Here is a 72,089-nt window from a genome sequence, read left to right on the forward strand (position 1 = left end):
AACGTCAATCCTCCAGTCTCCTGACCCCTCCTCCCAGTCCAGGGGGAGACTGTAACGTCAATCCTCTAGTCTCCTGACCCCTCCTCCCAGTCCAGGGGAGACTGTAACGTCAATCCTCCAGTCTCCTGACCCCTCCTCCCAGCCCAGGGGGAGACTGTAACGTCAATCCTCCAGTCTCCTGACCCCTCCTCCCAGCCCAGGGGGAGAGTAACGTCAATCCTCCAGTCTCCTGACCCCTCCTCCCAGTCCAGGGGGAGAGTAACGTCAATCCTCCAGTCTCCTGACCCCTCCTCCCAGCCCAGGGGGAGACTGTAACGTCAATCCTCCAGTCTCCTGACCCCTCCTCCCAGTCCAGGGGGAGAGTAACGTCAATCCTCCAGTCTCCTGACCCCTCCTCCCAGTCCAGGGGGAGAGTAACGTCAATCCTCCAGTCTCCTGACCCCTCCTCCCAGCCCAGGGGGAGACTGTAACGTCAAACCTCCAGTCTCCTGACCCCTCCTCCCAGCCCAGGGGGAGACTGTAATGTTTGGGCCAGTGGACCCCCCCCCCCAAAACTTTCTGCTCTCACTTCACTCAGAATCCTCGGGTGTGTCCCACATCCCGTCCTGGGTTCCCGCTAACCCCGATTGCCAACACCATTTGGACGGGGTCAATCACGGGGGGGGTGGGGGGAAGTTTGGAGGGATATGGGCCAAGCACAAGCCGAATGGACCTGGTTCAGTTTCGGAAATCCGGTCAGTCCGAACGGGCTTGGGTCAAAGGGCCTGTTTCCGCGCTGTGTGACTGATCTCCCTCTCCGTCCGTCCGTCCCCGGGTCAAACAGACGTGACTCCCTCCCCAGCAGACCTGCACGTTAACAGTTTGTTGACTCTCACCGGAAGGATTTTGATTAAAAAAAGCCTCTCACTCCGTCCCAGCGGACAGCCGCCGAGACTGCGCCGTGGCCCCGCCGCGCGGTGACCGGTTTAAACGATGACGCGCCTACAACCGCCCCGCCCCCTCCCCCACCCCCACCCACCGCGAGCTCGCGCAGCGCAGCGCCGGTTCAACGGCCGCGTCTCGGGACACCGCGTCAACCCTCAGGGCGTGCCTCAGCTCTACACCCAGCGCCGATTGGACAAAGGGTCTGTCAATCGGACGGTTCCAGCAAATAAGAAATGAGGCCCCACCCCACCCAGGTGAATGTGGACGGAAGGAGAGGTCCGGCGCCAGGTTCTGTGGAGGTAAATTTTATTTTCCCCCCTCCCCCTCCCCCTCCCCCTCCCCCTCCCCCTCCCCCTCCGATCCAGTGCTCCTTCATCGGAGAGGTATAGATAGCGGCGTGAGGGCTGTCCCTCCTGCAGTAGGTGGAGCTCAGAGAGAAGAGCAGACAGACAGAGATAGAGAAAACCTGCACCAATCTACCCCCCCCCCCCTCTGCCGAGGACATGGAGGTCCTGGGCCTCCTTCACCGCCGCTCCCTCACCACCAGACGCCTGGAGGAAAAACGCCTCATCTTCCGCCTCGGAACACTTCAACCCCAGGGCATCAATGTGGACTTCAACAGCTTCCTCATTTCCCCTTCCCCCACCTCACCCTAGTTCCAAACTTCCTTTTTGTTATTTCAAAAATATACTTTATTCATAAAATACTTTGATCTGTACAACTGGACATGCCATACATGTGTAAACATTCCATTTGTTTGCATACCGAAAACAGAGTAATCATTCCTATTTACAGGTTGTATGATTATATTTTTAGCTGAGGCGCCAGCGGAGCCCAAATGACTGCGCGGGCCCCCTGTTCTTCTTTAGGCAGGCAGATGTTACACGGTGGTCTTTCCCCCACCGCGCCTTGGCGGCAGCTGCCCCAAGCTTCAGCGCGTCCCTCAACACTTAGTCCTGGACCATGGAATGTGCCAGTCTGCAACACTCAGTCGGGGTCAACTCCTTCAGCTGGAAGATCAGCAGGTTTCGGACCACCCAGAGAGCGTCCTTCACCGAGTTGATGATCCTCCAGGCACAGTTGATGTTCGTCTCGGTGTGCGTCCCAGGGAACAGGCCGTAGAGCACGGAGTCCCACGTCACGGCGCTGCTCGGGATGAACCTCGACAAACACCACTGCATTCCTCTCCAGACTTCTTCTGCGTAGGCACGTTCCAGAAGGAGGTGTGTGACAGTCTCACCCCCCCCCCCGCAGCCGCTTCAAGGGCAGCGTGCGGTGCGGCTGAGAGTCCGGGTGTGCATAAATAATCTCGCAGGCAGAGCCCTTCTCACCACCAGCCAAGCACCAGTCTTGGTGCTTGTTGGAAAGTTCTGGCGATGAGGCATTCTGCCAAATGGCTTTGACAGTCTGCTCAGGGAACCGCTCGATAGGATCCGCCCTCTCCTTTTCCTGAAGAGTCTCAAGGACACTACGTGCTGACCACTTCTTGATGGACTTGTGGTCAAAGGTATTTTTCTTCATAAACTTCTCCACAAAGGACAGGTGATACGGAACGGTCCAACTACTTGGAGCGTTCCGCAGCAGCGAGGCCAGGCCCATCCTTCACAACACCGGGGACAGGTAGAACCTCAGTACGTAGTGACACTTGGTGTTTGCGTACCGGGGATCCACGCACTGCTTGATGCAGCCACACACAAAGGTGGCCATCAGGGTGAGGGTGGCATTGGGTGTATTTTTTTCCCCCATTGCCCAGATCTTTGTACAGCGAGTCCCTTCGGACCCGGTCCATCTTTGACCTCCATATAAACTGGAAGATGGCCCGGGTGACTGCAGCCACACAGGTTCTGGAAATAGGCCAGACCTGTGCCACTTATAATAGCAATGACAGTGCCTCACACCTGATGACCAGGATTTTTCCCGCAATGGAGAGCGACCGTAGCTAAATCTGCCCAGTTTCTGCCTCACTTTGCTGATACGCTCCTCCCAAGACTTGGCGCACGCCCCAGCCCCCCGAACCAAATACCCAGCACCTTCAGGTGGTCGGTCCTGACGGTGAAGGGATCGAGGATTGGTCGGCCCAGTTCCCAAAGAGCATAGCCTCGCTCTTGCCTCGGTTTACCTTGGCCCCCGAGGCCCGTTCGAACTGGTCACATATGAGTCTGAGCAGAAAATGGTGACATCATCCACATACAGGGAAGCCTTGACTTGTAGACCCCGCTGCCAGGAATAGTCACCTCTCTCGGGCTCGCATCCTTCCTGATGGACTCGGCAAATGGCTCTATGCAGCACACAAACAAGGCAGGAGAGAGTGGGCAGCCCTGCCTGACTCCAGATCTGACTGGGAAGCTATCTGATTCCCACCCGCAGAATCTCTTCCTCTGGTTCTCAGGGACTACACACATTCCAAGCCAAAAGGCCGAGAAGTCTCCCCTGGACTGGGAGAAGGTGTCAGGAGACTGCAGGATTGACGTTACAGCCTCCCCTGGACTGGGAGGTGGTGTCGGGAGACTGGAGAATTGACGTTACAGCCTTGTTCTAAAGAGGGTTGTTAGCTCATTCCTGGCAGTTATTGCCCTGTCAGTTTAACTCTGGTAATGGGAGAGCTTTTGGCAATCTTTATTTAGGATAAAGCTCATAGTCATGTGGAAAAACATGGGTGATTAGGAAAAGTCAGGGGGAAATTGTACATTAGAGTTAGAGAATCCCAAGGCATTCTATACATACATTAAAGAGAAGAGGATAACTTGGGAGAAGGTATGACTGCTCAAGGATAAAGGAGAAATGTGTGCTTGGAGGCAGAGGATGTGGGTGAGGTCTTAAATCAGTATTTTGCATTAGTACTCACCCAGGAGAATGGAGTGGAGAATAATCATGATTTGGAGATGCTGGTGGTGGTCTGGGATGTACAAAGTTAAAAATCACACAACACCAGTTTATAATCCCAGAGGTTTAATTGGAAGCACTAGCATTCGGAGCACTGCTCCTTCACCAGGCTCCTTCAACCACCTGATGAAGGAGCCATGCTCTGAAAGCTAGTGCTTCCAGTTAAACCTGTTGGACTATAACCTGGTGTTGTGTGGTTTTTAACTGTGTGGAGAATAGTGAGATTTGTGTGGAGCATGCTAATATATGCTGCAGCATTTTGAGATCAAGAAACAAATAGTGTTGGGTCACCTAAAGAGCATAAAGGTAAATAAGTCCCCAGGTCCTGATGGTATCTAACTCAGGTTATTGAGTGAGGCAAGAGATTGCTGGGTTCTTGACCATGGTCTTTGTATCCACATTAGCCACTGGAGTGGACCCGAGGCCTGGTGAGTAGATAATGTTGTTCCTTTTTTTTTTAAAAGCGTTATGTTCAATTCTGGTTGCCACATGATAAGAATATGGAGGCTTTGGAAATGGTGAAGAAGAGGGTGACCAGGATGCTGCTTGGATTAGAGGATGAGCTTTCAGGAGAGGCTTGAAGAACTGTCTGTTTTCTGTGGTGCAGTGGAAACAGAGGGGAGACTTGATAGAAATCTGTTCAATTGAGAAAGAGTTAACAGTGAAAATCCTTTTCCCAGAGTTGATATGCTCAATACTAGAGGGCATGCATTTAACATGAGAGATGTGAGGGGCAAGGTTTTTAACACTGAGTGGTAGGTGTTTAGAACTCTGTCAAGTGTAGTGCTGAAGACACATACAATAGGAGCAGTTAAGATCTATCAGGTCGATTACTGCCTGACGGCGGAGCAGGAAGAATTAAACTACGGATTCACAAGGTTCTACTCCCTCTTGTGGCTAAAAAGAGCTATTTGGAAGACACCTAACTGCAGCAGTTGTCTGAACATTCCCCTGTACTTTTTAAATGAACTTCAGACTCATGTAAACATGTTTAATAAAATTTACTTTTCATGTCAGTTTTAGATTTTTTTTTCTTCATTAACCCTGAACTGTAGATGGGAAGCATGGAAGTGGTCTAGAAGAGGAGTGAAAAGAGCACATGAGATTAGATGAGTGGTTAACCCAAGTGGTTTTTGGTAAGTATACACATAGTAAAAGAAGGGGCTTTTGTGGCACAGTTATAGTGTCCTTACCTCTGAGCCAGAAGGCACAGGTTCAAGCTCAACCAATTCCTTAGCTGTGAAGTAACATCTCTGAACAGGTTACTTACAAAATATCTTTAAATAGCAAATGGGCAATTATGGGAAAGAGTGGGAACAAGGTAGAGAGTATCATATGGTGACTGAGGACATGGCTGAGATAATAAATGAGAACACTACAACATTTCACTTAAGGAGAAAATTATTCTGATTTATGAGTAGAGGAAGAGGCAGTATAGGATAAAACTAATTGAGAGAGGACATGTACTTAAAAAAGGCAGCAATCTTCCAATTGAAAGGCCAGCAGTTGGGATGAGGTGCTCCCTCTATTATTTGAAGAAATTCTACTTCCACATTAGTGGTGACAGATGACTGCTGAATTGTTAATGTTCCATTCCTGTAAAAGAATGGAAGGATAAACCCAGTTATTGTTTAGTTATTGCTTATCCTAATATTGCTGGTGGGAAATGTTTACAGGCAATGAGTTGTATTTTACCATCAGTCCAAAAACATAGCAATTAGAGATGGGCAATAAATGTTGGCATAGCTAATGATGCCCACATTCTCAGGAATGAGTTTAAAAGGGATTGGAGTCCCATTGACTCCTGTCTGTGCCATCTTTACTCCTCACAATTTTGTATACTTTGACCATGTCCCTCCTCAGCCTTCCTTGTTCCAAGGAAAACAACACCAACCTCTCAAATATCTCCTTGTAGCTACAATTCTCCAGCTCTGCAACAATCTTGTATATTATCTTTGAACTATCTCCAGAGCAATTACATCCTTCCTCATACACTCCGTTCCGTATACACACACTCACCAACCTGCCACCTCTATCCTCTGTAACAGCCACATCTCTCTTCCTCTTATACCCCTCAACACCACCACCTTCTACCCAGCCCCACCATTTTCCAACCTATCCCGTACTCCATCCAATAAGAACCTGCTCCATAAACACGCACACCCCAAATCTCCTAGCCCATACACTCCTCACTACATTTCTCTATTTCCCTCATCCCCATATCTCCCAGTCTCAATCATCCATACATCTAGCCCCCATTTCCACTTAGCTCCACTCCATTCCTCAAAATACACCAAGTGCCATAACCCACAGTACCCGTGTAGCCCCATAACACCCCACATAACTCCAACATCTCCAGCTACATACTACCCCAATCCATCCCCTCAAGGTCCATACCACTCCATACACAATCAGATTCAAACTGTTCTGTCCCCAGCCATATAGCCCTCTCACCCTCAACCCTTAAAAACATAACCTTCCAGACCCATTGCATCCCATACCCTGCAACTCCGTAGGCCTGTAACCTCCAACCCTATAGACCCCCCCCCCCCCCCCCCCCCCCATAAAACATAATTTTCCCAAACTCTAATTATCCAGCCACACATCTCCACCCCCCATTTCTGACAACCCCATACATCTCCAGCTGTATACCACCTTGCTCCATATCCCTCAGTTCTACACACCCTCCATACACACACCAGATCCATAAACCCAGACTCCAGTCCCTCATACACTCCAGCCCAATGCCCTCCTTTACCCTCCAGCTTCATATCCCTACCAATATCTTAAGCCTCATAACTACCGACCTCGAGCCCTCACCCCTACTCCATTTTCTTGAGCTCTATACCTCCATCATACCCCCAGGACCCATTCATCCCAATAACCCCCTAGCTGCATTCCCCACAATCTGCATCCCACGACTACCACCCCCTGCACACCCCCCCACCCCCACCCCAGCCACAATCCACTCCATACATGGGAGCCCAATACTGTCCATATCCCTGAGTTTCATACATTCGTCATACTCCACAGCCCCATTCATCGCAATGTCCCCACATAACCCCTAACCCCAATCATCCTGCTGACCCCGCATAAACCTAGCCCCATTCATAGAATCATAATCATAGTATTCCTACAGTGTGGAAACAGGCCATTTGGTCCAACAAGTCCACACGGATCCTCCAAAGTGTACCCCTCCTACACTTTTACACTTCCCCTGACGAATGCACCTAACCGACACAACACTGAACACTGGGCAATTTAGCATGACAATTTCACCGAACCTGCACATCTTTGGATTGTGGGAGCAAACCGGAGCATCTGGAGGAAATCCATGCAGACATGGGGAGAATGTGAAAACTTGTTATGGACCAGGCCAGACCCCTCAAGAAGGTAGCTTAGACCCTCACTTTGCTATTTGATTCTAAGCAAGTGTACAGTGGATATTCCAGTAGAGACTCAGAATGTCAGACTACTTAGCTTTAAACAAAACAGGATTTACTTACAGACTAAATGAGACAGAACATAATACCGAATAATTTATCCTATCTGAAAACCCAACAGACTATCCAAACTTAATGGTGCTGTTCCAAAATACTTGCAACAATCCCATAAACACCCCTTGGCACAAAAAGGTAAAATGAAACCGGTTCTTGCAGGAGAGAGGTTGGGGGGGCGTCCAGCAGTCTTTCTGTGTGTGCACGGACGTACACACACACCTGCATTCCAACCAAATTGAATAGCTGAGTTTGGAGAACTGGGATATCCCTTTCATTATACAAGTTTGTTTTTTAAACTTGAAAGCCTTCTCCTTCAAGCAGTACCTGTTAGCTTCAAACAAATGGGCCCTAAAATCCATCCAACCTCCGACTTCTCACAACCTGTGTCATTTACGACCTCTGATTAAAAACCAAAGACAACCTAACTCTGTTAAAGGAACAGGTTCATCACGCACACCCCCACCTTTTAAAACACCAAAATCCAAAAGATGTTTTAATTTTAAAACCCCTTAAAAATTAGTTAGTACTCTATAACACACATATAGATTACATTGATTATAAGAATGCAAACATGCACAACTACATTCTGCCTGAATCTGTTGTACTCCTGCCACAGAATGCCTCTGTTTCTCACTTGAGTCTCGACAATGCATTGGCAATCGCTTTTACTCGTCCTGCTACATGCATCATTGTTAAATTGAATGATTGTTACAACAAGCTCCATTTATACACTCTGGTGTTTTTGTCCTTAAATTTCTCCACAAACTTCAATGGCTTATGATCAGTGAATATGATTGTCTCAAATGTGTTACTGGTAACATAAATACAAAATCTTTTAATGCCAACACCAAGCTGAAAGTCTCCTTGAGTATTTCTGCTGAATGTTCAACTTCCTCGAGAAATACCTGATAGATCTTTTTATCTTGTCATTTTCTTGCAAGAGCACAGCACTGACACCCATATCACTTGAATAGCTTTGGGTAATTATTTGTGGCTAATATCAGGGCAGTGGTTAACACAGCTTTCAGGTTGTAAAATGCCTCTGACAGTCTGCTGTCAACTGAAATTTCTTGCCTTTCTTTAGCAATTCAGTGAGTGAAGCAGCCACAAATGCTAAAATTTGGAACATGTTTTTGATAAAATCCACTCAATCCCAGGAGCTGTAGTACTGCTGTTTTTGTCGATGGTATGGGAAACTCCCCATTTATCTTTGTTTTTGTATCCCATGGGGCCATTTGTCCATGTCCAATAACATGGCCCAGGAATTTGACTTGGGATTTGGCAAATTCACTGTTAGCCTGATTTATCACGTGCCTTTCGAAGTCGATTGAAGAAGTCTAATTGTAAATGTTCCTTCCATGTGTGACTAAAAATTACCAGGTCATCTATATAAACAACACAGTTGGGTAATCTGGTATTGACCTTATTGGTTAGTCTCTGAAATGTGGCTGGCGCATTTTTCGTGTTAAATGGCATGACTTGAAACTGATACAGTCCTCTCGGTGATATGAAAGCCAAAATTGTCTTTGCTCTTTCTTACAAAGATACCTGCCAGTATCCTCTGAGCAAGTCCAACTTAGAAATATACGTTGCTTGTCCCACCTTCTCAACCCAGTCTTCCAAACGTGGAATTGGATATGCATCGGTCTTCGTAATTGCATTTACTTTGCAATAGTTCACATGTAACTGTTGGGTACCATCTGCATTTGGCACCATTACTATGGGTGAGCTCCAGTCACTAACTCACTTCGATTATGTCATCTTGGTGCAATCTCCTTTTGAACCTGTACCAACTTTAGAGGATTATGCCTCTAAGGATGTTGATTAATTGGAACAGCATCTCCTATATCTACATCATACATAATTAGGTTAATACTGTCAATTTATTTCCGTTTATCTCCCATGTGACAGTAATAACTCTTTCAGGTCATTTTGATTTTCCTCTGGAAGGTAACTCAATAATTTATTCCAGTTTTTGACAACTTCCTCATTTTCCAATTTAATTTGAGGAATGTCCAATTCAGAGTCCTTTAAACATGGTTCTTCCCTCTATGTAACTGGAAATAACACTAATACCTTACCCCCGATAGCAAAATTGTGAATTTGTGATTTCTTGCCTGCTTCCTGTTTCATAGTGTGCTGCGAGACTTTTCAATGTTGTCTAGCCAACTCCCCAGCTCTATTTAATCATTCCCTAAAATTTGACACATAGTCCAAAAACATGGTCTCTGAATTCTGACTTACTCATTTTTCCTTAATCAATTATAACGGTCCTCTCACTTCATGCCCAAAAACTAATTCAAATGGACTGAATTTGGTCGATTCATTTGGTGCATCTCTGATCGCAAAAAGCAGAAACGGAATTCCCTTATCCCAATCATCAAGATAGTCTTGACTGTAAGCCCTCAACCTGATCTTTAATGTCTGATGCCATCTTTCTAGTTCTCCCTGCGATTCTGGATGGTACGTAGTAGATTTGAATTGTTTTATTCCTAAGCTGTCCATAACTTCCTTGAATAATTTTGATGTGAAGTTGTAACCTTGATCTGACTGTATTTTTATTGGTAGTCCGTATATAGTGAAAAACATTGAATAATTCCTCTGCAATCCTTTTAGCTGTGATATTGTGTAAATGGAAAGGCCTCTGGAAATCTAGTCAAGATATCCATTATTGTTAACAAATACTGATTCCCACTTTGTCTGAAGTAGGGGACCTATGCATGTAAAACTCTTGTAAAAGGTTCTTCAAATGCAGGAATAGTTATTAAAGGTGCAGGTTTTATTACCGCCTGTGATTTTCCAATTACTTGACATGTATTACACATCTGGCAAAATTCAACTACATACTTGTGCAGTCCAGGCCAGTTAAAATGCTATTGTATTTTAGCTTGTGTTTTCCTTACTCCTACCTGACCTTCAAGTGGCACCTCATGCGCCACTTGCAACACCTCCTTTCAATGCCCCACTGGCAATACAATTTGATGAATTTCTGCCCATTTCTCATCTGCCTGAATATGTGATGGTCTCCATTTCCTCATTAAGACATCATTTTTAAGGTAATAACAATTAGGGATACAGTCTGATTCCTTTTCTGTGTATGCCTTTTGATACAACTGCTTTAAAATTTCATCTGTAACTCAATTAATTTATTTGAACTAAAGATGTCTGCATTGTTATCTATTTGCTCCTGGTTTGTGCCAACCATCTGATCAAACAGGGTCACTCCTAATTCCATTTCAACTTTCTTATCTGTACTCTTTGATCTCTCCTGTTTCAACTGACCTCATTACCACACAGTCAGGAAAAATTCCAGCATGTGACCTGCAAATGTTCAGTTGCCTGAGTTTCCACTGGTTTTTCAACCACTGTAGGCAGCACTCCTACTGGTGAATCAGCAATATCCTTAGCTAGGACAAATTGTATTCCTAGAACTGAGTTTGTCCAGTACTCCTTCCACAAATTCTTCACTCTTCTCTGGACACTCTAACCTCACTTAACATAATTGAGTGCTTTTTGTCTCATCGTGAATTCTCGTTACTGGTACCCTTTCTGGCAATAATCCTTCAGAAGTACATATCTCTTCTTCTTTCAGCATCACAGATTGAGAGGATCCTGTTCTCTTAATATTGTAACCTCTTTACCTGCTAATCCTGGCTTAAGTGAATAAACTTTACCTTCGCAGGCGCATTTTTAAAGAAGATTTGCGACTTCCTCCCTAACCATGCTCCGACCAGCTTGTACATTCTGGTGCAGCTTTAAAGCCTCCACTGTGCTTTCTATTACCACTCCAACAAAATTCACTGGCTTATCCTGTTTTCCTACATCTGGCTTCCCAGTGCTTCTCCTAACCCACCAACCCTGATTTCATGTGGCCGACTTTATTGCAGTGAAAACACCAGAGGTTTTTAACTTCTCTGTCCCCTTCAAGGGTTTCCTTTTTACCCTGTGGTTAGCTATCCTTACGATCTTCACCGAGATCTACTGTCCCGTTTCCATTTGAGGATTTCTTTTTTCCCCACTTTCTATCCCTCACAGATAGGAATTAATTCTGGAAGCCAATCCTTGCTTTATGGACAAACTCAATCAGCAGCTAATCTTGCCGTTTTAACTCTCTGCTCTTCTGCATGAGTTCTCACTACTTCAGGAAGTGAACTTTTGAACCCCTCCAAAATAATTGTCTCTCTCTAAGAGCGTCGTAGACTTGCCCTATTTTTAATGTTGTTATTCACCTATCAAAATGAATTTGTTTAATTCTTTAGGTTTGACCATGGTCCCTCCCCAGATTCCTGAAATGTTGTCTGTTGGCTTCTGTCACAAGCAATTAAGATGGCTTGCTTCACCTTTTCATATGCCCCAAATACCTTTTCTGATAGTGATGCAAATACCTTGAGGTCTACCTACAAGTTTTGTTTGGATCAACAAAATCCACATGGTCACTGGCCACTGCATCTGTTTAGTGACTTTTTCAAATCTGATGAAAAAGGCTTCCACATCCTTCTCGTCAAATTTAGGCAATGCCTGAATATATTTCAACAGTTTCTGACCAGGCCTTTGGCTACTATGGGTTTGCTCATCCTCACTCAGCTTACCTTCTGCTTTTATCTCCATCCTTTTAAGCTGACTTTGCTGTCTAAGTGCCAGTTTCTGAAGTACAAATGCTCTCTCTTCTGCTTTTAATCATAATTCAATCTGTTTAATTTCTGTTGCCCTTTCCTTGTCTTTTGCCTCTAACTCAAACTGCTTCATTTTCAATTGAACATTAGCCATCTCAAAAGATCCTGATGTTTCCAGCAAGTGTAAGTGCTAAGCTATTGCTGTAATTATCTCTTTTTTTTTCCCTCCTGGAAGGAGGCAGCTCCAACCCCACTTGCCTGCTGATTCTCGCAGCTTGGCCTTAACCACCTTTTGTAAAACCACTGAGGTCATTTCTTCCACCCCCAGAAAACTCTTGATGACTGAAAGAGCCATTGCTATCCCAAGCACTATTTAACCAACCAAATCAACACCTGCAATTAAAGACACTAACATCTACCACTCACTGCCTTCAAGTCCAATGACTCTAATCCCAATTTGGAACTATAGAACAACACACTCAAAAAGCCCCCAATCTGTTATGGATCAGGCCAAACCCCTCGAAGTATTTCATGAAAGAAGCCCAGACCTTAACTTTGCTATTCGATTTTAAGCAAGTGTACAGTGGATATTCCAGGAGAGAATCAGATGGTCAAACTACTCCATTTTAAACAAAACAGAATTTATTAACAAGATTACTGAATGAAACACAAAGAACAAAAAACAGAGTACCGAATAACTTATCCCCTCGCCCCTTTCCCCTCGCCCCACCGCGCCCCCGTCGCCTCCTCGGCTCCCCCCCCCTCCCTCGCCTCCTGCCCCTCCCTCGCCTCCTGCCCCTCCCTCGCCTCCTGCCCCCCCCTCCCTCGCCTCCTGCCCCCCCCTCCCTCGCCTCCTGCCCCCCCCTCCCTCGCCTCCTGCCCCCCCCTCCCTCGCCTCCTGCCCCCCCCCTCCCTCGCCTCCTGCCCCCCCTCCCTCGCCTCCTGCCCCCCCCCTCCCTCGCCTCCTGCCCCCCCCTCCCTCGCCTCCTGCCCCCCCTCCCTCGCCTCCTGCCCCCCCCCTCCCTCGCCTCCTGCCCCCCCCCTCCCTCGCCTCCTGCCCCCCCCCTCCCTCGCCTCCTGCCCCCCCCCTCCCTCGCCTCCTGCCCCCCCCTCCCTCGCCTCCTGCCCCCCCCCTCCCTCGCCTCCTGCCCCCCCCCTCCCTCGCCTCCTGCCCCCCCCCTCCCTCGCCTCCTGCCCCCCCCCTCCCTCGCCTCCTGCCCCCCCCCCTCCCTCGCCTCCTGCCCCCCCCCCCTCCCTCGCCTCCTGCCCCCTCCACCACGTCCGCACCTCCCCGCCCCCTTAGTTTGCGGCAAGTGCGCGTCTCTGGAACAGCGTGCTCTCGGAGGTGAATGCGTGAAATAGTGGATATCGTTGTGAAGTCTTTTACTCAGGGAGCTGTGTTTACGGGGTATTTATGCACCCGCCCAGAGCCCTGTATGCACGGGGTTAGCCCGCCCCGATACTGATGAGCGCTGTGGGCCCCAGTCTTTTAACTGTGCTCTTTCTGAATAGATTGTTTCTGTGTTCGCTTGAGTTTTTCGTGTGACATGAGTATTGCTGCTGAAGCATGCAATATTATTTTTGAAATATTTGTCATTATTTATTTAAGATGTGTACCAGCAATCCTGTAATCGTCGTGCATGGAGGTTGCGGAAAATTTCCAGAGGATCTTAAGGAAGTCTGTCTGCTCGAAGTGAAGAAAGCTGCTCTGCAGGGTTATCGCCGCTTTCGCCAGGGGGGTAGCGCCCTGGATGTGGTGGAAGAGGCTTCAGTTATATTAGAGAACTGCCCTTTATTTAATGCTGGTAAATTGACTACATTCACCTATTTTAAATCTCACAATTAATCTTTGCTTAAGGGTTTGTCGTAAGTTCTCAAGCATAACCCATTTTTCTCAAATCTTTACTCTTGGTATTTTGCAAGGTTCAGCAGCATTAGGTTATTCGAGTTAGAAATCTGATATTAGAGATAAATTAGTTAGCAGGAGGATGTTTGGTCTCTGGAGTTTGCTCTGGTATTCAGTACAATTTATGGCTGATCCTCTATCTCAGTGCCACTTTAATCCCTCTTTCGCTTCCATACAGGGTGTTTTTAAACTCTAAAGCATTATCTATCTCTTTCATAAATACATTCAAAGTTAAAAATCACACAACACAAGGTTATAGTCCAACAAGTTTATGTGAAAGTATAAGCTTTTGGAGTGCTGCTCCTTTGTCAGGTAGCCAGAGGGGCAGGTATGTAGGACACAGAATTGATAAGTAAAAGATCAAAGTGCCATACAGCTGATGCAATATATTAGATAAACCTCTATGGCTGTTCGTTCTTTAATCACTTAGAATGGCATTGCAGATTTTGATTAAGGTTTTATCACTGGATTAAAAAAAAAGTGATATCTCCACACAGACAATGCTTTAAAGGTGAGGTTAGACTCTGTATCTGGAGTCAGACTGATTTTATTTCCAAAGTAGGAATTTATACAATGTGGGGAGTGTTGCTGAACAAAGAGACCTCTTGGAGTACAGGTTCACAGTTCCTTTGAACGTGGAGTCTTGGGTAGATAGGATAGTGAAGAAGGCATTTAGTATGCTTTCCTTTATTGGTCAGAGCATTGAGTATAGGAGTTGGGAGATGTTGTGGCAGTACAAGACATTGGTTAGGCCACTTTTAGGAAGATTGTGTTTAGGTCTGGTCTCCCTCCTGTTTTTAAAAAAAAAATGTTGTGAAACTTGAAAGAACTCAAAGGATGTTGCCAAGGTTGGGGGGTTTGAACTATAGTACAGGGAGAGGCTGAATAAGCTGGGGCAATCTTCCCTGTAGCATCAGAGGCTGAGGGGTGACCTTGTAGAGGTTTACAAAATCATGAGGCATGGATAGGGTAAATAGACAAGGTATTTTTCTTGGGGTGGGGCAGTCCAGTCCAGAACTAGAGGGCAGAGGTTTGGGGTGAGAGGGGAAAGATTTAAAAGGGATCTAAAGGGAAACTTCTTCGCACAGTGTGATGTATGGAATGAGCTGCTGGAGGAAGTGGTGGAGGCTGGTAAAATTACAACATTTAAACGGCATCTGCATGGATATATGAATAGGAAGGGATTAGAGGTATGTGGGGTAAGTGCTGGCAAATGGGACTATGTTAAGTTAGGATATCTTGCCGGCATGGACGAGTTAGATCGGAGAGTCTTATGGACCAGGCCAGAGCCCTCCAAACATTTCAAGAAGGCAGCCCAGGCCATCACTTTGCTAGTTGTTTTAAGCAGGTGTACAGTGGGCATTCCAGGAGAAATGCTGCTGGTCAAACCACTAAGTTTTAAACAAAACAGAATTTACTTGCAAGATTACTGAATGAAACGCAAGCAACGGAAAACTGAATAACTTAACCACTGCTCATTGGCCCATCTGACCAAGATCCCGTTGTACTCTGAGGTAACCTCCAATTTTGGTATCATCTGCAAACTTACTAAGTGAACCTCCTATGTTCACATACAAATCATTTATGTAAATAGTGAAAAGCAGTAGACCCAGCACCGATCCAATGGTCACCGGCCTCCAGTCTGAAAAGTAACCATCCACCACCACCCTCTGTCTTCTTCCTTTTGAGCCAGTTGTGTGTCCAAAATGGCTAGTTCTCCCTGTAGTCCATGAGTTCTAACTTTGCTAACCAGTTTCCATTGAGGAACCTTGTTGAACATCTTCCTGAAGTCCATATAGATCACGCCTACGTCTCTGCCCTCATCAGTCTGTTATTTCTTCAAAAACCTAAATCAAATTAATGTGACATGATTTCCCATGAACAAAGCCATGCTGACTATCCCTAGTCAGTCCTTGCCTTTCCAAATACATGTAAATCTTGTCCCTCAGGATTCTATCCAAAAACTTGCACACCACTGATGTCAGGCTCACCAGTCTATAGTTCCCCAGCTTTTTCTTACCACCTTTCTTAAATTGTGGCACCACGTTAGCTAACATTGTCTTTTGGCACCTCACCTGTGACTATCGATGATACAAGTATCTCAGCAAGAGGTCCAGCAATCACTTCCCTAGGTTCCCACAGAGCTATAGGGTACAGCTGATCAGGACCTGGGGATTTATCCATTTGTATGTGTTTCAGGACATCCAACACCATCACCTCTGTAACATAGACATTTTTCAAAATGTCACCATCTATTTTCCCCACATTCCATATGTTCCACGTCTCTCTCTGCAGTAAACACTGAATGAAAATACTCATTTAGTATCTTCCCCCATTTCCTGCGGCTCCACACAGAGGCTGCTTCAGTGATCTTTGAGTTGCCCTATTCTCTCCCTCGTTACCCTTTTGTCCTTAATGTGTTTATAAAATCCCTTCAAATTACCCTTAATCCTATTTGCCAAAGCTATTGCATGTCCCCTTTTGACCTCCTGATGTCCCTCATAAGTATACTCCTCCTGCCTTTATACTCTTCTAAGGAATCATGTGATCTCTCTTGTCTGTATCTAACACATGCTTCCTTCTTTTTCTTAACCAAACCCTCAATTTCTCTAGTCATCCAGCATTCCCTACACCTACCACCCTTTTCTTTCACCCGAACAGGAATATACTGTCTCTGGACAGTATATCATTTCTGAAGGTTTCCCATTTTCCATCCATCCCTTAACCTGTGAACATCTACCCCAAATCAGCCTTTAAAAGATCTTGCCGAACACCATCAAAATGAGCCTTCCACCAATTTCGAACTTTTCAATTTCCTGCTGACTCTTTGGGAGGTGATCATCGCTCTCTTGTTTCAGTTCCAACCAAATAACTTCCCTGGACGTATTCTCAGGCATATCCTCCCTTAGGGCAGCAGTAATGCTAACCCTTATCAAAAATGCCATTCGCCCTCCTCTCTTCTGTAAACCCGCCCCCCACCCTTTCTATCCTTCCCATAGCATTTTACGTTTTACATTACATTGCATTACATTACAGTGTGGAAACAGGGCCTTCGGCCCAAAAAGTCCACACCGACCCGCCGAAGCGCACCCATACCCCTACATTTACCCCTTACCTAACACTGTGGGCAATTTAGCATGGCCAATTCACCTGACCTGCACATCTTTGGACTGTGGGAGGAAACCGGAGCACCCGGAGGAAACCCACGCAGACACGGGGAGAACGTGCAAACTCCACACAGTCAGTCGCCTGAGGTGGGAATTGAACCTGGGTCTTTGTATCTTGGAATATTCAGCTGCCAGTCCTGTACATCCTTAAGGCACATTTCTGTAATTGTTGTGGAGGTGGCACCTGTACAAATTGGATGTCTATACAGGACCGCAACTGATGTCCTGGGGGAGGGAGGAAACTAGGTAGTGGTTGGGGGGGAGTGGGGGAGGGAGGAAACTAGGTAGTGGTTGGGGGGGGGGGGGGGGGGAGTGGGGGAGGGAGGAAACTAGGTAGTGGTTGGGGGGGAGTGGGGGAGGGAGGAAACTAGGTAGTGGTTGGGGGGAGGGAGGAAAGTAGGTAGTGGTTGGGGGGAGTGGGGGAGGGAGGAAACTAGGTAGTGGTTGGGGGGGGGGGGTTTCAACTGCTGTGGTAGGTGAATGGGAACCAGAGAGGTAGGACAGTAGATTCAGAAGTTGAGGGAGAGGTAGAAACAAAGGTAAACATGACTAAGCACAAGTACATGCAGGGAAATACTGCTGGAAGTGAATGGGTTTCAATGTGAGAAGTATAATAGGCAAGGAAAATGAATGAAGAGTTTTGGTTAATATTTGGAACTATGACATTATTGTCATTATGGAGACTTGGCTAGAAGAAGGACGGGATTGGTAGCTGAATTTCCCAGGATTTAGCTGTTCCAGATGTGATAGGAGGAAATGTAAAAGGGATGGAGGGGTTGCATTACTGATAAGAAAGTAACTTACAGCGGAGGGAGAATACATCCGAGAACTCATGCAATGAGGCAATTTGGATTGAACATGGAATGGGAAAGGTGAAATCACAATGCTGGGGATTTACTACAGGCCTCCCAACAGCCAGTGGGAAACAGAGGTGATAATATGTACAGCAATTTTTGGAAAGTTGTAAACATGGTGGTGATCTTGTGATGGGTAATTTTAACTTCCCCTGTATTGACTGAGACTCACTCTGTGCTGGGGCTTGGTTGGGACAGAGACATTTTGGAGGGTTTCTTGAAACAGTATGTAAACAGCCCAACCAAGAAAGGGGTTATACTGGCCCTGGTTTTGGGAAATATGCTCAGCCAGGTGAGTGAAGTTTCAGTGGGGGAGCATTTTGGGAGCTGGGAGCAGTGTCCATAATGCCATGAGTTTTAAGATACTCTGGGAAAGGGATAACTCAGTCCTCGGGTTGCAGTGTTAAATTGGAGCATGGCAAACTACAACAATATTAGGCAGGAACTGGAGAATTTTGATTGGAGGCAGCCATCCGAGGGGCAATCCACATTGGACGTGAGTATTTCAGAGGGCAGTTGATAATAGTTCAGGAGTGGCATATTCCTGTGAGAATTATGGATAAGTATGGTAAGTTGCATGAACCTTTGATAACCAGAGATATTGTGATCATCTTCAAAAAGATCTAGAAGAATAGGAACTGACAGTCTTTGAAGTAGAGAAGGAAAGCGGGAAAGAACTCGGACAAAGAATTGGAAGAGCTAAAAAGGGTCACAAAGTCATTAACAAACAATTTGAAGAGAACTGAAAAGTGTTGCTGGAAAAGCGCAGCAGGTCAGGCAGCATCCAAGGAGTAGGAGAATCGACGTTTCGGACATAAGCCCTTCTTCAGGAATATGTTGATTCCTGAAGAAGGGCTTATGCCCGAAACATTGATTCTCCTGCTCCTTGGATGTTGCCTGACCTGCTGCGCTTTTCCAGCAACACATTTTTCAGCTCTGATCTCCAGCATCTGCAGTCCTCACTTTCTCCCAATTTGAAGAGAATCCCAAGGCTTTTTCTCCATGTATAAAAAGCAAGAAGGTGGCCACAAAGAGGGTTGGCCCACTCCAGGACAAAGGTGGGGACTCTGTGTGATGCCAAAAGAGGAAGGTGAGGGTTCGAAATGAATATTTTGTGTTGATATTCACCAAAGAGCAGGAATTGGTGGAGGATAATCTCAGGGAAATGAGTGTCTAATTTCTAAGCCGAGTTGCTATTGAAAAGGAAGAGGTGTTGCGCATCTTAAAAAGTATTGGGTCCTTATGGGATATATCCCAGAATATTGTGGGAGACGAGAGAACAAATTGCTGGAGCATTGACAAACATCTTTGTGTCCTCTTTGACCACAGGAGAATAGCTAATTGTTGTCCCATTGTTTAAGGGCAACAGAGATAACCCTGGAAATTACAGGATTGTGAGTCTCATGGCAGTGGTAGGGAAATTATTGGAAAAGATTCTCCGGAACAAGATGAATATGCATTTTGAAGCAAATGGACCTATTAGTGATTAGACAGCATGGTTTTGTGCAGGAGATTTAATGCCTCATTAACTTGATTCAGTTTCTTAAGGTGGTGACAAAGATGGTTGATGTTGTCGATGTGGACTTTCATAAAAACCTTTGACAAGATCCTTCATTGCAGATGAGTCCAAAAGGTGAAATCATGTGGTATCAGGAGTGAGGTGACAACATGGATACAGAACTGGCTTAGTCATAGGAGACAGAAGGGGTTAAAAGGATGCTTTTTGCAGTGGAGGGTTGTGACTAAAGATCCACCAGGGATCAGTGCTGAGGCTTCTGCTGTTCGTGGTCTGCATAAATGATTTGGAGGAAGATATACCTGGTGTAATTAGTAAGTGTGGGTGATACAAAGATTGATGAAGTTGTGGATAGTGAGGATGGTCAGAGGATACAGCAGGATATGGATCATTTGGAGGCACATGCAGAAAAATGGGAGTTGGAGTTTAATCCAGACAAATGTGAGGTGATGCACCTTGGGAAGTCAAGTACAGATGGAAATTATACAATGAATAAAAGAAGCCTTAGAATTATTGGTATGCAGAGGGATCTGGGTGTGCAGGTCCAGTGATCACTGAAGGTGGCAGTGCAGTTAGGTAAGGTTGTAAAAAGGCTTTAGACATACTTGCCTTTATTGGTAGGTAAGTAATGCTGCAGCTTTATGGAACGTTAGGCCACACTTGGAATATTGCATGCCATGTCACATTCACAAACCTGACTGGGTTGACCTGGGCAATGTCTCAGCCTGCTTCTGCCCCACTGAAATTATCTCTGCATACCTTGACACCGTCCTGTCCCCTTTCATCCAGAACACCCCACCTACATTCGGAGCACCACCCACACCCTCCTCCACCTCCGTGACTTTCGTTTTCCCCATCCCCCAACACCTTATCTTCACTAGGGACATCCAGTCCCTGTACACATACATCCGCTATGACAAAGGTCTCCAAGCCCTCAGTTCCTTCCTCTCACGCTGACCTAACCAGGACCATTCCACTGATACACTCATTCAACTGGCTGAACTCGCCCCCAACGATTTCTCCTTCCAATCCTCCCACTTCCTCCAGACCAGAGGGGTAGCCATGGACATCCGCGTGGGCCCCAGCTATGCCTGCCTCTTCGGGTACGTGGAACAGTCCCCCTTCCGCAGGCACATTGGCACCATTCCCCACCTTTTCCTCCGCTACATTGATGACTGTATTGCTGCTACCTCATATTCCAATGAGGAGGTTGAACAGTCCATCAGCTTCACAAATACCTTCCATCCTGACCTCCAGTTCACCTGGACCATGTCAGACACCTCCCTCCCCTTCCTGGACTTCTCCATCTCCATTAATGGTGGCTAACTCAACGCAGCCATCCACTACAAACCCACAGACTCCCACAGCTACCTGGACTACACTTCCTCCCAGGTGAAAGTGAGGACCGCAGATGCTGGAGATTAGAGTCAAGATTAGAGTGGTGCTGGAAGAGCACTGCAGGTCAGGCAGTCTCCAAGCAGCAGAAAAATCGATATTTCCGGCAGGAGCCATCCATTCCTGATGAAGGGCTCCTGCTGAAAGGTCAACTTTCCTGCTCCTCAGAGTGGTGCTTTTCCAGCACCAGTCAAATCTACACTTCCTCCCACCCTGCGGAAAAACGCTACCCCTTTTGCCCAATTCCTCTGCCTCATCTGCTCCCAGGATAACGAGTCCGAAAAAAGAACATCCCAAATAGCCTCCTTCTTCGAATAATGCAATCTCCCCTCCCACGTGGTCATTGATGCTCTCCAGCACAAGTTCCCACAGCTCTGCCCTTGAATTCCACCTTCCAGTCGCAACAAGGGCAGAACGTCCCCTGGTCCTTCCCTTCCACCTCGCCATCTTTCCGATAATATTGCATCATTCCCTCTGTGACTCCTTTGTCAGGTCCATGCCCTCCACCAACCCACCCTCCCCTCACAGCACCTCCCCTTGCCATCGCAAGAAGTGCAAAACCTGCGCCCACACCTTCTCCCCACCCCCCGCCCCCACCAAACTCTGTCCAAGATCCTCAAAAGATCCTTCCACATTCGACAGAAATTTACCTGTATTTCCATACACATCATCTATTGTATCCGTTGCACCTGATGTGGCTTCCTCTACATTGGAGAGACAGGATGCTAACTTGCAGATTGGTTCGGAGAACACCTCTGGGACACCTGCACTAAACAACCCCACCACCCTGTAACTCAACACTTCAACTCCCCCTCCCATTCTGCCAAGGACATGCAGGTCCTGGGCCACCTCAATTGCCAAAGCATAACCACCCAACGCCTGGAGGAAGAACGCCTCATCTTTCGCCTAGGGACCCTGCAACCACAAGGATCCATGTGGATTTCACCAGTTTGCCCGTTTTCCCCTTCTCCAACCTTATCCCAGATCCAACCTTTCCAACTCGGCACCAACCTCTTGAACAGCCCTATCTGTCCATCTTCTCTCCATCTATACACTCCATCCTCCTCTCCGACCTATCACCTTCGCCCCGACCTTCATCGACCTATCGTATTCCTAGCCCCACCCATCTCCCATTTGTCTCCCAACCCCTTTTGGCCGCAAGCCTCATTCCTGATGAAGGACTCCTGTTCGAAACAACATTGACTCCCCTGTTCCTTGGATGCTGTCTGACCGACTGTGCTTTTCCAGCACCATGCTCTTTGACGTGGAAAAAGACCCAATTATTCTCTGTTCCTATTTCCTGCCTGTCAACCATTGATCAATTCATGCACGATAGTAACTGTAGAACTATAGAATTCCTACAGTGCAGAAACAGGCCATTTGGCCCATCAAGTTCACACCAACCCTCAGCAGACCATTCTACCCATACCCTCTCCCTGTAACCATGCATTTCCTATTGCTAACGCACCTACACATTGTTAAACACTGGGCAATTGAGCACGTCCAATCCATCGAACTTGCACATCTTTGTGCTGTGGCAGAAAACCCATGCAGACACTGGGATAATGTGTGAATTGGATACCCAGAACTGGACACATTCCTCTAGATGAGGCTTCCCTCATGCCCATGTCACTTCACAATGACTTCCCAACTCCTATACTCAAAGGTCTGAGCAATGAAGGCGAGCGGGCTAAACGCCTTTTTGATCACCTTATCTCTGTATGGCATAAACTTCAAAATTTACGTGCCTGCATCTCTAGGTCTCTCTGTTCTACAGCACTACCCAAGGCCCTATCATTAAACGTTTTAGCTCTACCGTTGCATCCTAGGTTTTAAAAGAAGGAGCGACAGAGATAGCAGTTGAACTGGTAGTAATTGTTCAAGAATACTGAGATATTGGAAAAGTCCTGGAGGATTAGAAAACTACCACATGTAACATCCTCATTGGAAAAAGGAGATAAAACAAAAGCAGGCAATTATACATCGGTTAGTTTAACATGTTCAAGTTGACTTAAAGCATGTCATATTTTAAATCTGGAAACACCTGTGTAATTGGACAGGATCAGTATGACTTCATGAAGGAGCAATCATACCTGAGGTAACAAGCACCCTTAGATGAAAGTAAACCTGTAGATGTAACATTTTCAGATTTTCAAAAGGTATTTGCCAATGTTCCACAATGATGTTCGTTGTAGTGGATAGAAGTGGATAGAAGATTGGCTAACTAATAGAAGTCACTGACTGCCAGCCAGAATAGCACTCATTTATCCCCACTCTTTTTGCTTCCTGTTAGTCAACCAATCCTCTGTCCATGGTAATACACTACCCTTATTGCCATGCATCCTTGCCTTATACAGCAGCCTCGTGTGTGGCATATTGTCAAAGGACTTTTGGAAATCTAGGTACCCCACATCCACCGGGTCCCTGTTGTTCGCCTTGCTCGTAATGTCTTCATAGAATTCCACCAGATTTGTCAAGCATGACTGCCCTTCATGAACCCATGCTGCGTCTGTACAATGGAACGATTTCTTTCAAGATGCCCTGCTATTTCTTCCTTGACAATAGACTCCAGCATCTTCTCCACTAAAGAAGTTAGCTAACTATTGTATAATTCCCCATCTTTTGTCTACCTACCTTTTTTTGAACAGTGGCGTCACATTTGCTGTTTTCCAATCTGCTGGGCCTGCCCCAGAGTCCAGCGAATTTTAGAAAATTATCACCAGTGCACCTGCTATTTCTCCGCCATCTCTCTTTTAGTACCCTGGAATGCATTCCATCAAGGCCAGGAGACTTGTCTATCCTTAGTTCCATGAGCTTGCCCAACACTACCTCTTCCATATTAATGTTTGTTTCCAGGTCCTCCCCTACCTTCATCTCTTTACCAATTACTGACATTTTATTAGTTTACTTCACTGTTAAGACCAATACAAAGTGCCTCGGTCATTTCATCATATCTCATAACAAAATGCTCTTTCTCATCCTCTAAAGGACTAACACTTATTTTAGCCACTCTTTTTCGTTTTACATATTTATAGAAACTTTTGCTATCTGTGCTCTATATTTATATTTTGTGCTACTGTTTTCTCATGTTCTATCTTTCTTTTCTTTGTAGCTCTTTTTATGGCTTTCTGTTGACCTTTAAAGATTTCGCAAGCTTCTAGATTCCTGATATTTTTGACCCTTTGTATACCTTCTCTTTCAATTTGATAGCTTCCCTTATTTCCTCATACACCCATGGCAGATTACCCCTCTTCTTACAGTCATTCCTTTTCTCTGGAATATACTTTTGCTGAGCACTTTGAAAAATTTCTTTGAAAGTCCTCCACTGCTAGTCAATTGTCTCACCATAAAGTCTCTCTTTCCAGCCTACTTTAGCCAGGTCCTCCCTCATTCTATCGTAGTCTACCTTATTCAAGCACAGACCCTGGTATTGGTCTTTTATCTTCTCACACTCCCAGCTGTATTCTAAATTCAGCCTCACTGTGATTGCTCGTTCCAAGAGGATCCCTAACTATGAGGTCATTAATTATTCCTGTCTCATTACACAGGACCAGATCGAGGATAGCTTGCTCCCTCGTCGGTTCCATTACATACTGTTCAAGAAAACTGTCACGGACACACTCAACAAATTCCTCCTCAAGGCTTCCCCGACTGAGCTAGTTCGACCAATCTACATGTAGATTAAAATCCCCCATGATAATAGCTGTACCATTTTTACAGGCATTAGTTATTTCTTGCCCGTCCCAATGTGATATTATTTGGTGGCCTATAAATGACACTTATCCGTGACCTTTTCTTACAATTCCTAATTTCCACCGAAATGGATTCAACCTCGCTCTCCATAGAACCTATAACATCTCTCAGCACTGCCCTGATATCATTCTTGTATATCAGAACTAACCACCTCCCTTATCTTCCTGTCTGTTCTTCCGAATAGTCTGGTAACCCTGGATGTTTAACTGGATGTTTAAGAGGCCTTTGGGTTTTTTAAAAACATTTTAACAATGGGAGGGGAGTGGCCAGTTCTCCCAGTTCAAGCTTTCTAGTTTTGTTTAGCTGTTTGAGTCACAACATGTTTGAATCCCAGAAGGGTTGCAAGCTTCAGTAAATTATTCCTAACTAATTTTCTCTGAAATCTCTGTCTTGTTTTCTCCTGGGTTGGAATCCTGCCTGTAAGAATCTGTTCTTCGAATTTGCCTTTTTGCCAAGCAGCGTGTTTATGGGGTAATATGAAGTTGGAACAGTTAATTTGTTTTGGTACTGTATTGAGTATTCTGATAAGGTTTCCAGTATTTAAGCTATTCTAAATTCTATTTTCTTTTGTGTTTTAACTATAGTGTTTTACTTAAACCCAAGTGGTTTGACCAGTTACATCACCTGGAACACTCACTTCACATTTACTTTTTAAAGTAAGAAAATGTTAGGGTCTACGCTACCTTTAAAATATTTTATAAGGGTCTGGCCTGATCCGTGACACTACTGTCTGCAAAGCAGAGAAGCATATCAAATATTCCCTCATCAATCCTTTATTTTCCAAAATCCAATTTTTACTTTTTGAAAGCTTCTATCCTCGTAAGATAGATGAAGTCAATGGTGCTTGCATCTGCAAAATCAGTTCATTTAGGAGCATTTTAAAAAATTAATTCAAGGAATGTGAACGTCACTACCTAAAATGAATTGCCAATCACTCGATGCACCGAGAAGGTGGTGGTGAGCTGTCATCATGAGCTGCTGTAGGTCGACCCACACTGCCATTAGGGAGGGACTTCCAGGTTTTGATCCAGAGAAACGTAAGGAACGGCAATTATATTTTCCTGAAGGGCACCAGTGAACCAAACAGGTTTTTAACAACAATCTGTGGTTTCATAGTCATCATTAGATTTTGATTCAAGCATTTCATTGAATTCAAATTCTGCCATCTGCAGAACCTGGATTCGTTTGAACTAAGGTCCTCCATGTTAAACAAAACAAAGCACTGGAGAAATTCCAGTCTGGGCAGTATCTATGGAAAGAAAAACAGTGAATGCTTTAAGTCCAGTGACTCTTTGCAGAACTGAAAGCTGAGAATGGTCGTATTTATGCTGATAAGTTTGGCCAGGGGAGGGGGGGGGGGGGGAAGAGACAATGAGTAGATGGAATAAAATCAATGGAGCATCGAACAAGAGGATTGTCGATTATGCTGTGAGGGAGAGGAATGCTGAATGGCTGCATATTATGTTTCTTATTTAGATATTTTAGACATGATATTGAGGGATATGAAAGAGGTGGGGTAGTTGCATTATTGCTCGGGAATATCACAACTGTACTGAGGGAGCACAGCTTGGAGGGCTCTTCCAGCAAGGCCACAGCAATGGAAGGATGAAATCACTTAATGGGATTGTACTACAGGCCTTCAAACAGCCAATGGAACAGATAATGTGGACAGATTATGGCCCTTCAGATGTTGGAGGTGATTTCCTTGAATTCCAGGAGTGGCAATTACTGTTTGAAATGCAGTTTGGAACATTGTTTTGGAATGTTGGAGAAAACAAAAGTCAAAACAATGGCAAAAGGGAAAGGAACAGACAAAGGCAGCACGTGGTCAGTCAGTGCAAGAGAGAGAGCGAGCGAGCGATGTTATGGAAAATGTAGGGGATGATAAATTCTCAGGGGAATGGAGTACAAACAGCCAAGTTTCTGGTATTGAGATGGAGTATGTCAGGTTTCAAGAGATAGATTGTGTTCGGAGACTCTCTAGTCCGAGGCACAGATGGACGTTTCTGTGGCCAGCAACGAAAAATCAGAATTGTGTTGTCTCCCTGGTGCAGGATCAAGGATGTCTCCGAGAGGGTGCAGAATGTTCTCTAAGGGGAGAGGGATCAGCAGGAGGTCATTGTACACATTGGAACTAATGACATAGGAAGGAAAAAGGATGATTTCTGAAGGGAGAAAATAGAGAGTTAGACAGGAATTTAAAAAGGAGGTCTTCAAGAGTAGTAATATCTGGATTACTCCCGGTGTTACGAGCTAGTGAGGACAGGAATAGGAGGAAAGAACAGATTAATGCATGACTGAGCAGCTGGTGTATGGGAGAAGGATTCACATTTTTGGATCATTGGAAACTCTTCTGGGGTAGAAGTAATCTGTCCAAGAAGGATGGATTGCACCTGAATTGGAAGGGGACCACTGTACTGGCATGGAGATCTGCGAGAGCTGCTCAGGAGGATATAAACTAGTAAGGTGGGACCCAGGAAGATAGTGAGGAAAGAGATCAATCTGAGGCTAGTACAGTTGAGAACAGAATCGAGTCAAACAGTCAGGGCAGGCAGGGACAAAGCGGAGAACAAGGTCGAACTAATAAATTAAACTGCATTTATTTCAATGCAAGAGGCCTAACAGGCAAGGCAGATGAACTCTGGGCATGGTTAGGAAAATGGGACTGGGATATCATACCAATTACAGAAATGTGGCTCAGGGATGAATCTGACTGGCAGCTTTTTGTTCCAGGATACAAATCCTACAGGAAGGCTAGAAAGGGTGGCAAGAGAGGAGGGGTAGTGACCTTTTTGTTAAGGGATAGCATTACAGCTGTGCTGAGGGAAGATATTCCCGAAATACATCCAGGGAAGTTATTTGGGTGGAACTGGGAAATAAGAAAGGGATGATCACCTTATTGGGCTTGTATTATATACCCCCTAATAGTCAGTGGGAAATTGAGAAACAAAGTTGTCAAGAGATCTGTCACCTGTAAGAATAATAGGGTGGTTATGGTTGGGGATTTTAACTTCCCAAACGTAGACTGGGACTGCCATAGTGTTAAGTGTTTAGATGGAGAGGAATTTATTAAGTGTGTACAAGAAAATATTTTGATTCATATTGGATGTACCTACTGGAGAAGGTGCAAAACTTGACCTACTGTTGGGAAATAAGGCAGGGCAGGTGACTGAGGTGTTAGTGGGGGAGTACTTTGGGGCCAACGACCATAATACTATTAGTTTTAAAATAGTGATGGAAAAGGATAGACTGGATTTAAAAGTTGAATTTCAAAATTGGAGAAAGGCCAATTTTGACGGTATTAGGCAAGAACTTTCAGAAGTTGATTGGAGGCAGATGTTCGCAGGTAAAGGGACAGCTGGAAAATGGGAAGCCTTCAGGAATGAGATAACGAGAGCCCAGAGACAGTATATTCCTGTTAGGGTGAAAGGAAAGGCTGGTAGGGATAGGGAATGCTGGATGACTAAAGAAATTTAGAGTTTGGTTAAAAAAGGAGGAAGCGTATGTCAGGTATAGACAGGAGAGATCAAATGAATTCTTAGAATATAATGACAGGAAGAGTATACTTAAGAGGGAAATCAGGAGGGCAAAAAGGGACATGAGATAGCTTTGGCAAATAGTTAAGGAAAAGGTAAAGGGATTTTATGAACACATTAAGGACAAAAGGGTAACTAGGGAGAGAATAGGGCCCCTTAAAGATCAGCAATGCAGCCTATGTGTGGAGATGGGGGGGGGAGATACTAACGTATTTTGCGTCGGTGTTTACCGGAAGATATCGACTGTAGGGAAATAGAAGATGACATCTTGAAAAATCTCCATTACAGAGAAGCAAGTGCTGGATGTTTTGAAAAGCATAAAGGTAGATAAATCCCCAGGACCTGATCAGGTGTCCCCTCGAACTCTGTGGGAAGTTAGGGAAGTTAAGTGCTGGACCTCTTGATGAGATATTTGTGTCATTGATAGTCACAGGTGAGGTGTCGGAAGACTTGAAGACTGGTGGTCCACTATTTACGAAAGGTGGTAAGGACAAACCAGGGAACTATAGACCAGTGAGCCTGATGTCAGTGGCGGGCAAGTTTGTTGGAGGGAATCCTGAGGGACAGGATGTACATACATTTGGAAAGGCAAGGACTCATTCGGGATAGTCAGCATGGCTCTATACATGGGAAATCATGTCTCACAAACTTGTTTGAATTTTTTGAAGAAGGAACGCAGGATTGATGAGGCGAGTGGTGGACGTGATCGATATGGACTTCAGTAAAGTGTTTGACAAGGTTCCCAATGGGAGCAAGATAAGGTAACATGGAATACAGGGAGAACTAACCAAATGGATAGAACACTGGCTCAGAGGTAGAAGACAGGGTGGTGGTGGAGGGTTGTTTTTCAGACGGGAGGCCTGTGACCAGTGGAGTGCCACAAGGATCGGTGCTGGGTCCTCTACTTTGCTTCATAAATGATTTGGATGCGAGCATAAGAGGTCTAGTTAGTAAGTTTGCAGATGACACCAAAATTGGAGGTGTAGTGGACAGCGAAGAGGGTTAGAGCTGAAAATGTGTTGCTGGAAAAGCGCAGCAGGTCAGGCAGCATCCAAAGAGCAGGAGAATCGACGTTTCGGGCATACCTCAGATTCCAATGGGATCTTTATCAGATGGGCCAATGGGCTGAGGAGTGGCAGAGGGAGTTTAATTAAATAAATGTGAAGTGTTGCATTTTGGGAAAGCTAATCTTAGCAGGACATATACATCTAATGGTAAGATCCCGGGGAGTGTTGCTGAACAAAGACCTTGGAGTTCAGGTTCATAGCTTCTTGAAAGTGGAGTCGCAGGTAGTGAAGAAGGCGTTTGTAATGCTTTCCTTTATTGGTCAGAGTATTGAGTACAGGAGTTGGGAGGTCATATTGCGGCTGTACAGGACATTGGTTAGGCCACTGTTGGAATATTGTGTGCAATTCTGGTCTCCTTCCTATCGGAAAGATGTTGTGAAACTTGAAAGGGTTCAGAAAAGATTTACAAGGATGTTGCCAGGATTGGAGAATTTGAGCTACAGGGAGGGGCTGAATAGGCTGGAGCTGTTTTCCCTGGAGCGTCGGAGGCTGAGGGGTGACCTCATAGAGGTTTATAAAATCATGAGGGGCGTGGATAGGATAAATAGACAAAGTCTTTTCTCTGGGGTGGAGGGGTCCAGAATTAGAGGGGCATAGGTTTAGGGTGAGAGGGGAAAAATATAAGAGACCTCAGAGGCATCGTTTTCACGCAGAGGGTGGTACGTGTATGGAATGAGCTGCCAGAGGAAGTGGTGGAGGCTGGTACAATTACAGCACTTAAAAGGCATCTGGATGGGTATATTACTAGGCAGGCTTTGGAGGGATATGGGCCGGGTGCTGGCAGGTGGGACTAGATTGGTTTGGGATATCTGGTCAGCATGGACGGGTAGGACTGAAGCGTCTGTTTTGTTGCTGAACATCTCTCTGACTCTTTTTGATTCTAATTGTGTAATCCGTAAATGACCTTATTGCTTAGTCTCTGAAATGTGGCTGATGCGTTTTTCATACCAAATGATATGAGTTTACACTGATACAGGCCATCTTGCATTACAAAAGCCGCAACTATCTTCACTCTTTTAACTTTGTCCACTCCAGTCCAACACCAGCTCCTCCACATCTTCGCTCTTTCGGACAAAGGTACCTTCCGGTATCCTCTGAGCAAGTTCAACTTAGAAATAAAAGTTGCTTGTCCCATTTTTTCAATACAGTCTTCCAAATGTGGAATCGATATGCATCAGTCTTTGTAACTGCATTGACTTTGCGATAGTCCACACATAAAAGAAAGCATACCAAATGTCATCTTCATTATCCTAGCTACCTGTGACTCCACTTTCAAGGAGCTATGAACCTGCACTCCAAGGTTTCTTTGTTCAGCAACACTCCCCAGGACCTTACCCTTAAGTGGATAAATCCTGCTCCGATTTGCCTTTCCAAAATGCAGCACCTTGCATTTTTCTGAACTAAACTCCATCTGACACTCCTCGGTCCATTGGTCCACCTGATCAAGATTCTACTGTACTCTGAGGTTACCTTCGCTGTCCACTACACCTCCAATTTTGGTGTTAGCTGCAAACTTACTAACTATATCTCCTATGTTCATTTCCAATTCCCCAGGACCTGATCAGGTGTACCCCAGAACTCTGTGGGATTGCTGAATAGGCTAGGGCTATTTTCCCTGGAGCATCAGAGGCTGAGGGGTGGCCTTATCGAGATTTATAAAATCATGAGGGGCATGGATAGGGTAAACCGACAATCTCTTCATGGAGTGGGGGAGTCCAGAACTCCAAGGGTGAGAGGGGAAAGATATGAAAGGGACCTGAAGGGCCCCTTTTCACAGAGGGTGGTACGTGTATGGGATGAGCGGCCAGAGGAAGTGGTGAAGGCTGGTATGATTGCAACATTTTGAAAGGCATCAGGATGGATATATGAATAGTAAGGGTTTAGAGGGATCTGGGCCAGGTGCTGGCAAATGGGACTAGATTAGGTTAGGTTATCTGGTCAGCATGGATGAGTTAGACCAAAGGGTCTGTTTCGGTGCTGGATATCTCTCTCACTTTATGATAGGACTTTAACATGGTATTTTAATTTCCTATTTTCTCTCTGCACAGAGACCTGATAAGTATTTGTGGAATTTTTGTTTTTAGTTCTACACCAGTTCTCTACTTTTTGAATTCTGAATAAGTTAAATTACTTCCATGACCTGTGTTTAAATTTGTTAACCTGTTCCATTTCATCTCTTTGCTCTTCTACCCCATTCAGTTTCTTCTTCCCATGCCATGAAACCGCTTTGCATCAACTTATCTAAAGTTTATTCATTTTAATTGTTTAATTGGCACCTTTTCTCATTTCTTTCCCAATTATGTTGCAGTTCTCACCCGTTGATAGATATAGCATCCTCTCCCCTTCTCAAAGCCCTGACCCTCTGAAGAACCACTGGACCTGGAAATGTTAACTCTGCTTTCTCTCCACAGCCTTTTCAATTCTGCTGTTGTTTAACTATCAACCTTTTTAACGTTAAACTTTGATTATCTGGATGTGAACTGGATAGTCGGTGAAAATGTAAGTGGGCAGCAGCGTAAACTGTGAATTGATTATGACAAACACTGGAACTGGGCCTATGAGAGGAATGCCATTGCAAGACCGGAATCTCCAATGAGAAAATGATAGAGAATTTCTTTCCTGGTTTAGGTTGTGGATCTATGCTTAATGAATGTGGTGAAGTTGAGGTTGATGCCATTATCATGGATGGGAAAAGCCTTGATACAGGAGCAGTTGCTGCTGTCAGAAACATAGCCAATCCAACCAAGCTCGCTCGCCTGGTTATGGAACAGGTAGAGTTTACTCCTACAATATAGTTGTTACACACCTTTCCAACCGAGAACACAGGGCTAGGCAATGCTTATTACCTCATTGTAGGAGAAAATAATTATCTCTGACAATTTGTGCACTTCAGCTGTTATATAAAACGTGGCTCTGTAGCCTGTGGTGAGAAATCAGACTGAGCTCTCCTCATGTTCCCAACCACACTGGACATCAATCTGAAACTGCTGTAGGCTTGGCTTTATTTAATTACCTTGTACAATAACAAAATTCCAACAGTATTTCATTGAGTGTGAGAATGCTGAGAAGCCTGAAGTCATGATAAGAATTTTTGCTTCATTAGCTCATTTTCTATTCCTCAGCCTGGTTTCAGTGCAACCGATATCCTGTTGTTACTCACCTTGCCCCTGTAGAGGGCCATGATGCTCTTAATCAAAGGGCACAAAGTTTAGATGTGATGTTTCATAAATGGAATCTGTCTGCTGAACCCCAAGATCATCATTTCAGCAGGACCTACTTCAACATGAGCAGTGGCTGGAGTCGCCCACATCTGCACAATGAAGCAATTTTTTAAAGAAAAACTTGCCCTTTAAACATGTCCATTTTGTTGACACTTTTTTTTTCTTATTGCGCATGAATATCTTGTCTGTCACTGAATCCACCTCCAGTTCTACTTGTGGCAACAGTTTCCACAATAGAATGCATGGTTCTATAATAATCGGGGCTATTAAGTTATGATGACCCCCTGACCTGTATTGCAGGTTTAATTTCAGTGACAATTGATAAGTTGCTATCTCTAAAGGCGAGCCAACAAGTCTGTCCAGGCTCGGCCTGTACGTGTTTTAAAGTGTATTCATGGGATGTGAAATCACTGGCTAACCCAGCATTTATTACTCATCCCTAATTGTCCACACAGCAGTTTAGAATCGATCACATTGCTGTGGATCTGAAGTCATGTGTCAGACAGCCGGTTAAGAATGGCAGATTTTCTCTCCTTAAAAGGTGTTATTAAATTATTTTTTTGTTCTAATGACGATCAATGGTTAGTAATCAACCAGTTTTAGATTCGAGGTTCAACATGGCTGGTAAAACATGGAAAGCTCACTGGTTGCTCTCTAGATTTTTACTGAATTCAAATTTCAGCATCTATCATGATAGACAGCATTTGTCAGAAATGTTGCCATTCTGATTAGGTCTTTCTGTTTGTACATTCAAGGTTTCACATCTCTACTTGAAGAATGGGGAAATATCCCAACTATCAGTTCTATTTCCATCAATGCCACTGGATTACATTTAAAGACCAATCACTTCTGCTGTTTGCGGGATCATGCTTTTTTTTATTCATTTTGACCTGTTGAGTGGCACAGTAAATGTGACTACTTCAGGAGCAGCTAATCTGTTTGAAATACCTTGAATATCTGAGGTTGTGATAAGGTTCTAAATAACAGCAAGTTCTCTCTTACTTTTCCTTCATTTTCTCTCTCACATTCATCCCAAATGAATTGAAGTCGGGAGCTCCACTGGGAGGGTGATTTCAGTCTGGTGGCCTGTCACTCTGAAGCCAGTTCTGTAACTCAATGTTGCAGAGCTGCCATTAATGGAGTGGGGGATAGAAACAATTCAGTAACAAATTTTAAATTGATATACCGTTCAATGAAGCTCCGTCCTTTTGTGTAGGAGATGGGTTCATCTGTCACGTTGTCCCTCCCAATGCGCCATGATATGTGGCGATAGAACTTAGAGAGAGAGAGAGAGGAAAGAGCAGTTGGACAGACAAAAGAGTGGATGACGATCAGCCTGGGAGAGTGAACAGCTAATAATGGGGACAATTAATAGCTAACAATGGGTTGCGTTTAATAGTTAGACCATTTGATAACAAGGCCTGGTGTGTGGTGGTTGGGCTAAGAACAATGGAAAGAGTGCCCCTGACCTGGAGAAGATGAATGGCGTTTAGAGAAGCTGTTCAGGTAAGGATAAGCTCAGCCAGGTGGAGGAGGGTGCTGGTGGAAGGGGACAGTTCAGGCCATTTTTCCAAGAAGAAGCAGAGAGCCCTGAGACCAGGGGATGAATGGGTAAAGAATTGCTTGTCCATGGTATAGGGAAGATGGCCAGATCCTGTAAACTGAAACTGATGTAAAGCATCAGAGAAAGTGTGGCTATAAGTGGGTAGGGGCTGAACAAGGGGAGAAAACCTCTACACTCCATAAGCCCCATTTCTGCCACCTCCAAATGCCATCACCAAACACACATTCCCGTCCACTCCCCTCCCCTGTCAGGCTTCTGCAATGACCATTCCCTCTGGGACACTCTGGGAATGAAGGAGGAGTGGACCAACTCTCCCACAGCACCTCTCTCTGCAACCCCAGAAGATGGAACACCTGATCATTTGCCACTTCCATCCTCAGTATCTAAGGGCCTAAACACACCTTCCAGCGCTTTATCTGCGCTTCACTCCATCTCGTTTACTGCGATCACTGCTCAAAATGTGATCTGCATTGCATTGGGGAAATGATGCATGGACTGGGTGACCGTTTTGCAGAACACCCACGTTCGGTCTGCAAAACAAAAATCCCTGAGCTTTCAGTTGCTTGCTACTTCACCATCCCACCTTGCTGCCTGCCTCTGGATTGCTGCACAGTTCCAGAACAGTGCCTCATTTTCTACTCTGGAGCTCTCCAGTCTTCTAGACTCTCCTGAGTTCAACAATTTTAGAGCTTGAGGCACCTTCTCCCCTGTCCTATCCCAACCCCCGCACACACCAGGCCTTGTCCTTGCACGGGGTAAAAACAATGACTGCAGATGCTGGAAACCAGATTCTGGATTGGTGGTGCTGGAAGAGCACAGCAGTTCAGGCAGCATCCGAGGAGCAGGAAAATTGACGTTTCGGGCAAAAACCCTTCATCAGGAATACAGGCAGAGAGCCTGAAGGGTGGAGAGAAGTGAGAGGAGGGTTGGGGTGGGGAGAAAGTAGCATAGAGTACAATAGGTGAGTGGGGGAGGGGATGAAGGTGATAGGTCAGGGAGGAGGGTGGGGGGGTTAGGATTATGTACTGCTGCCCTGAAGCTCTTTCTTCCAGCTCAGCACTGTTCCCATGACTTGTCCTACCTGTCTATCTTCTTTTCCACCTATCCACTACACCCTTTTTCCCCCCCCCTGCCCCTGACCTATCACCTTCATCCCTTCCCCCACTCACCCATTGTACTCTATGCTACTTTCTCCCCACCTCCACCCTCCTCTCACTTCTCTCTCCACCCTTCAGGCTCTCTAACTGTATTCCTCATGAAGGGCTTTTGCTCGAAACGTCGATTTTACTACTCCTCGAATGCTGCCTGAACTGCTGTGCTTGTCCTTGCACGGTCTGCTATTACACACAACCTGTTATTATCCATTTAATTTATCCTCTTATTTACTGTTTATTTTCCAGGCTGATCCACTTCTCTGTTCAACTGTTCATCTTTCTCTTTGGGCTCTATCTCCATGTTTACTCCCAATCCCCCGGTCCCCTTTCCTATTTTCTTTTTGCATAGAAAAGAACCTTTTTCTAGCTCTGTGAAAGAGTCACTGGATACAAATCGTTAAATTTTGATTTCTGTCTGCAGCCGCTGCCAGATATGCTAAAGTTTACCAGCAAATTCTGTTTTTGTTTGTGATTTGTTTAAATAAATGCTGATTGGAAGCTGCTGCTGCTGTTCTAGACCAATCATGTGATGCTGAGTGACCGAGGGGCATCGCGATTTGCTAAAACAGTGGGGTTTCCAGAAGTCCCAATGGAGGCTTTGATTACGGAACGTTCGAGGAAACGATGGCAGCAAAGCCTGCAGGCAGCTTCCACCCCAGTGGATTCACAAATGTAAGTGCATTTAGTTCAAACTTATTTTGTTTATTAACTTTATACCTTGGACAGAATCCTGTATAATTACTTTTATTGACTTCCGTATCATTATGGTTCTAGGGTTTTAGTCTGGGTTCATTTGACATCAGTGAGCCTTTGTTACAATATGTTAATTGTTTGAATCAAATTCCCTATTACCTTCCCCATTTTAATGTAGTGTTATATGTGGAGCTGGAGCATGATTTTCTGTATTCCCATATTCGGAATCTGAGCAGAAAAGCATGAAGAAGCACTAGGTTGGGTTGTGGCCAGAACTGTTTTTACACTTGGATGTTACTCGTTAACCCTCCGTTTGCCAAAAGCAGTCGTGTTCACAACAGTGTTTATCACGTTGTACAGAGATCCTCCGAACACGGTCACCCGGGCATGTGATATCAAAGTTAATCACCTTTACTTGCAGTAACCAGCAGTTTCCTTCTGCTGTGTTAAAGTTTAGTCACTTCCAGACCTGAGTTGATTTGCTGTTCACAGGCCTGCGTAAGAAGGGCTGATCAACGTAGTCTGTTCAAAGGTCAGGAGCAGAAAACCAATACAAAGAATAGCTTCAGTCAGTTGAGGGACGGTTTATTCGCTGGCATTGTCTGTGTAGTGTTGGGGAATATCCTATTCGAACTATGAATAGATTCCAGTTGTGCTGCTTAATTGCTCTTTCTTGTGAAAACTTTTATCTTTTGAGCTTATGGGACTAAAGCTGTGCAGAAACTTGAGCATAGCTTCAGTAAACCTGGCACTTCATGTCCTAAAGTTTGACTAACTGCGAGCAATATAATGTCATTATTGGAGCACTAACACTTGCTTCAGTTCAAGTGGATAAGTAAAGGTCATTTTAACCTAGTTGCCATGCTGAATTAGTTAAAATAACAAACGCTAAAGGTCTGTGTGCTAATAGGTGATATGATATGATTTCCAATCTGTTAAGCTTCTCTTTTGGCTAACGTAGTGACCATGGGACAATTGGTGCTGTTGCTTTAGACAGTTTTGGGAATGTAGCCTGTGCCACATCCACTGGAGGCCTAACCAACACCTTGGTCGGGCGGATTGGTGATACTCCCTGCATAGGTAAGCTATTCCTCTTGTTTCTTGCATGGTATCCCTAACTTATCTGCCTTCACATGCTGTATCTATAGTCACAGAGCAAGAGGAAAACAACTTCCATTCACTGAGGGTGGGGGAAAGGGGAAGTTGGAGAGAGCTTGAAGGAGAGTGGGGGAGATGTGGAGGTCAATGAGCTGGAGGAAGCAGCGGAAATTTAAGGGTTGTTGAATGGGGGAAGAATAGGGAATGGGGCTGAATTCCACCTGAGGAGATGGAGAAGAGGGACACTTGGAGGGAAGTACTATGTGGAGCCAAATCCCCTTTTATCAACTATCATTCTTCTATCAAGTACATCCACTCGTCGTTCATCAAGTTTTTTTCTTTCTATAAATGGTTTCTGTCAAACCTTTCCTTCACTTACTCTGCTGTAAGAAGAATATTCCCAGCTTCTCTTGGTTCCAACTATTTTTGTTGTAGTCCTTAATCCTCAATACCATTTCAGTAAATCCCCTTTTGTTGCTTTGCCATTCGTCCAATATTATGTTACCCCACATTGAATAGCGTTCTCTGACTGGGATCTAACCAAAGATTTTTCGAAATATGGAGAAAATGTTCTCTGCATATGGAAATATGTTCTCTGCATCTATTCACTCCGTCATAATGTCAGAAGTGAGAACATTTGCTGATGACCATACAATATTCAGCAGTATTTGCAGCTCCTCAGATACTGAACTAATCCTTGCCAATGCAGCAAGACTCGGTCAATGTCCAGATGCGGGCTGACAAGTGGCAAGTAACATTTGTGCCACATATACCAGGTATGTGAAGACCATCTCCATGAAGAGAGAATCTAACCATCATCCCTTGATTTTCAGTGATATTACTATCACTGATTCTCCTCCTATCAACATCCATGGGTTTATCATTGACTAAAAACTGAACTGGACTAGCCATATAAATGCTGTGGCTACAAAGGCAGATCAGGAATCTTGCATTGAGTAACTTGCCTTCTGAAACCCCAAAGTCACTCTCTGCAAGTTTCAGTTCAGGAGTGTGGTGGAATACTGCCCACTGCTCTGGAGCAATGCAACTCCCAACAACAACAAAGAAGCTTGACATTGTCCTGGACAAAACAGCCTGCTTGACTGGCACCACATCCACAAACATTCACTCCAACCATCAGTAGCAGCAGTGTGAACCATCTACAAGGTGCACAGCTGAAATTCACAAAGGCTTCTTAGACAGCAGTGACCAAACTCATGATCACTTCTGTCTGGAAGGATAAGAGCAACTGATGCATGCAAGTTCACTTCTAAGAAGCATGGTGGCTCAAGTGGTCAGCACTTGAGGACTTCGGTTCAATTCTAGCCTCTGGTGATTGGCTGTCTGTGTGAAGTTTGCATGTTGTCCCTGTGTCTGCATTGGATTTCCTCCCACAGTCTAAAGATGTGTAAGCCATGGGAAGTGAAGGGTTACAGGGATAGAGTCTGGGTGTGATTCACTTCAAAGGGTTGGTGTGGACTTGATAGACCAAATGGATTCTACGATTCAAGCCACTCACCATCCTGTCTTGGCAATATCATGCTGTCTCTGGGTCAACATCCTGGAATTCCCTCCCCAGTGGCCCAGTTGAAGCAGGAGTAGTCAGTGTGTTGGAGATAGACATGTGCTGCAGACAGCTCACCATCTTCTCAAAGGCAACTAGGGAATAATTGCTCTCCCAGCCTGTGACGCCTGGATGCTATGAATAAATTAAACAAAGCTTGAGTAGCCAAGCATCCAGTACTTCTTTTGTAACTGTCTTTTGTCTTGCCTTATATTTTGTTTTACAGAACTGACTTGTCTTCTTTCCTGCCCTTTCCCCACTTTGTCCCCTTCAAGTGGTGCCATTTATTTTAGTACTGCCTTTCATAACAATGTAAGAAATAGGAGCAGGAGGAGCTGGTTCAGCCCTTTAGATCCACACTGTAGGCTCCAATGGAATACAAGCTCAGTCTACCTAATCCTTAGTCACAGGACAATCCTTCCACTCCAGAAATTAGTTTGTGGATCCATGGCTGCATTCTTCTTGCTCTTCCCACCAAAATGTCCCACTCTACATTTCTCTGGATTGGGTTTAATGAGGGAGTTTCACCAGCCTGTCTTTGACCATGTCTTTCCCCATTTTTATTACGCTGTCTCTGACTCTGTGCCTCTTAACGATCAATCTTTCCCTGATTGCACTTTTCTCCATTTCACTGGTCTGTTTCCAACCCTGTAATGTGGAAATTTCACTGCTCTGTAAAACTTCACTTCTATTCACTGAATACAAAAAATAATCTGGAGTTATCTTCCCCATATCACTGAATATTTTATGTTTCTAATCTTTTGATGCAAATTTGTACATTTTTAAGTCCATCCAGAATCCCCTTGCACAAGACAAGGTAACATCAGGCCTCCCAGTCAGTGGCAAAAGCAAAATTCTACAAATCCTGTAAATCATAGAATCCCTACAATATGGAAAGCACATCAAGTCTGCACCAACTATCCTTGCAATATGCATTTAGCATGGTCAACCCACCTAACCTGCACATCTTGAGCCTCTGGAAGGAAACTGGAGCACCTGGCAGAAACCCAAGTCCCTGGCACTGAGGCAACAGGACTAACTACTGAGCCACTGTGCCACCCAAATCTAAAATAACCAGCATGTGTAGAGAGAGAGGCAGAATTTAGGTTACAGCTCGGGATCCTTTTTCAGAATCGCTATTCCAACCTGCGGAGTATTTTTAGTTTCTGGTTTGATCTCTCTATGTATTTATTTGGAAATACAAGCTTTCAGAGTGCTGCTCCTCCAAGTAACTAGCATAGGAGTAGTGCTTCGAAATCTAGTACTTACAAATAAACCTGTTGGACTATAACCTGGTGTTGTGATTTTTAACTTTGTCCACCCCAGTCCACCTCCGGCACATCAGATATTCTTAGACTCTGATTAAACTCTGAATTGTACGTGAAAGGGAACAGCTCAGAGCTGGGATTCTAACTCCGACCTGAGATCTTCCTGGGAGTTTGAGCTCAGGTGAGGAATTTTGGGGGACAGACAGCTTTGAGATTTGGGGCTTTGGTACTTTTTGTAGCTCTTTGAATCATCAACCCTTCAAGACCAGATGAGTTGCAGAAGCTTTTGCTGTGTTGTTATTATATGTGTTATGCCCCAGCAGACAGATCAAATCCTCCAGCCCCAGCTCAACACTCAATGATTAATTCATGGAATTACTTTTAATGAAATCTTTAAGATCTTGTGCTACCAGTTTGATATAGCAGTTGCTTTTTTTTTTGAGCAGGAAGTGGTGGCTATGCTGATAACCAGAGTGGAGCAGTCTCTGCCACAGGAAAAGGAGAGGCAATTATGAAGGTTACCCTCGCCAGACTGATTGTGTTTTACATGGAACAAGGTAGTCCAATTTTTATACTATAGGACAATACTCAAGCCATAAGATCACATCTTTGGTTAATTTTAGGACTTTGATCCTTTAAATCCTCAAGATGACATCAGAAAGGTTAGGCTGGGTCCTATTCATGTTTTTGATTTGATTTATTATTGTCACGTACTGAGGTACACAGAAATGTATTGTTCTATGTGCTATCCAGGCAAATCCTATCTTATGTGTACATCAGGGTAATAGAGCAGAATGCAGAATATGGTGTTACAGTTGGAGAAGGTGCAGAGAAAGACCAAACTTGATACATGTAAGGTTGGTTCAAATATCTTCACGCTGTCACGCTGATTCCAGTATGCCATTGAAGTTTGGCCACTATTCCAATTGAGCCCTCAAGCAGTAATGACGAAAGGACATTAACTCTGTTTTTCTCCATGGATGCTACCTGATGTAAGCATTTCCATTATTTTCTGCTGTTATGAAGTTGAAAGTGTGTACTGGGGATGATTTAGCAGGATCCAAGGTGGGAGTGAAACCTTTGTTGTAGAGAAGCCAAAGGAGGACCAGGGAACTGAGAAGTTGAAATAAAAATACTCTGGAATTTTCCCAGATTGTGTAGTAACAAGATCACACTAGCATAAGTTACAGCACGAAGCAAAAACTAAAGAAAGATGAAGTAATTGAGTTTTATATAGCCGTCACCCTATTTGACATAATGGTGCAGGAAAAACCTGAACAGGCAAAGGGCCAGGCAGAAAAGTTTAGTCCTGAAAGGCTAATGGACTTAAAACAGAAAGACGAGACATTAAAAGATATACATGTTGATGCGTACTCAGAAAAGGAGTCCGAGCATATTTGAGGGTTATTCTTTTAAAGATAGAATCCCAAGATGAAAATGGAGACCACTGCAGGTTGGTTAGTGCAGAGGAAAAGTGAACCAAAGTGCACCAGATTGTGTTGCCAGTAGCTGGTGGTGTTTCTGGTAGCACATGAACTATCTGTAGGAGGTCACCTTGGGGTATGAAAGACTCAGGCTAAGGTACTAAATCGTTTTATTGGCCTGGAGTGCGCAAGACTGTGGTTTACGTTTGCCATACATGCCAAATAGTAGATAAGCCACAGGCAGAAGTGAAATCAGCACCTTTTGCTGTCATTTCCCTCCGAACCTTTCATGCAGGCTATGATTGATTGTGTGGGTCCCTTCCTAAAATAGAACTAAAAGTGAGAACTAGTACTTGTTAACCATAGTGGATGTGTCCACCAGATTTCTGGAGGCAATTCCATTACGGAGTAGTAAGGGGGAAAAAGGGGTAGTGTAGGAGTTAGTAACTTTCTTCACATGGTATGGGCTACCCAGAGAGGTTCAGTCAGACCAAGGCTCTAATTTTACTGCTCGGCTGTCTATGGAAGTCATGGATAGCTTAGGCATACAGCACTATAAATCCTGTGCATATCATCCTGAATCCCAGGGAGCATTGAAAAGGTGGTATCAGACCCTGAAGACCATGTTAAGAGCGTACTGTCTGCATTACCTGAATGATTAGCAAAAAAAGTATCCCATTCGTATTGTTTGCCATGAGAGATGCCCCAAACAAATCTACTCAGTTTACTCCCTTTGAGTTAATAATCGGACATGAAGTAGGAGGCCTTTCAAAAATAATTAAAGAGAAACTGACGGGACCGAAGTCAGAGATCTCACACTTGGATTTTGTATTGGAAGTGAGGGAGAGATTAAATCGGGTAGGTGAGTTAACTAAAAAGCACCTGAAGAGGGCACAGCTTAGGATGAAGCAGGTGGCAGATAAAAACTTTGAAATTCAGATGTTTTCCCGTGGGGATGACTTATTAGAATTGTTACCAGTGGTAGGTGATCCCTTCAAAGCCTGGTTTAGTGGAGAAAAAAAATTGAGTCAGGTAAACTATCTGGTAAAGATGCAGGATTGGAAAAAACTGTATCAGGAATGTCATGTATGTCATGTCATGTGAATATGACATTATAATAAGGTTTCACCTAATCAAGAAAGGGAACTGAAGAAAGAGGTGTTAGTTACTGCCCTGCAGAGTGAGGAATTAAATCCAAATGTCGTGGAGTTTGATGTACCTCAAAATACGTTAAATAATGAGAAAGTACTTGAGTGAGATAGGTTAGTGAACTATCTGTCGCAGGAGCAAAGAATGCAGTTGGAAGGTTTGTTGTAGTGGTATGAGGACATATGCAGGAATAAGGTGGGGATGACTAATGCTGTTGTGCATGAGGTAGAAGTAGGGAATGCTGTTCCAATAAAACAACACCCCTACAGGCTTAATCCTTTCAAAGCCGCACAGGTCCAGAAAGAAGTGGATGCGATGCTCAACAAACAGAGTCAAACCACCGCCACCACCGCCCTCTGTCTTCTACCTTTGAGCCAATTCTGTATCCATATGGCTTGTTCTCCCTGTATTCCATGAGATCTGACCTTGCAACCAGTCTCCCATGGGGAATCTTGTCGAACGCCTTACTGAAGTTCACATAGGTCATGTCCACCGCCCTGCCCTCCTCAATCCTCTTTTTACTTTTTCAAAAAGCTCAATTTGTTTGTTTCCACTCCTGGTTTATCTTTCCTCCTTGGCACTTGTGTTTGTTCTATTCATTGTCAATTATTATTGTTTACACTTTTGCACTTAGCAGGTTTTTAAAACATTGCCATAAGTGCTCAAGTTTTCTATTAACCTTGAAAATCTGAAGCCGGCTCATGATAGTTTTCACTATAACCATTCCACTGGTGATTTATTCTCCTCTTCTTTCTTCTCTTGAACTGAGCCATACTGTGAGGCCACAATCCAGTCCTAGATTCTGAGAAAGTGTTCATAGACCTTCTCATTGATATTCACCCATCCTAGTGATGAAGGTGTCAGGAATTCCAGGATATTAATCCAGCCGAATGAAGGAACTAAATAGCATGTCCATACTGGGATGGCATGTCTTTTTTCCTATTGATGTAGGATATGGAGTTGGTTGGTGCTGTTGAATTACATTTTTAGTGAGTTGCTGTAATGCCTGCTTTTCCCTATAATTCCTGATTCCCTTACTGATTAACTTCAATCTGTCTTGACATTGAATTTTCTTAAAGCCCTCTGTGGTGTTGTATAGAAAACACTTCCATTTATCACCTCAAAAGGCATTCCTCGAATTCTAAGGCTTCTCTCATGTTTTTGGGCTTTTAAGAAAATTCAAGGTCAAGACAGATTGAAGTTAATCAGTAAGGGAATCAGGCATTATGGGGGAAAAAGCAGGCAAGTAGATTTGAGGGTTATCTCATCAGCTATGATCCCATAGACTGGCAGAGCAAACTCTTCTTGGGTTTTATCCGAATCAATGAAAGGTTACAACCTGAAATGTTAACTCTGTTTCTCTGTCCACTGATGCTGTCTGATTGCTAAATGTTTCCAGAATTTTCTGTTTTTATTCCTGGCAGCCTGAGGCGATGTTGACCAATCTTATTTGTTTGGTTTCCTTGACGCTATACTCTACTCAGCAGTCTTGGAAGTTTAGAACAATTATTCTCCAGTTTCTTCTAGCATTCTCTGGGCCCTTCTCCCGACTTCTTTTCAGGAAAATAATCTCTCTTTATCTATCCTCACTATAAACATCTCAGATCGCCATTGATCAAGCTGATGCAAATCTATTTTATGTAACCTGCCCTCATCATTTAACCCAGAGTCATTCTGCTGGTTCTGTATTGCACTTCACCCATGCTGCAGTGTCTAATTTGGTACAGTATCCCAGTTGAAGTTTGTATATCTGCAGCGTAGTACTTTCCACGTCCAAGTCTCGGATGAATAATGGTCACTCGGGCACCTCCTCGAGGATAACCAGGACCCCATAAAAGCTGGAATAACGGCGTTGAGAAGGCCAAGATCATTAAAAAGTCCTTTTAAAAAGGAAGAGTTAAGTACTCATTTGAAAACCAAAACAACTGCAGATGCTTTAAATCAGAAACAAAGACCAAAATTCCCTTAAAGCTCAGCAGGTACAGCAGCAACTGTGGACAGAAATCAGAGTTAACGTTTCTGGTTGAGTGACCCTTCCTCAAAACCTCGAAGGTTTTTTGTATCTGATTAATCCAGCACAGGTTAATCAGCATGTCTTCTTTCACAGGCACTTGTATTTTTGTTGAAGTCTTATGCTGCAAAGGGTGGGTGGTCTTTCATTTCTGTGCTAGTTGCTACTAATTGCAGGAAGTGATTTTATTATGATTGCAGCAATGAGTTAAGCTAGTATTCTGATTTATATTAATTACTTTTTATTAATTTGCGGGATGAGGGCATTTCTAGCTAGGCCAGCATTTTTTTTTTAAACATAGAATCCCTACAGTATGGAAACAGGCCCTTCCACCCAACAAATCCACACTGACCCTCCATCCAGATCCATTCCCCTATCCTATTACTCTACATTTCTCCTGGCTAATGCACCTAACCTACGCATCCCTGAACACTATGGGCAATGTAGCATGGCCAATTCATCTAACTTGCACACCTTTGGACTATGGGAGGAAACCGAAGAACCTGGAGGACATCCATGCAGACACAGGGAGAATGTGCAAACTCCACACAGTTACCCGAGTCTGGAATTGAACCCGGGTCCCTAACGCTGTGAGGCAGCAGTGCTAACCACGGAGTCATTGCCTATCCCTAATTGCCTGAAGGAAGTTAAAATCTTGTCAACCACATTGCTATGGGTCTGGAGTCTTATCGGCCAGACCAGATAAGGATGGCAGTTTCCTTCCCTGAGTGAGCCAGATGGATTTTTTTTTTTTCCCGACAATCAACGATATATTCATGGACTGTTAATTCCAGTTTTTAATTATTGAATTCAAATGTCATCTCCTGCTGTGGTGGGTTTCGATATTGGATCCCCAGAAAATTACTTGAGTCTCTGGGTTAACGGTCCAGAGATAACCCTGCTAGGCCATTGCCCTTCATATAGGGGGGGGCAATGTCAGCAGATCAAAACAGTAAGCATTTTGGTGGTAGATGTTTAACTTTTTTTTAAACTTTTTTTAAACTTTTGGAAACCACAAGGTCAATTTGAGGTCATTGAGCTAACTGATTTCATATAAAAATGATAATATTTAATGTGTATTTGCCTTTATTACTTAATCCTCAGCTACTGAATCACAGTCATATAAATAATGCACCATGGTCTACTGACTGGCCAGTTTAAAGTTGGTTGTGGAAACATTTTGCAGTTTTTACTCACACAGCCATAAAGGAAAAATATCCAGAACTGAGAATATAATAAAGAACAGTCAGCCACAGGTGTCAAACTTTATTCAATTGTTCCTGTCATAACAGGATATGTATAATATCTGGACTTTTAAAATATATGTTAATAGTAAGCTTATGACTAAAGTGATTACATGGATTCAGGAAGGAAGTAGCAGAATGGATAGCAATATGGTTACAAACAAAAACTAAAGTTTAAAGTTACTTGCTCAGACTGGCAAAATGTGTTGTTCCATAGGGTACTAGTCCTGAAAGTAATTATGTAAAACAATTGTGTCTGGAGATGAGGGGTATAGCAATTATATGGATGACAGGAAAATCGGGGTTATGGCTCATCCTGAGGAGGATTGTGTGATAAAATAGCAGGATACAGGAAGGTTAGCAAAGTGGGAAAGACAGTAGAAAATAATTTGAAGAGGTAGTGTATTTACGTAGGAAGCTGCTTAGATATCTATTTAAAACTGAGAGGATTTCATGATGTGGATGTAAGGAAAAAAAGTAGTTCCTGCAGATAAGGAATAAAAATTAGATGACTTCAATGTAAGATGGTTACAATGATCAATAAGGAATCCGGGAGATATGTCTTCTCCAAAGAGCTTTCAGAATGTGGTGTTCAGTGCTATACGATGTAATGCAGAGAAATATTATAGGTGCCTTTAAGGGCGCATTCTCTAAGTCCATGAGAAGAAAAGAAACCTGAAGGATATATAGAGGTACAGATGAAGTGGAGTGAATAAGCCCCTTATGGAGCTTTAAGACTCTAAGTAGCTGAGCCTAATAACCTTTGAAGTCAATCATTCACATATTCTTTCCAATAAAAAAAAGTATATGTAAGTTTGGGTAATTTGTTTGCTTATCTGTTTCAACCCCACCCCACTCCCCCAAACATTAGGCATGTCACCAGCAGAGGCAGCTGATGCTGGGCTTCAGTATCTGAGGACCAGATTACAGAGTTATGCTGGAGTGATAGTCATCAACAACACAGGGGAGTGGGCAGCCAAGTTTACCACTAGTAATATGCCATGGGCTGCAGTGACTGGTGACACCATCTATTCTGGCATGGCTTTGGGAGAGGTCCATACTTCGGCCATTGAAGATATTTCCCTGTGAAGTCAGTACAGAGCATGAAGAGACACCCCAGGTACCCAGTCCTAGTCTCTATTGGATCATCTGTGAGTATCCTAATATCACTGGAGTTATTAGTAAAATTCACGCTCACTTTTATAGTCCATTCTTTCTGTCTTACAGAGCAAGAAGATCTATGGTTTCATCCATGATTGATGCTAAGAAATCTGATTATGAACACAATGATCAGCTTCAGTAACCTTTAATGCGTGGTTATTGGAAATCCATCAGGCTTCCCTTATTTGATTGCAAGTCAGTGACCTCCCTGTGACCCTTGGGGTTTGAGTTTCAGTGAAGAAAGGACTTTGCTTCAGTTTCTTCCATTATTGAATACTGCTTAATAACATTGAGGTACCGGAAGACACCTGTGGTCCATGGAACATGAGCCAGGGACTTCAGGTTCAGAACAAAATAAAAGGAAACAGCGAATTAAACTACATTCTCAATCATCATATTTACCAGACAGGAAAGTTTGTGTTAAGTCCTGTTATGAAATTGAGGCTGTAATTTAACCTGTGATCTTATAACAATCAAATTAGGGTGCAACTAAGACTTCATTCACTGACTGGGAGATGGGAGTCCTTGGTGGACCAAGGCTGCACTCATCTGTTATTCAGTATCATCAAAACCAGTTACCTCTTGCAATTTATGGAATTTGGTATGTGCTAATTGACAGGTATGTTTTGCATAGAATACAATTGTGATTATAGCTCAAAAGGAATTAGCTAATGGGGAGGACTCTTAGGGGTAACCTGAAGTAGAATTACGGTACATATGCTTCTCTGTTCCTGTTTACCCTCACTCATCAGATCAAAGTTTGTGTTTTCTTTTGTAATGGCTGTTATGCTCCAGATTAGTGCTGAGCACAAATGACACCAATACTCATCAGGTTTCTGAAATAAATGGCATATTTTAGGTAAATGACATGATTTGTTTGGCTTTATAAATTTGGTTTTCAAGAGATTCTTTAAAGATTTGAAATTGAGAACGCAGTTGAAATCAAAAATGTCCTAGCAAATTTGAAATGTTTTACTTTAAATGTCATATAGGTCTTGTCATAAAGTCATAATCATACAGTGCAGAAAAGGTGTGGTATTGCTTTTCAGTCCTTTAGCCAACTACTTCATTCAAATTGATATTGACTCTCCTACTTCATGAACTTCAACTTTGTCAGGAGCCTTTTTATGTGGCAGTTTTGACAAATGCTACCCAGAACACCCTCCAGCATATTCCCCTCATTAACCTTGACTGTTACTTCATGAAAAAATTCCATCAAATTAGTGAAGCACCAGCTGCCTTTTACAATGCATTTTGGCTCTCTGTGATTAACTCAAACATTTCCCAGGGTCTGTCAATTTTTGCCCTGATTGACATTTATAAAACCTGCCTCATCACTGACATTAAACTGACTAGCCTATAGTTACTGGGACTAAGCTGACATTTTTTTTGATCAAGGATTGGTAATGTCCACTTCTCTATCATCCTCCCCGAATCAAATGAAGACTGAAAGTTCAGTGAGCCATCTCTTATCTCCATATGCTGTTCCATTTGCAGCCTGGAATGATGAGTGGAGATGTTATCCCCAGACTTCTGGTCAATATTTACCCTTTAGGTATTAACACAGAAACCGATGATTTGTTCATTATTACATTGTGTTTGTGCAAGCTTGATGTTCCATTTCCTACAGCAACTATACTTTAGAAGCATTAATTGACTGTAAAGCAGTTTGAAAAGACCTATCATTATGTCAGATATTCTATAAATGCAAATCATTCTTTTTCATTGAGTAGCCAGAGGCAGTGAAAGTTAATGGGTCTTGTGAGTGACATGGAGTGAGTGAGAGGATGTGGGAAAATAACTAGGCGATGTTACAGAACAGTGAGATAAAACTATGCAACATGTTCAAGTATTGTTTGATCGTTACTAAATTACCAATCTCAGTTTTGTTATTGTGTTGAAACATGTGATCACTGTACACATCCAAACAGTGGGGAAAAACAGAATCTCAGAATTGGCATAATGTAGGAGGCCATTCGATCCATCATGCTGCACAGAGACATTCTGACCATCACCTGGTGGTCAGCAGCTGATGAGGGTTGTCAAGCAACAACCAACCAAGGGACAATATAAGCAACCAGCCTGCACCTGATCGAAACTGTTTGATCACAAGATTATCACAGTCTACAATCTTAACTACCTTTAAATTTAAATTAAGACACTTTCACCTCCAAAAATATTAGTAGTTCTCATGATTAAGGCAGAATCTTCATATGTTATTTATCAAGTTTGTCCTCCTGCATAGAAGCCAAGCCTTTTCAGTACATCTACAACATTAACCCTAATTCTCACAGTGACTATATTATGTCCTTCCCTTACTCAAAAAAAAAGTGTAAATCCAGTCTGACCAAATCTGCCTCTGTGACTAACGACCATGTTAACTAACCTAAGCGAAAGAAGACTAAACCTATGATCCATCAAGCCAGGTTTGATTCTGATCCCGTATTACCATCAGCTGGGATCATAACAAGTTTCATTGTCAACATGGCACAGTCAATGTCTCCCTGATCTCTCAAGTGAATGGAACTCAAATGGGAACTCAAGTGGGCAAATTGCGGACTGCGGGGGGTTGAATGTGAAACACATTCATTTGATAAATTGCATGGTAAGGGCTTGGATGAAGAGGAATTTGTTGAGTGTGTACAAGAAAATGTTCTGATTCAGTATATGGATGTACCTACTACAGAAGGTGCAAAACTTGACCTACTCTTGGGAAATAAGGTAGGGCAGGTGACTGAGGTGTCAGAGGGGGGCCAGCGACTATAATTCTATTAGTTTTAAAATAGTGATGGAAAAGGATCGACTGGATCTATAAGTTAGTTATAAATTGAAGGAAGGCTAATTTTGATGGTATTGGGTAAGAACTTTCATAAGTTATTGGAGGCGGATGTTTGCAGGAAAAGGGATGGTTGAAAAATGGAAGGCTTCAAAAAAATTAGATAACAAGAATCCAGAGAAGGTATATTCCTGTTAAGGCGAAAGGCAAGGTGGTAGGTGCAGGAAATGCTGGGTGACTGGAGAAATTGAGGTTTTGATCAAGAAAAAGAAGGAAGGCATATGTCGGGTATAGACAGCAGAGGTCAAGTGAAGCCCTCAAAGAGCATAAAGGCTGTAGGATTATATTTCCGAGGGAAATCATGGAGGGCAGCAAGGGGACATAGCTTTGGCAAATGGGGTTAGGGAAAATCCAAAGCCATTTTATAAATACATTTAAGGACAAAAGGGTAATTAAGAGATTTGGGCGCCTCAAAGATCAGCAAGGCCACCTATGTGTGGAGCCAAACAGATGGGGAGATACTAAATGAATATTTTGCATTGGTGTTTACTGTTAAGAAGGATATGGAAGATATCGAAAGTAGGAAAATAAACAGTGACATTTGAAAAATGTCTATATTACAGAGGAAGAGGTACTGGACAACTTAAAATGCATAAAGCTGGATAAATCCCCAGACCTGATCAGGTTTACCGTAGAGGTCTGTGGGAAGCTAGGGGCACTTGCTGAGAATTTGTATCATCAAAATCGGTGGGGTGCTGAAAGACTGGAGGTTGTCTAATGTGGTATCATTATTTAATAAGCTGAAAATGTGTTGCTGGAAAAGCGCAGCATCCAGGGAACAGGAGAATCGACGTTTCGGGCATAAGCCCTTTCCTGAAGAAGGGTTTATGCCCGAAACGTCGATTCTCCTGTTCCCTGGATGCTGCCTGACCTGCGCTTTTCCAGCAACACATTTTCAGCTCTGATCTCCAGCATCTGCAGACCTCACTTTCTCCTCATTATTTAATAAAGATGGTAAGGAAAAGCCAGGGAACTATAGACCAGTGAGCCTGACATTGGTGGTGGGCAAGTGTTAGAGGGAATCCTGAGAGACAGTATTTACATGTATTTGGACAGGCAAGGACTGATTAGGGATAAGAGTCGCGAGTGTGGCGCTGGGAAAGCACAGCAGGTCAGGCAGCAACAAGGAGCAGGAAAACTGACGTTTCGGGCAAACCCTTCATCAGGAATGAGGATAGTCAAAATGGGCATGGGAAATCCTGTCTCACTAACTTGATTTGAGTTTTTTGAAGAAGTAACAAAGAGGATTGATGAGGGCAGAGCGGTGGATGTGATCCATATGGACTTCAGTAAGGCGTTTCCCAAGGTTCCCCATGGGAGACTGGTTAGCAAGGTTAGATCACATGGAGTACAAGGAGAACTAGCCATTTGGATACAGAACTGGCTCAAAGGTGGAAGACAGAGTGGTAGTGGAGGGTTGCTTTTCAGACTGGAGGCCTGTGACAAGCAGTGTGCCAAAGGGATCAGTGTGAAGTCCACTACTTTTTGCCATTTATAGAAATGATTTGGATGTGAATATAGGCGGTGTTGTGAGTAAGTTTGCAGATAGCATCAAATTTGGAGATGTACTGGACAGCGAAGAAGATCACCTAAGAGTAAAACAGGACATTGATCGAAGCGGCCAATGGGCTGAGGAGTGGCAGATGGAGTTTAATGTAGGTAAATGTGAGGTGCTGCATTTTCACAGAATCATAGAATCCTACAGTATGGAAACAGACCATTCAGCCCAACAAGTCCACAGTGGCCCCCCAAAACCTATCTCACCCAGACCCATTCCCCTATTCTATTTCTCTAGATTTCTCATGACTAATGCACCTAACCTACACACTCCTGAACACTATGGGCAATTTAGCATGGCCAATTCACCTAACATGCAAACCTTTGGACTGAGAGTAAATCAGAGGACCCAGAGGAAACCCTTGCAAGACACAGGGAAAATGTGCAAACTCCACATAGACTTTCGCCTGAGGCTGGAATTGAACCTGGGTCCTGGTCCTGTGAGGCAGCAGTGCTAACCACTGTGCCACTAAAAGCCAAATCAGGGCAGGACTTCTACACTTAATGGTAAGGTCCTGGTGATTGTTGCTGAACAGAGAGACTTTGGAGTGCAGGTTCATAATTCTTTTGAGAGTGGAATTGCAGGTAGGTAGGATAGTAAAGAAGGCATTTGGTATGCTCCCCTTTATTGTTCAGAGTATTGAGTTTAGGAGCTGGGAGGTCATGTTGCAGCTATGCCAGATGTTGGTTAGACCACTTTTGGAATACTGTTTGGTTCTGGTCTCCCTGCTGTTGGAAGGATGTCGTGAAACTTTGAAGAGTTCAGAAAAGATTTACAAGTATGTTGCCAGCGTTGGAGGGTATTAGATGTAGGGAGAGGCTGAATAGGCTGAGGCTGTTTTCCCTGGAGTGTCGGAGGCTGAGGGGTGACCTTATAAAATCATGAGGCGTAAGGATAGGATAAATAGACAAGGTCTTTTTCCAGGGGTGGGGGAGTCCAGAACTAGAGGGAATATATTTAAGATGAGATGGAAAAGATATAAAATGGACCTAAGAGGCAAATCTTTCACGCAGAGGGTGGTGCGTGTATGGAATGAGCTGCCAGAGGAAGTAGTGGAGGCTGGTACAATTGCAACATTTAAAAGATATCTGGTTGGGTTTCTGAATAGGAAGGGTTTAGAAGGATTGGGGCTAATGCTGGCAAATGGACTAGATTTATTTAGGGTAGCTGGTCAACATGGATGTGTTGGACATAGTTCTATATTTTACAGCCCTATGAATCTATGTCACTTTCCACCATCATGCTTGTAATAGGAGCTTCACCCTTACTGGTGCTATCTCTCTTTACATTGGCAGGAGGATCATTAATAGCGAACATAGCTAAGACCATTAGCAAAATACAGTAATGGTTCATAGTTCCTTAAATGTAGAGTTGCAGGTAGACATGGTAGTGAAGAAGGTGTTTGGTATGCATGCCTTTATTGGTCAGTGTATTGAGTCGAGCAGTTGGGAGGTCATGTTGCGGCAGTACAGGACATTGGTTAGCTCAATTCTGCACTCAATTCTGCTCTCCCTGTTATTGGAAAGATGTTGTGAAATTAGAAAGGGTTTTGAAAAGATTGAGAAGGATGTTACCAGGGTTTGAACTCTAGGGAGAGGCTGAATAAGCTGGGATTATTTTCCCTGAGGTGTTGGAGGTTGAATGGTGACGTTGTTGAGGTTTAAAACATCATGAAGGACATGGATAGGGTGAACGGTTATAAAGTCTTTTCCCGAGGATGGAGAAGTCCAAAACTAGAGGGCATAGTTAAGCGGAGAAAGGTATAAAATGGACTTGAAGAACAATGGGTGGCATGGTTGCACAGTGGTGCCTTGACTTGTGAATTGTGGCAAAGTGCATCATCTTGCATTTATCAGTGTGAAATTTCATCTGCCACTGCTCTGCCTATCTGACCAATTGATCTGTTTCTGTCTGTAACCTAAGTCTATTTCCCTCACTGCCAACTGCCCAGTCAATTTTGTGTCATCTGCAAACTTACTTATCTTCCCCAACCTCACTTCTGTGCACCCCTACACACTCATATCTATCTCATTTATGAATATCACAGATGAAAAGGAACACAGCACTGATCACTGTGGTATACCCAGAGATACCCACAAGTTACTCTGGGTGCCGTGTTGTTTTTATCTATGTTATCAATCTGCCATGTGGCACTTTGTCAAAGGTTTTGCTGAACTCCACATGAAGTACATCAATTGTCCTACTGTCATCTGCAGACCTGGTCACCTCTTTGTCAAACTCCCCCAGTTGTGTAAGGCATGAGCCCTCCCTGACAAAGCTGTGCTGACTATACATAATCAAACCTTGCATCTCAAAATGGAGATAAATTCCCTGTTTCGGAATTTTTTCCAACAGTTTCCCAGATACCGATGGAATACCCCACTGGTCTGTTATTCTGGGTCTATCTCTGTCACCCTTCTTGAAAAGTGAAAACACATCAGCCGTTTTCCAGTCCTCTGTCACCTCCCCTGTGCCTGAGAGGAATTAAAGGTTTGGATCAGAGTCCCTGTAATTTTCTTCTATATCAGCCGGGGATCCAGCCATCAAATCAGCTCGTATTAAGTGACTTCAGATGTATTATTGTGGGCCTGGGTCAAATCCTATTATGACAGAACTTCAATTTCATTAATATATGGAAATAAAATGTTGACAATGACACCATTGTCAATTGTCATAAAAACCCATCTGGTTCAATAGTGCCCTTTTCAGGAAAGTAAACTGCTGTCTTTATCTGGTTTGGGTTACATGTGTCTCCAGACCCACAGCAATTAATGTGGTTGTTGGAGGTCAGCCATCTATGTGCCAGGACCTCACTGCAGGGGTTCCTGAACATTGTGTTCTGGCCTAATTATCTTTAACTGACCCTCCCTCAATAAGGACTGACCATCTCCTAAGTCAGAGGGTTTGCTAATACTTGCACAATGTTCAGCAGCTTTCTTAGTTCCTCAGATACTGAAGCACTCCATGTCATTCTGCAGAAAGATCCTGGCAACTTCCAGACCTGGGATCACAAGTGGCAATTAATATTCATGTCACACAAATGCCAAGTAATTACCACTTCTAATAAGTGATCATGTGAACAATACCTTTTGACATTCAATGGTTTTGCTGTTGCTGAATCCCATACCATCAACAATCTGGGAATTAACACTAATTTGGGCTCATGAGATGAGTATTGTGGGCACAAGAAAAGGTCAGAGGGCAAGAATATGCACCTCATGACTCCGAAAGTCGCTCCACCATTTACAAGGCATATAGCAGGAGTCTGATAGAATATTCTCCACTTGCCCGGAAGAATGTATCTCCAACAACCCTCAAGAAATGGGATTTCCGCATGACCAAGCAGCCATGAAATGGTACAATGCTGAAGGCACTCAAAATCTTAAAATGAAAACAAAGTGCTGGAGAAATTCAGAAATGTAGAGTTAACCTTTTGAGTCCAATATAATGCTTCTTCAGAAAAGTAATGAAGATGGTCATCTTGGATTAGAAGCATGAATTCTCTTTCTCTCTTCACCAGGCCTGCTGAGTTTCTCCAGTATTTTCCCTTTTACATCAAAGTACCCAGTTTGATTGCCACCATATCTACAAACATGCAGTCTATCTACCACTGATGTTCAGTAGCAGCATTATGTATTGTTATGAAGTCAAAAGTATGTATGCTCACTTCAAAAAAGAGTGTTTTGTGAATTTTGAAATAAACCAGGCCCAGCTGCCTGAATGGAAAGACTGGGATAGGGGCTGTTCCAAAATAAATATACGTAACAATTGGATGTTAAATGGATACCTGAGTTTTGGTTGTTGTTTTAACAGCAATTCAAATTTAATCAATTATTTAAATTATGCCCAGAATACTAAATCCTAACTGAGTTTGAATTTATTGTTTTGACAACATAAATAGTGGAAATTGGGAGTTCTCTGTTACTCACTCACACATTTTAACAGATTGCGAGACAAGGTGAGCTTTTTGTATGTTTGGTTTAATTAACAGTGGGGTTTGACCTCCACGTTGTAACAGTGTCATTGACAAAATATACTGCAGACGTTCACCAAAACTCCTCAGACAGCATCTTCCAAATCCACAACCACTACCATCCTAATCATAAGGACAGTACATGAAGGAGAAAACCAGTACCTGCATGTTCCGTTCCATGCCACTCACCATTCTGGCTTGAATATATATTCCTTCAGTAATGTCATCATAGTCCAAGTAGACCGTAGAGTTGCTCTCATTAATGCAACACGACTAATTGTTATTTTAACCTGAGGGTCATTGTGCCCCAGTAGAGGGGCGTGTTTGAGATGATGAGATCTTCATGGTGATCTCAGTCAGTGTGGAAATTGAATCTGCGCTGTTGGTGTCACTTTACATCACAAACCAGCCATCGCTGCTGCAGGAGGTCAGTTAGCACAGTTGGCTGGACAGCGAGTGTGAGATGTAGAGAGGCGAAGTGATCCTGAAGTTTATCTCGCTCTCTCGCTCTCTCTCTCACACACACACACCCCCTGGCACGGAGCCTGTCCCCGTTGCTCAGAAGGGAAGGGTGGAGAAGAGCAGAGCAATAGTTATTGGGGACTCGATAGTTCGGGGCACAGATAGGCAGTTCTGTGGGGGCGAGAGAGACTCATATTTGGTATGTTGCCTCCCATGTGCAAGGGTACGTGACGTCTCTGATCGTGTTTTCCGGGTCCTTAAGGGGGAGGGGGAGCAGCCCGAAGTCGTGGTCCACATTGGCACCAATGACATAGGTAGGAGGAGGGCTGAGGATGTTAGGCAGGCTTTCAGGGAGCTCGGTTGGAAGCTCAGAGTTAGAACAAACAGAGTTGTTGTCTCTGGTTTGTTACCGGTGCCATGTGATAGAGAGTTGAGGAATAGGGAGAGAGAACAGTTAAATGTGTGGCTACAGGGATGGTGCAGGAGGGAGGGATTCCGGTATTTGGATAACTGGGGTTCTTTCTGGGGAAGGTGGGACCTCTATAAACAGGATGGTCTTCACCTGGACCTGAGGGGCACCAGTATCCTTGGGGGGGAGGTTTGCTAGTGCTCTTGGGGGGGTTTAAACTAACTCTGCAGGGGCATGGGAACCTAGACTGTAGCTTTAGGGTGCAGGACCTGGAGTGTAGGGAGGTTAGGAACATGGCATCAATCTCAAAGGAGGGTGCCTGTAAACAGGAAAGTGGCTTGAAGTGTGTATACTTCAATACAAGAAGTATACGAAATAAGGTAGGTGAACTTGCAGCGTGGGTTGGTACCTGGGATTTCGATGTTGTGGCTATTACGGAGACATGGGTAGAACAGGGACAGGATTGGCTGTTGCAGGTTCCAGGGTTTAAATGTTTTAGTAGGGTCAGAGGTGGGGGTAAAAGAGGGGGAGGTGTGGCATTGCTTGTCAAAGATAGTATTACAGCGGTGGAAAGGACGATGGATGAAGACTCGACATCTGAGGTAGTTTGGGCTGAGGTTAGGAATAGGAAAGGTGAGGTTACCCTGTTAGGAGTTTTCTACAGGCCTCCTAATAGTTCTAGAGATGTAGAAGAAAGGATTGCGAGGATGATTCAGGAGAAGAGTGAAAGTGGTTGTTATGGGGGACTTTAACTTTCCAGATATTGACTGGGAAAGCTATAGCTCGAGTTCGTTAGATGGGTCGGTGTTTGTCCAATGTGTACAGGAGGGTTTCCTGACACAATATGTAGACAGACCAACAAGAGGTGAGGTCATACTGGATTTGGTTCTGGGTAACGAACCAGGCCAGGTGTTAGAATTGGAGGTAGGTGAGCACTTTGGGGACAGTGACCACAATTCGGTGACTTTTACTCTAGTGATGGAGAGGGATAAGTGTGCACTGTAAGGCAAGAGTTATAGCTGGGGGCAGGGAAATTATGATGCAATTGATATGTGGAGCTTGTTCAAGGAGCAACTATTGAGTGTCCTTGATAAGTATGTACCCGTCAGGCAGGGAGGAAAGGGTCGTGTGAGGGAGCTGTGGTTTAATAAGGAATTGGAATCCCTTGTTAAATGGAAGAGGGCGGCCTATGTAAAGATGAGGTGTGAAGGTCCAATTGGGGCGATTGAGAGTTATAAGGTAGCCAGGAAGGATCTGAAGAGAGAGCTAAGAGCAGCAAGGAGGGGACATGAAAAGTCCTTAGTTGGTAGGATTAGGGAAAACCCTAAGGCTTTCTATAGGTATGTCAGGAATAAAAGAATGACTAGGGTAGGAATAGGTCCAGTCAAGGATAGTAGTGGGAAGTTGCGTGTGGAGGCTGAAGAGATTGGGGAGACACTGAATGAATACTTTTCGTCAGTATTGACTCAGGAACAGGACATTGTTGCCGATGTGAATATTGAGTCACAATTAATTAGAATGGGTGGCTTTGAGGTATGTAGGGAAGAGGTATTGGATATTCTGGAAAGGGTGAAAATAGATAAATCCCCTGGGCCTGATGGCATTTATCCTAGGATTCTCTGGGAAGCAAGGGAGGAGATTGCAGAGCCATTGGCCTTGATTTTTATGTCCTTGTCTACAGGAATAGTACCAGTAGACTGGAGGACAACAAATGTGGTTCCCTTGTTCAAGAAGGGGAGTAGGGATAACCCTAGTAACTATAGGCCGGTGAGTCTCACTTCTGTTGTAGGCAAAGTCTTAGAGAGAATTGTAAGGGATAGGATTTATGAACATCTGGATCGGAATAATGTGATCAAGGATAGTCAGCATGGTTTTGTGGAGGGCAGGTCGTGCCTCACAAACCTGATTGAATTCTTTGAGAAGGTGACTAAGGAGGTAGACGAGGGTAAAGCGGTAGATGTGGTGTATCTGGATTTTAGTAAGGCGTTTGATAAGGTTCCCCATGGTAGGCTATTGCAAAAAATACGGAGGTATTGCATTGAGGGTGAGTTGGAGGTTTGGATTAGGAATTGGCTGGCTGGAAGAAGATAGAGGGTAGTAGTTGATGGTAAAGGTTCATCTTGGAGTGCAGTTACTAGCGGTGTTCCGCAAGGATCTGTTTTGGGACCATTGCTGTTTGTCATTTTTATAAATGACCTGGAGGAGGGGCTAGAAGGTTGGGTGAGCAAGTTTGCGGATGATACGAAAGTCGGTGGAGTTTTTTGACAGTGAGGAAGGATGTGTCAGGTTACAGCGGGATATAGATAAGTTGCAGAGCTGGGCAGAAAGGTGGCAAATGGAGTTCAATGTAGGTAAGTGTGAGGTGATTCACTTTGGTAAGAGTAACAAAAAGACAGGGTACTGGGCTAATGGTCGGATACTTGGTAGTGTGGATGAGCAGAGGGATCTTGCTGTCCATGTACACAGATCTCTGAAAGTTGCCACCCAGGTAAATAGTGCGGTGAAGAAGGCATATGGCGTACTGGCTTTTATTGGTAGAGGAATTGAGTTCCGGAGCCCTGAGGTCATGTTGCAGTTGTATAAGACTCTGGTGCGGCTGCATCTGTGCTGTTTTGGTTGCCATACTATAGGAAGGATGTGGAGGCACTGGAACAGGTGCAGAGGAGGTTTACCAGGATGTTGCCTGGTATGGTAGGAAGATCGCATGATGAAAGGCTGAGGTACTTGGGGCTGTTTTCATTGGAGAAAAGAAGGTTTAGGGGTGACTTGATAGAGGTGTACAATATGATTAGGGGTTTAGATAGGGTTGACCATGAGAACCTTTTTCCACGTATGGACTCAGCTATTACGAGGGGGCATAAGTTTAAATTAAGGGGTGGTAAGTATAGGACAGATGTTAGGGGTAGATTCTTTCCTCAGCGAGTCGTGAGTTCATGGAATGCCCTGCCAGTAGCAGTGGTGGACTCTCCCTCTTTATGGGCATTTAAACAGGCATTGGATAGGCATATGGAGGATAGTGGATTAGTGTAGGTTAGGTGGGCTTGGAAAGGCGCAACATCGAGGGCCAAAGGGCCTGTACTGTGCTGTATTCTTCTATGTTCTATGTTCTCTCGTGATTCCTTCGGTGTGCTTCTGTCAAAATCTGGAAAATCTCTCTCCTCCGAAACACTGACCAATTGTTCCTGCACCATCAGGACTGCAGTGCCACACGAAAGTAGCTACATTCTCAAAGGCAGCCATTCGAAGACCAAATTCCCTTAATCAATTGATAAAACACACTTTTAAAAAAAAATTAATAATCACAATTGTGAAGGCCAGAAAATTCAGGTGCGTGTATAAATACAATTATAGGGGGTCTAAACATTTGGCAGAGAGAGAGGTGGAGTGAGTGAGTGTGTGGGAGAGGGGGGGTTGGTGGGGGTGAATGGGCACACAGGAAGAGGTGTGACTTTAACTGCAAAGCAATTCAACAAATTGTCGAATGCTCAGTCCAGTCACATTGTAACCATGATGAGTAGAGAGCAGTGCTGGCTGAAGTTTCTTTGAAACGTTTCTGAACTGTGAAACATTTTTAGACAGCACGATCAGGAAGTGGTTAGTTCATGCAGCAGGTCATAAAATCCCTCCAACTAAAAGCAGGAATAACCTCGCGTAACCTTGAATGTTTGTCTGGTATCTTGTCAGTCCTTGTGTTGCAGACATACATACTCGTGATCCAAGACTAGCCAGTGTTTGTGTCTGAGAGGAACAAAGTATAGTACCTGCGTAAATAGTGTAGCAAATCTGTTACTGTCATTGCAGTGAAAATGTGTTCTGTAACCAGCATTGTAGGTGTATTTGAAGAGTATTATTATCTCTGGTGTAGTTGTGGGTTAACAGAAGTTGCAGAAGACCACACTAAGTTCCAGAGTGAGAATTTCACATTCAAACAATGTTTGATTTCTATTAGTGGAAGGGTATGATATGGAGAGTACTGATCTGAAGAAGATGGGGAATGAGACCTGGGTCAAGAGCAGGCTGAGGATGCTCTGTCTGAGAAGAGTTAACATCACCTGTCCTGTGGGGATAGGCTCACTGCCAACACTTCAAATCCTCACTTTCCAGTTGTAAACATTGTCTTACTGAATTATCTAATGTCATTGCCAACTATTGCTTTCAATCTGATGTATAGAAAGCAAACCATTCCTGAGTATATTTGGTAAATGGCTGTAAATAATGTAAAAGTTTTGTTGGCGGCGGCACAGTGGTTAGCACTGCTGCTTCACAGCACCAGAGACTTGGGTTCAGTTCCCGCCTCAGGCGACTGACTGTGTGGAGTTTGCACGTTCTCCCCGTGTCTGCGTGGGTTTCCTCCGGGTGCTCCGGTTTCCTCCCACAATCCAAAAATGTGCAGGTTAGGTGAATTGGCCATGCTAAATTGCCCGTAGTGTTAGGAAATGGGTCTGGGTGGGTTGCGCTTCAGTGGGTTGGTGTGGACTGGTTGGGCCAAAGGGCCTATTTCCATACTATAAGTAATCTAAGTTAAGAGCGGCACGGTGGCCCAGTGGTTAGCATTGCTGCCTCACAACGCCAGAGACCCGGGTTCAATTCCCGCCTCAGGCAACTGCCTGTGTGGCGTTTGCACATTCTCCCTGTGTCTGCGTGGGTTTCCTCCGGGTGCTCCGATTTCCTCTCACAGTCTAAAGATGTGCAGGTTAGGTGAATTGGCCATGCTAAATTGCCTGTAGTGTTAGGTGATGGGGTAAATGTAGGGGAATGGGTCTGGGGTGGGTTGCTGTTCGGAGGGTCGGTATGGACTTGTTGGGCCGAAGGGCCTGTTTCCAAACTGTAAGTAATCTAATTGACTGCCTCCAGGTTTGATGTTAAAATTGAATTAGATTTTATTGTCACATGCACTCAAGTATCGGAATACATGAAGGCAGTGAAAAGTGTGCAGAGTCACCATTCTCTACCGCCATCTGAAAAAATAGAGATTCACTTCCATTGGACATACACCAGTCAGAATCCTTCAGCTCCAAAGCAAATAACCCACTCTGATGGAGAATGGGAAACAGCTATCCAGCGAGTGAAAGAGCTTTATTATCTGTTTCTTGAAACTGTTAGTCTTCCTGATGATTCATGATTCCGCTGCAGTCTATTGGAAGATAGCAGGTAGAAGCCCTGCATTAAAAAAGGCAGACAGAAAGCAGGGACGTAGAACCAGTTAGCTTAACATGTCACAGGGAAGCTGTTGGAAGGTATTGTTCAATCAGATATAGCTGGTCACATTAATCAGTTCAATTTAATTTGGAAAAGTCACCATTGTTTGTGATTCTATTGAAATTCTTTGAGGATGCAACATGTGTTATTGACAAAGGGGACTATTTTGAATGTATGTTTGCTCACTGTGCTGGAAGGTTCATTTTCAGATGTTTCATCACCATACTAGGTAACATCTTCAGTGAGCCTCCAGATGAAGCACAGGTGGTGTAGCCCGATTTCTAATAATGTGTTTGGTTTTCCTTGGGTCAGTGATGCCATTTCCTGTGGTGATATCATTTCCTGTTTTTTTCTCAGGGGATGGTAAAAGTCAATGTGTCCATTGATCCAATCAATTGACTTGGATTCCATTTATCACCCCCTGAGAAAAAGAACAGGAAATGACATCATGATAAGAGATGACATCACCGCAGGAAATTACATCACCAACCCAAGGAAAACCTACATCCAGAGCCTCAATCCAACCTACAAACCTTCTCAAAGCCCGGGCCTGTATTGAGCTTAGGAAAAAGTGAGGACTGCAGATGCTGGAGATCAGAGTGGAGAGTGTGGTGCTGGAAAAGCAGAGCAGATCAGGCTGCTTCTGAGCAGCAGGAGAGTCGACTTTTTCGGCACAAGCCTTTCATCAGGAATGAGACTGGGGGGTAAGGTAGCTGAAAGTGTGCAAGGTAGATAAGTTGGGAGTGAAAGTGATGGATCGGAGAGGAGGCTAGAACAGATAGGTTGGAAGGAAGATGGGCAGGTAGAACTGTACAAGAGGGAGGTGCCGAGTTGGAAGGTTGGGACTGGGATAAAGTGGGGGAGGGGAAATGGGGAAACTGGTGAAATCCACATTGATCCTGTGTGGTTGAACTGTCCCAAGACAGAAGATGAGGCGTTCTTCCTCCAGGTAGCGGGTGGTAAGGGTTTGGTAATGGAGGAGGCCCAGGAACTGCATGTCCTTGGCAAGGTGGGAGGAATGGTCCTACCTGTCCATCTTCATTCCCAACCTCCTCTCAGACTTATCACTTTCACCCCCACCATCATCTACCTCTCACATTCGCATCCAGCTTGACACCAACCTCAACCTCAACCCCCTCCCATTTACCAAAGTGAATCACCTCACACTTAGCTACATTGAACTCCATTTGCCACCTTTCTGCCCAGTTCTGCAGCTTATCTATATCCCGCTGTAACCTGCCACATCCTTCCTCACTGTCTACAACTCCTCCGACTTTCGTATCATCCGCAAACTTGCTCACCCAACCTTCTAACCCCTCCTCCAGGTCATTTATAAAAATGACAAACAGCAATGGTCCCAAAACAGATCCTTGCGGAACACCGCTAGTGACGGCACTCCAAGATGAACCTTTGCCATCAACTACTACCCTCTGTCTTCTTCCAGCCAGCCAACTCCTAATCCAAACCTCCAACTCACCCTCAATGCCATACCTCCGTATTTTTTGCAGTAGTCTACCATGGGGAACCTTATCAAACGCCTTACTAAAATCCATATACACTACATCTACCGCTTTCCCCTCGTCCACCTCCTTAGTCACCTTCTCAAAGAATTCAATAAGGTTTGTGAGGCACGACTTGCCCTTCACAAAACCATGCTGACTATCCTTGATCACATTATTCCTATCCAGATGTTCATAAATCCTATCCCTTACAATTCTCTCTAAGATTTTGCCCACAACAGAAGTGAGACTCACCGGCCTATAGTTACTAGGGTTATCCCTACTCCCCTTCTTGAACAAGGGAACCACATTTGCTAGCCTCCAATCTTCTGGCACTACTCCTGTAGACAACGAGGACATAAAAATCAAGGCCAATGGCTCTGCAATCTCCTCCCTTGCTTCCCAGAGAATCCTAGGATAAATGCCATCAGGCCCAGGGGACGAATCTATTTTCACCCTTTCAAGAATTTCCAACACCTCTTCTCTACATACCTCCAAAGCCATCCATTCTACTTAATTGTGACTCAGTACTCACATTGACAACAATGTCCTGTTCCTGATTGAATACTGATGAAAAGTATTCATTCAGTGTCTCCCCAATCTCTTCAGCCTCCACACGCAACTTCCCACTACTATCCTTGACTGGACCTATTCCTACCCTAGTCATTCTTTTATTCCTGACATACCTATAGAAAGCCTTAGGGTTTCCACTAATCCTACCAACTAAGGACCTTTCATGTCCCCTCCTTGCTGCTCTTAGCTCTCTCTTCAGGTCCTTCCTGGCTACCCTATAACTCTCAATCGCCCCAATTGAACCTTCACGCCTCATCTTTACATAGGCCGCCCTCTTCCATTTAACAAGGGATTCCAATTCCTTATTAAACCACGGCTCCCTCACACGACCCTTTCCTCCCTGCCTGACGGGCACATACTTATCAAGGACACTCAATAGTTGCTCCTTGAACAAGCTCCACATATCAATTACACCCTTGCCTTGAAGCTTACTTTTCCAGGCCACACATCCTAAGTCATGCCTCACAGCATCATAATTTCTGGGTAACAAACCAGAGACAACAACTCTGTTTGTTCTAACTCTGAGCTTCCAACCTAGCTCCCTGAAAGCCTGCCTAACATCCTCAGCGCTCCTCCTACCTATGTCGTTGGTGCCAATGTGGACCACGACTTTGGGCTGCTCCCCCTCCCCCTTAAGGACCCGGAAAACACGATCAGAGACACCACGTACCCTTGCACCTGGGAGGCAACATACCAAACGTGAGTCTCTCTTGTTCCCACAAAACCTCCTATCTGTGCCCCGAACTATCGAGTCCCCAATTACTATTGCTCTGCTCTTCTCCACCCTTCCCTTCTGAGCAACGGGGACAGGCTCCGTGCCTGAAAAGTCGATTCTTCTGCTCCTCAAATGCTGTCTGACCTGCTGTGCTTTTCCAGCACTACATTCTTGCTGGAGATGCTGATCTCCAGCATCTGCAGTACCCACCTTCTCCTAGGTGAGCCAACATCCTTAGTGCTTCCATGAAAAGCTTTTGTGGCTCTCACTGACTCCACCAAGATCAATGGGAATTGATTCTGGATGAACGCTGTTTGCTTGTGGCTTCATAATGGAGCCTGAGATCAATCCAAAAAGACATTTGCATCATCAAGGGATTTTTTGCTTCCATCTACAACAGCTCCCAAATTAATCCCTGCCTCCGCTCATATTTGATGAAACAGCCATTCCATCCACTCTTTCCCCTGAACCCTCGTAGCCAGCACTATATCAGCCGAACACCAGATTACAAACTCCTTCATTTACTTGATACAAATTTATTCCATTCTCCTGGTTTACATGTCCAAACAAATCCCAATAATCCCTGATCATCTGGTGACTACAGAAACAACCAACACAGGCGTATTGTCCTCCCCATTCTCGATTTTAAATTCTTACCATGCATTCAAAATTTTCCACGGCCATCCATTGATTTCTTTACTTTTTAGACTGATGTGAATCTTGTTTTATAACCTCTATACGAACGTGTTTGATGTCTTGTAGTGCTGTAAATGTCACCAGCTGGTGTGATGGTAAAAAGTAGTTATAGATTGCACTGCATTAAAGCAGATAAAATGGCAGATAGGAATGACAGAAACAATAGTAAGTCTAACGATTGGGAACAATTTAGGATCCAACGAAGGCTGATGAGGAAACCTCTCATGGGAGGGAACGAATATGAATGCAGTCTGCCCTTGAAGCCAAGATCCCTCTTATGTTCCCAGGCCATTACCATTCTCATTTGTCACTTCCCAAACAACACTTGCGAACTTATTTGTTCATTCCAGTCCTGCCAAAGGCAAACTGTCTGTCTTTTTGAGTTTGGTCCAACTCCATAATTGGTCCCATTGCCTCTGATAAATGCTGCCTGCCCTCCTGAAACAGGTTTCCAGCCACATGTCCAACCATCCAATTATTCCACTTCAATTCGCACCAGCACAAGGGACTGGCAGTGATCCTGAGATTACTTTGTTACCGATCCTGCTTTTCAGTCTGAGGTTTTGCTGCCTGATATCTGTTTATGGATCACATTCCCGTCTTCCTACCCAGGTTTTTAATACCGACAGGGAGCGTTAGCTCTCTCTTTTGATCCTGTCCCTGCAGAATTACCAGCAGAATCCAGTGAGTAAACTAGAGCTCAGTCCCCATATTAAAACAGTAGCTTCCTCTTTAGTGAAGAGGCATGGTATCTGATGGCATTTAATTAATTTTTCACAATGTTCATTGTCACAGATGAGGCCAGTTGAGGCGTTGGTTTGTGGATCTAGGGCTAAGATCTAGAATAAATTAAATACAGTGATTCTAACATTGAAATTAAAGACAATTCTGCACACAAATAATGCCGAAACACTTGAGCTCTCTTCTGTACATGGCCGTTCCTGCGTGATTCATTGTTTTATTTTAAACGTGTGTTAAGGAGAGTTGGGTTAAATGAGGATGTGAAACATTCTGACAATGATGGAAAATGGAGCATTTGGAGATGGCCATCAATGAACCTCAGCGTCAGTGAATCACAGAACAGAATCCAGGGACTTCAGTGTCTCAACAACAGCAAAGCTCAAAGAACTGAGCCTTATCTTTTAAAGTGATCATTTTCTGGAATCAACATTTGATTTAAATCATTTTACACCAGAACATCAGTATCTATGTTGTTTCACTCACACATTCATGTGAAGTCTGTTCTATTTGCTTTAAATATTTCTTCTTTATTTCCCCTTGTTGCAGTTAGGTACAGTTATGCAGCCGTTCACAAACTTGTGGGTTTTTTATAAGCAGTCCTACTTTTGCACTGTAACACATTAGAACATAGAACATAGAACAGTATAACACAGAACAGGTCCTTCAGCCCACGATGTTGTGCCGACCATTGATCCTCATGTAAGGTAAACCTAATGTATGAACCCTCAAATGTCTGTGACCATATGTATATCCAGCAGTCTCTTAAATATCCCCAATGATCTCGCTTCCACAATTGCTGCTGGCAACGCATTCCATGCTCTCACAACTCTCTGCATAAAGAACCCGCCTCTGACATCCCCTCTGTACTTTCTGCCAAACAGCTTAAAACTATGACCCCTCGTGTTAGCCATTTTTGCCCTGGGAAAAAAGTCTCTGGCTATCAACTCTATCTATGCCTCTCATTATCTTGTACACCTCAATTAGGTCCCCTCTGTTCCTTCTTTTTTCCAATGAAAAAAGTCGGAGCTCAGTCAGCCTCTCTTCGTAAAATAAGCCCTCCATTCCAGACAGCATCCTGGTAAACCTCCTCTGAACCCTCTACAAAGCATCCACATATTTCCTATAATAGGGCGACCAGAACTGAACATAGTTTTCCAAGTGCGGTCTAACCAAAGCTGCAACAAGATCTCACGGCTCTTAAACTCAATCCCCCTGTTAATGAAAGCCAAAACACCATATGCTTTCTTAACAACCCTGTCCACTTGGGTGGCAATTTGAAGGCACCTATGTACCTGCACACCAAGATCCCGCTGTTCCTCCACACTGCCAAGAATCCTGTCTTTAATCCTGTACTCAACTTTCAAGTTCGACCTTCCAAAATGCATCACTTCGCATTTATCCAGGTTGAACTCCATCTGCCACCTCTCAGCCCATCTCTGCATCCTGTCAATGTCCCGCTGCAGCCTACAACAGTCCTCTATACTGTCAACGACATCTCCAACCTTTGTGTCGTCTGCAAACTCGCTAACCCACCCTTCAATCTCCTCATCCAAGTCATTAATAAAAATTACAAAGAGTAGAGGCCCAAGAACAGAGCCCTGTGGAGCACCACTCACCACTGACTTCCAGGCAGAATATTTTCCTTCCATTACCACTTCTGTCTATGTCTTCTGTCGACCAGCCAATTCTGTATCCATACAGCTAAATTTCCCTGTATCCCATTCCTCCTGACCCCCTGAACGAGCCTACCATGGGGAACCTTATCAAATGCCTAACTGAAGTCCATATACACCACATCGACTGCTCGACCCTCATCAACCTGTCTAGTAACAACCTCAAAGAACTCAATAAGATTTGTGAGGCATGACCTGCCCCTCACAAAGCCATGCTGACTGCATTTAATCAAGCCATGCTCTTCCAGATGGTCATAAATCCTATCCCTCAGAATCCTTTCTAACACCTTGCAGATGACAGACGTGAGACTGACTGGTCTGTAATTGCCCGGGATTTCCCTATTTCCTTTCTTGAAGAGAGGAATTACATTTGCCTCCCTCCAGTCCTCAGGTACGACGCCAGTGGAGAGCAATGATGCAAAGATCTTTGCAAGCGGCGAAGCAATCACATTTCTCACTTCCCAAAGCAGCCAGGACAAATCTGGTCTGGCCCTGGCGACTTGTCAATCTTAATGTTTGTCAAAATTTCCAGCACATCAGCTTCCTCAATCTCTATCCGTTCCAGCATGCACACCTGCTCCTCAATGGTTTCATTCACGACAAGGTCCTTTTCTTTAGTAAAGACGGAAGCAAAAAACTCATTTAGGGAATCCCCTACCTCCTCAGACTCTATACACAAGTTCCCTATCCTATCCCTGATCAGCCCAACTCTTTCTTTGATTCTGTCTTGTGTGCTCCAGCATCACAGACCTTCACTTCTGAACGTGACACACCCTGCTGCATTGTTTATACAGAGACAGCTGGATAAGGACATCCTTAAGTATGCTGATAGAAAAAATCGACACCTCAATGATTCAAACTCTGAGATCCAACACAAGATGAAAGGGAAGAATCTATCCACCCACAGATCATCATAGCCATATATTTTGAATATAACATGCATATAATAGTGTTTTTAAAATGCAACAGACTTTAAGAGATTTCACTGAATTCCTATGGACAGAGAGCAGGGGTGATTAAATACCAGATGTAGATTCGTCAGTATTGGAATGTTGTGGTAAGCCCAAAGATAAATGATAAGGGTGCCTGGGAAACATCATGAGATCATGGGAAGCGCTGGGATTGTCCATCACTCCATACAGTCACATGATCAATTTGATTGGCTCAGTAGTTAGCACTGCTGCCTCACAGCACCAGGGTCCCAGGTTCGATTCCAAACTCAGGCAACTGTCTGTGTGGAGTTTGCACGTTCTCCCCGTGTCTGCATGGGTTTCCTCTGGGTGCTCTGGTTTCCTCCCACAGTCCAAAAATGTGCAGGTTAGGTGAATTGGCCATGCTAAGTTGCCCATAGTGTTAGGTGCAGCATTCAGAGGGAAATGGGTCTGGGTGGGTTACTCTTCAGAGGGTCGGTGTGGACTAATTGGGCTGAAGGGCCTGTTTCCACACTGTAGGGAATCTAAACCTAATCTAAATAACAATACAATTGGTTTGCAATTGTCAAGGTGAGTTAAAATAAACGGCATGCGTTTTCCCTTTGTTCAGTGAAGAAGCTTCTAGATCCCCAGAGGCTTCTTCCCATCAGCATAACATCAATAAACTTTGACGCTCAAAGTGAACTCAAGATTTTCTGCGATTTATTTAGTCATTCCAGCTCAACAGATGCAGAATACAAGGGGCCCATTGGCTCGAGCACGCCGGTGCAGACTTCCTGAAAAGTGTATCAAATTAGCTCCGCTCCACAATCTTTCTGCAGAAATCGTTAACCTCCCAACATCAGATAGTTACTGAAATCTATGATTAAAGTTATTATTGTATTTGCCTCCACTGCCCTTTCAGGCAGTAAATTTCAAATCAAAAGAATCTGCTGTAATAAAGCAACTCTTCTCATTTCTCCCTTGGATTATTTTGCCAATTCTGTATTATTAGATTCCCTACAGTGTGTAAACAGGCCCTTTGGCCTAAGTCCACACCGACCCTCCGAAGAGTAACCCACCCAGACCCATTTCCCCCTCTGACTAACGCACCTAGCACTATGGGCAATTTAGCATGGCCAATTCACCTGACCTGCACATCTTTGGACAGTGGGAGGAAACCGGAGCACCCAGAGGAAACCCACACAGACAGTCACCTGAGGCTGGTGCTGTGAGGCAGTAGTGCTAACCACTGAGCCACAGTGTATTCTCTGGTTCCTATCTCTCCTCTCAATAGGAACAGGTTATTCTCATTCACCTCAGCATGGCCTCAGCTCGATCAAACCTCCTGGTTAAATCCGCCCTGATGTAAGGGCAACACTACAGTTGCTGCTCTTTCTTCATCACTGTAGACCCTACTCTTGGAGTATGACATTTGGCGTCGAAACCACGGGAATGGTGGTGTAGAAAGAGAGAGAAGAAATGAGAAAAAAAGAGTGAGCAACGAGAGAGATTTAGAGAAGGGGACAGACGGACAAAAAGAGAGAGACAACAAGAGAGGCTGCCTGAGAGAAATAGAGAGAGACAGCAAGAGAGAATGAGAGAGAAGGGAAGATGGTGGTGAAGTAGGATGCTCCAACCAGATCGCCTGCACTCTATCCTTTCTTTTTCTTCTTTTTATCCTCCTCTTTCCTCCCTTCTCTTCCTTGCCTCTGAATCCCGACCTCTGAAGCGCATTTAGCATGGACACCAGTGACCAGGGGTTGGGGGGAAGCACCAGCGAGCAGGAACTGGGGGGGAGGGGACATCAGTGACCGGGGCCTGCGGGAGAGCACCACGGACCGGGGGCTGGGGGGGAACTCCAGTGACCGGGGGCTGGGGGGAGGGGACACCAGTGACCGGGGGCTAGGAGGGAGGGGACACCAGTGACCAGGGGCAGCGGGGGAGGGGACACCAGTGACCAGGGGCTGGGGGGAACACCAGGGACCGGGGACTGGGGGGGAGGGGACACCAGTGACCAGGGGCTGGGGGGAAGGGGAAGGGACACCAGGGACAGGGGGCTGGGGAGAGGGGACACCAGGGACCGGGGGCTGGGGGAGGGAACACCAGTGACTGTGGGCTGAGGGGAAACCATTGACCAGGGGCTGGGGGAGGGAACACCAGGGACTGGGGACTAGGTGGGAGGGGACACCAGTGACCGGGGGCCAGGGGGAGGGACACCAGTGACTGTGGGCTGAGGGGAACACCAGGGACTGGGGACTAGGTGGGAGGGGACACCAGTGACCGGGGGCTGGGGGGAAGTGGAAACCAGTGACCGAGGGCCTGGGGGAACACCAGGGACTGTGGGCTGGGGGGAGGGGAAACCAGTGACCAGGGACTGGGGGGAAGGGACACCAGGGATCGGGGGCTGGGGGGAGGGGAAACCATTGACCAGGGGCAGGGGGAGGTGACACCAGTGACTGGGGGCTAGGTGGGAGGGGACATCAGAGACCGGGGGCTGAGGGGGAGGGGACACCAGTGACTGGGGGCTAGGTGGAAGGGGACACCAGTGACCGGGGCCAGAGGGAGGGACACCAGTGACTGGGGATGTAGGGACACGAGTGACCGGGGACCAAGGGGAGGGACACCAGTGACTGGAGGCTGGGGGGGAGGGGACACCGGTGACCGGGGGACAGGGAGAGGGACACCAGTGACTGGGGGATGGGGGGAGCACCAGGGACCAGGGGCTAGGGGGCAGGGGACACCAGTGACTGGGGCTGGGGGGAAGGGACACCAGTGACTGGGGGCTGGGGGGGAGGGGACACCGGTGACCGGGGGGCAGGGGGAGGGACACCAGTGACTGGGGGATGGGGGGAACACCAGGGACAAGGGGCTAGGGGGTAGGGACACCAGTGACCGGGGGATGGGGATCACCAGGGACCGGTGGCTGGGGGTTAGGGACACCAGTGACCGGTGGCTGGGGGGAGCACCAGGGACTGGTTGCCGGCGGGAGCACCAGGGACCGGTTGCCGGTGGGAGCACCAGTGACCGGGGGGGGCGGGGGAGGGGTGTGGGGAGCATGAGCTGTGGCCCAGTGAGAAGCAGGAGGTCAGCAACAGCCTGTGTTCAGATTTACTGGAGGTCCACAGCATTGGTCTGCTGCAGGGAGACTTTGGGGACTGACTGTGAGATTTGTCTTTTTAACTTCACTTTGTGATTTTTTCTGATCTATATCTGTACTGTGTCTGGCTTGGATCGAACCTTTTCTCTTCATTTCTCTGTTCTGCAACTAAGGATTGTACCGAGGTACTCTATACCTAAGATGGCACTCGCAGTGGTGATTTGTAAACTTTTCACTGGTCTCATGTGAGTGCGTGTGACAATAAAGCTAACATCATTCAATTTGAGAGAATACAAGGACAAGCTGCCAATGATAGGGAGAAGAATGAGAGAGAGAAGGAAAGGTTGTGAGTGTGACTGAAAGACAGAACAAAAGAGTGACAAGAGGAGAGACTGTGGAGAAACAGACACAGAGAAAAATGGAAAAGGGAAAAGCGAGCAGGAAGAAAGAGACAGAGAGAAAAGGGGACAAGTCAGTCAGAGACAAGCAGGAGTTCAGGAAAGACACCGAGAATCTGAAAATGCTACACAGTACTCAGCATTTCAGCAGATCCCAGCGCTCTCTCTCTCTCATACACACACACTCGCTTTCTCCCATGAGGGACAGACTGTGCTCCTGGGGTCTGTATCATCCTGTGTTTGTTTCTGGAGATTAAGGAAACACAAACACACAAATCCCCAGGTCTGTCACTCAAACCCCGCTCTCATCCCAAATCCTATCTCTTTCAGTCAATTTCCAGCTCCCTTTATCTGGTGCACACCTCCCCCTGGAATGTAGCAAACCAAGAGACTGTAGTCCTTGTGAGATTACAGAGGGGAGGTGGGGGGGGGGGGGGGGGGGAGAGAGAAAGTGCAGTATGTCGATTCCCTAACCATGTCCCTCCCACACATACAGATACAGCTGCAGTTTCAAACCAGTCACAACACATTTATTTAAACAAGGGTACACAGGCTTCTGCATCCAGGGAATACTATTTTTTTTCCCAGAGGAGAACACAGAACTTTTACACAGACCAACACAAGGTGTGAGTGGGACTGAAATGAACCAGTCAAGTTAACAAGTTTACTCATTTAATGAGT

The 72,089-nt window shown here is 44.7% G+C and overlaps 1 protein-coding gene across 3 annotated transcripts; it reads left to right on the forward strand.

The window, feature by feature from the left end:
* Positions 1–1,077: 1,077 nt before the first annotated feature.
* Positions 1,078–47,532, forward strand: asrgl1 (asparaginase and isoaspartyl peptidase 1). 3 transcript variants are annotated; one of them, XM_043712188.2, is made up of 8 exons: positions 1,078–1,223; positions 13,530–13,725; positions 31,743–31,885; positions 35,571–35,725; positions 36,708–36,826; positions 40,123–40,233; positions 46,376–46,624; positions 46,732–47,532. In XM_043712188.2, exons 1-7 carry the CDS (start codon positions 1,158–1,160, stop codon positions 46,591–46,593), a joined length of 1,008 nt encoding a protein of 335 aa, XP_043568123.2. In that variant the 5' UTR covers positions 1,078–1,157; the 3' UTR covers positions 46,594–46,624; positions 46,732–47,532. The 3 variants fall into 3 exon arrangements, with proteins under 3 accessions (XP_043568123.2, XP_043568124.2, XP_043568122.2); XM_043712189.2 differs by lacking the exon at positions 1,078–1,223 and adding an exon at positions 4,925–4,943; XM_043712187.2 differs by lacking the exon at positions 1,078–1,223 and adding an exon at positions 13,309–13,328.
* Positions 47,533–72,089: the final 24,557 nt, after the last annotated feature.

This window comes from Chiloscyllium plagiosum, unplaced genomic scaffold (assembly GCF_037043375.1).
Source record: "Chiloscyllium plagiosum isolate Xiang-an unplaced genomic scaffold, Cpla_swu_hap1 HiC_scaffold_40, whole genome shotgun sequence".
NCBI lineage: Eukaryota > Metazoa > Chordata > Chondrichthyes > Orectolobiformes > Hemiscylliidae > Chiloscyllium > Chiloscyllium plagiosum.

What these genes read in the sequence shown, in the direction of transcription:
- asrgl1 (XM_043712188.2), top strand. Translation starts at nt 1,158, where the DNA reads ATGAGGCCCCACCCCACCCAGGTGAATGTGGACGGAAGGAGAGGTCCG. An exon ending in CTGCCCTTTATTTAATGCTG is followed by an intron (nt 13,726 to 31,742) that starts GTAAATTGACTA and finishes TTCCTGGTTTAG; the next exon opens with GTTGTGGATCTATGCTTAAT. An exon ending in TGGTGATACTCCCTGCATAG is followed by an intron (nt 36,827 to 40,122) that starts GTAAGCTATTCC and finishes TTTTTTGAGCAG; the next exon opens with GAAGTGGTGGCTATGCTGAT.